Source organism: Solanum lycopersicum, chromosome 10 (assembly GCF_036512215.1).
Source record: "Solanum lycopersicum chromosome 10, SLM_r2.1".
Taxonomy (NCBI): Eukaryota; Viridiplantae; Streptophyta; class Magnoliopsida; order Solanales; family Solanaceae; genus Solanum; species Solanum lycopersicum.
The window spans coordinates 23,817,449-23,889,537 of record NC_090809.1 but is presented as its reverse complement, the minus strand read 5'-3'; the positions used below and the strand labels follow the sequence as shown (position 1 = coordinate 23,889,537).

The window sequence follows — 72,089 nt, the reverse complement described above, 5'->3', positions numbered from 1 at the left end:
TTGCATTTATAACCAAGTGTTACTTTAATCTAAAAACTCCAATTCTATAGCAAAATGCTTAGTGTTGATATCTTATTTCAACACTTATTTACTACTCTTCTTTTTTACGAAGTAAATTGCAAACTGATTTAAGTTTGATTTTACACTGGATATATCATTTTTTTGTTTTTTACTAGTTTTTTTTGGCCTTATTCACTTTATTAAAAGTATACTCTTTTTCTCCCCCTCCCTTACCCCATGACAGTAGCATTTTTTCTCCAAAAAAATGTGTTGGTGTAATTTTTTTCTTACAATTTGGGTTGGATAAGATTTTTGGTTATAAATAATGTATGTTTACTAAGGATTACAATGGGGAATATCAAGGGCAGGGGAGGGTACACATTTAATGGGGCAGTACTTAAACAGAGCAGCGTTGGGTAGTGCAGGGTTGGGAAGGCCGAGACAGCTAATATTTTAAAACAATTAATAGGGCAGGGAAAGGATGGGTTCATGAGAGGTTCCTTAAATTGAGCACTTTGTAGCTTTTAAAAAGTGCTCATATTGATCTGCCCGAAAGGAAGATATATAAAAGAACAATACACATTGTACATTGTAGATGAGCTTGTTTTCTTAGCGTAAAGATTATGAAATTTGACTTGACTTCAAATATGGGTGTCTAAGTAAGTCAGGCAAAAGGTTAGGCAACTCATTCAACATATACCATATAAAAATCAATTATATGAATGGGCAAGCACAATGTATTAGAATAACCTACAAAGATAGCGCTTATTGCTCGTATGTATTGCTTACGATATGATCTGCTTTGTAGACAGAAAAAAGGAAAGAATTAATATGGCTTTGTAAAAGACTGAAGGTTTACTTCACATGTAAAGTGGAAATATGTTATCTATATATTGTCCACGATCATTATGCTCTAAAAGGTTTCCTGCATGTATTGCTACAACAATAGCTACCACTAATGCAATTGAGCAACCAAAGAATATATCGGTAGATTAAAAGTATATCAGTTAGTAAAATGAATATATGGTCCTTATGCAAGTGAGATCAATATAGATAAAATGAAAATATGGTCCTTATGCAAGTGAGATCAATCTAGATGTCTCAAAAAAGGTTATACAATACATTTGATCTCCGATTATACTGGAAGAGGAACTTGATACTAACAAGAATGTATTCTTATCCATGAAAAATCCTACTCTATGTGTGTCCCTTTTAGCTTGTCGTCTTAAAAACTTCATTCCTTTTATTTGATTTCCATTGACAAAATGCTTTATGAATGTCGCCTCCAAAATTTCAATGAGCTTAGCAACCTAAAAAAGCAACAGCCGATAAGAGTTTCAAGCTATAGCTGCAACAACAATGATGGTGAGACAGAGATTGTTTTGGAAAGTGGAAGACAATGTTCCTCATCTGAGATACCAAGATAAGATTTATCAATTATCTCCAAGTATGATTTAGAATCTTTCCTTGAGTTGATCTATATCAATAAACTGCATGATTAAAATCCAAACTATATACAAGTACTTCATATTGTTGAATAGTGATGACTTTAGTAATTGTACTTTATCATACTTTTTCATGATCTTTGAAAATGACAACACATTTCAGAAATTATAGTACTAAGTAGCAAATAGTTAGTTGAATTGAACACAACAAACAACTATAATTACTCATAATCAAGGAACAACAATGCAATATTACCTGTATTTTGTTTACAAGTCTGCGGTATTGATAAAACTCAACAAAGACATTCTTATTTGTTCTTCAGCTTTTCTAAGCTCGTCTTTGCTGAATGATAAGTCAGATATAGAACACTTGATCACATTTATCAAAGTCGAGATAGGTGTTGTTGGTTCAATATTTATTTTTTCATCGTCCAAAATCTCTACTGGAGCAGGCCTAAAACCTAGAGGATTCATCTTTTTTAGATCTATTTTCCCTGATGCTGATTCATCTTCCACGCTTTAGTTTGACTTCATGGAAATAAAAATACTTTTTAATTAAAGAATGTGGCTCAGGTCTTCTTGGACCCAAAAAAAAGGAAAGTGCATAGAGTAACTCTGATAAGATCATTAACACAATTTTAATTCTTATACTATTAAATCTCGTGCCTTATCGTTTTCTTAATAGTTGATCTCAACATATCATTTTCTTAAATGAATGGAATTTCTTGGCTTAATTATGTGATAGTTTTGTTTTAAATGGTTTATATATCAATGTTACTTTGATGAGCACATTTTAGCCAGATTCCTTATCAAAATCATATGATCTGATAATATTTAGCATTTCAGCCTTTCAAAAGTCTTCTCTAGTTCCTTAGTATCTTGTTGTTGTGTTCAAATTTTCTATAGATTTCTACTAATTCTTTGTGTAAGGATTATAATAGAAGTTCATGGTTCTTTTGATAATTTGTTCCTTTATTTATATGATCTTTTTGATAGAATTCAATGATAGCTATTACACTCTTGTACTTATAGGCATCAGTTCTTTCTGTTTATCGGCAAGCCTTGCCAGCGGCAATTTTAATACTTAAGCACACTTTCACTAAGTTGAAAAGCATTTCACTCATGTAGATGATATTTTGTACTAGTGATAATTGTTTCATTCTAATATATATTGATGCACTTGCTCTCATTATTCTGTGTTGTGCTTAATTTGTTGTTTCTCTCTGATTGGTTTAACAACAGTATTACATTTGTATATATGTATGTCTCGAGGAAAATTTTGTGGAAATTCCTCAGAGAGAAGTAATCCAACTACTTATGTAAGTATGCCAACTATTCTCATGCTCACTATAGATCTGATATTTTTATCACAATTAGTGTTGGAAATTTTCAAATTCTCCATATCCTCTCTCATTTTCCAGACAAGGTCTAATTTGGAGAATATCACAAAAAAACGTTTAAGTACATATTCCATGAATTATATAAGTAAGAATTTTAATTTCTTTACTCTTATATCTAAACATATTAGTTCAAGGATATATGTACCTTAAATTATACGTATAGTGTAATGTTTTAGACAAAAACTATATTATTGTATTCTAGAAGCTTCTAATGTCTTTATGAAGAAATTTCTAAAATCACATAAATGATGATGATAAAGAGGGTTAAAATATTCAATAAAGTGATGGATTTTGCTAAATGAAGAAAAGGGTGTTTTTTGTGATAGTTTGAGGATATGGTTCTTTCTTGTCTTTTAGAGATCCAAACAACAGGCTAGCTTCTAAGGAACATTTGAGAACTCCATTCTTTGGTAAAATTGAAAGGATTCGCAATTTGAGCTCAATACTAATAATTGAGCAGTGAAAGATCAAAACAGAAATATTGAAATCTGTAGTGTGTATTAGTTTTGTTTAGGTATGAAATGAGTTTTTTTCTTAGTTGGGATCATATGGTGCATATACTTGAAATAGATCTTTTACAGATCTGTTGTCTGATTCATTCTTTTGATTCTTTATATAGATGAAGTGTTTGTATTTTCATATGAAGTTGATCATTCTTTGTGGATAATGCATATGTTTATGAAAACTAAATGAATTCGGATTCTCTGAAATTGGGTTGTTGATGGATTTCCTGACAGCAGGCAGGGCAAACATATTCCTATTAGGATCTTGCACTTTATAGATGGTTTGTTCTTCGACTGTCTAGTTGTTGCCATAGTTAGTAACTAAGTGCCCTCGGGATGTCTCAAAATATGCTCTCTTGATCTAATTGAAATATATTTGATCCATAGTTTGTTAAATTTCATAAATTGAAATTTGAAGGTCCAATTGGTACATTAATGCTAATGCTTAAAATGTTATGCATGTTTTTGTATTTTTCGTCAAAATAAATTTTATTCCCAATGTTTAATGCTTTCATTTTTCCTCTACTTAATACAGGAAAAAATTTGAAGAAATATTGCGGGAAAAAATTGTCTTAACTCTTGGTTTTGAAGCAAAAAATTATTACGAACATAAAATTTGTACATCATTATCAGTACTTCCTTCAAGTTTTCAATCAACACTGAAAACAAATATGGATGACTTTGTAATGCAAATGTTTCATGTACTTGCTAATCACATTTTTCCTGTTGTTATTGAGAGGATACAAAAAGGGAGTACTCCAATTGACAACCCATGAATAGTGACACACTTAGTGCCTCCTTCAGCTACTACTAATGAGGATGAGGTTGATCCTTAATTAGTTTCACATGACAATCGTATCCTTTTTGTTATATTTTCTTCTATTTTGGAAAGTACAAATTCTTCAATAACAATATTTAATGAATGTTTGAAGAACATTTGATATATTGTTTTGGATGTTTTAAATCGAAAATATCATATTTTAATATACTATATATTTTGAACCATATATGAAATTATTTTATATGTTTATTATTTTAGGGGTATTTGGTAATTTAATTTTAATATATAAGCAGCATATTGAAAACAAAATAAATAAAATTTTCAAGAAAAACTTTAGCAACAAATATGGCGACGGACCAGCGAAAGATTTTAATTGTGCCAAATGTGATGTCTCAAATGACGGAATATGTTGTGACGGAGTAAAGATGAAAAATTTGTCACCAATTCATTAAAAATGATGGAATAAACTGTAAATTTATCAAATAATTTTTAAATATAATAACAAATTAGTCAGTAGCTAAATTTGTGACGGAACACTTTTTTTATCACTAAGAGATTACTAAGGAGAGATATAGAAACACTCAATAATTTGTTGCTAATCCGTTGCTAAAACCTATTTAGCGACGAAATATCATAGATTAGCAACTTATTTCGTCCGTCAGTAAAACTTGATTTTTTTTGTAGTGGTAGCACTCAACACCATGTACACACCATCAAGAAACTATTGGGGATCTTCTCCTACCTTAAGCCAAGGAAGATAGTGGGATTCATTCTCAAAAAATTCCTCAATCTAGAGGTCATGGTTCTCTCAAAATCATTCCCACTAAGCTCAACATCCCTATTTACCTGCCTTGTCATGGCTCGGGCTTGGAAAAGAAGAGCCTCTCTAATCTCCCCATTAGTCATGTTTGGAGGAACCACCGGAACCTCATAACCTTCACCAGATATGGGGACTTGATCAACTTGAGGAACTTGAACACCTTGTAGAACTTGTCCACCTTTGGAAGGAACTTCATCATTAGTCCCTTTCTTCTTAAAATCTTCCTGTCACGACCCGAGACCACAACCTAGAAAAAAGTGGTAATCTCAAATCGTAGACCGACGTACATGACCTCTGAGAGGTCTTGTACATGTCATTTTGTGTCGTTCATCGCATATAAACATATGAAAAGTAGTGCAAAATTAAAAAAATTTCACACGAATATCATAAAACATCTCGATGTAAATCCATAGGAAATACTAAGTCTCATTTCATCAAATCTTAGACTCAAGAATACTTGGGACACTTTTCATACAATACGAATATCGAAATACTTAGTCTATTAAAATACTTTAATGAAAGAAATAAAAGAAATTTATGCCCTCGAGTCAAATGAGAACATACTTCAACTTTCTTGAAAGATCTTCTAATCTAAGCTTAGCTCCCAAAAGCACATTCACCTATGAATCACTTTAGAGATAAATTAAAGCATGGAATTAGTACAAACACATGTACTAAGTATGGCATGATGCAAAAAAATAATGAAAACAGACATTTATTAGAAATATGCATCATTTGATTTAAATATCATAATATAAGCATACGAAAAACATTTAACACGTTAGAAACACATAAAAATCTCTTAAACAATTTATCGCATTTTTAGAAAAACTTTAAAGTGAGCTACATCACTGTTACAGTGAATTCCTTCACTATAACAGTGAAGTCCTTTAAATTCACACAGGACACTTTCGAGTATGTAATCCTTTCACTAAAAGCTATCCTAAGACTCACTTAAGTAAGACAAAGAGAGACCTCTCATAATCCTCTCTTGGCACACATAAATGATCCTAAAGACCTCCTATAATGAGATATACACACTTACAATACATCAACCACATAAACGTGAGATCCTCTTACGAAAGGTGATTCTAAGGTTTCACTTGAGTGAGTTGTGAAACGACCGCTTATACAATCCCTTACACACACACGCACTTAAGAGTTCCTACAAATTATCTAGGATGAGATAATTCTCACTTAATACAATAGCATACATATAATATGGCATTCTCCCTTCCCCGGGTTATCAAAAGACTTACTCAACTAAATCAAGAAGATAACATCCATGTAAACCTCTCCAATATTACCTAAATAATGCATAAGACTACCTAAGTATGGATAATGTCTACTTAATCAATTTCTAGATAGTGTCCCATACCACCATCTAAACTTCATAGAACTTCTCTGATGCTAGTAGGTATCCCATTTGATGAGAATAGGAAATAACCAACATATACATTGTTGTAAATCATGGAATCCGGAGTTGTAATCTACTCCGATGGATGGTATTCTACTTGCCAATGGTATAACATGGACACATCCCATGTAGGCACATGGTTAAGGAATATGAAGGGCTTACATTGTACTCTAGTCTCGTTCTTCACTAGAGCTACTTCCCAAGCCATACTCACTCGGTGCTAAACTTTTTCTCACAGAGTAATTTATATTAAATGTTCATACAAAGGGGTTATGTATCAAGTTCATAACCTAATCACATTCACCCTACCAAAGAGGTCCGCTAAGGTTACCTTACAATGGCAACAAAATAACTCTCAGTGACTTTCCTAGGGATGATATGATGTCGTTCCAGCCAATCAAACTTAAGTCCATCATTCATTACATGAAGGATACCATTGTGGCTTTCGACTTCAATATTCATAACCTTACCACTAGGCTCAAGGTCTCACATAAAGACCCTCTTCACATCATTCAAGGTCACATGTCATTCATACATACAAAACTAAGAGGCTTTAGCATTTTAAGTCAACACATCTCATATTCTAGTTCATGCATGTATAAAGTAAGCGAACACAAGTCTACCACACAAGACACACCATACTTCAAATATAACATATCACATTAGAAGCACCTAGACATAACCAACATCATCTTTAGTTCATCCTATACACTAGTATAACATCATCAATATGACCATTATGGACTCATATAGTCAAGTACGAAGAAACATGCATCAACTCTAAGACTACACACATAAAGACATAGTGATAGTCTAACATGATCACCTAACATCATCAATAGAAGAACACATACTTTAACATTACTAACGTGTAAATAGATATGATCATACTTCACATAAATCACTACACGAAGTATCATAATACTATTATGGCGACAGAAAGTCGTAATAACTTTTCTAAGGTGTGATATGATATCGTTCCAGCCAACCAACCTTAAGTCAATCATTTCTTTACTTGAAGGATACCATTATGGCTTTCGACTTCAATGTTGATAACCTTACCACAAAGTTCAAGGTTTCACATAAAGGACACTCTTACCAACATTTAATGTCTCATGTCATTCATACATAGAAGACTAAGAGGCTTTAGAATCCTAAGTCAAGACATCTCCTATTCAAATTCATAGATGCATCAAGTAAGGGACATAAGTAAACCAAGAGAATATATTCACTTTAACACAGATTACATGTCCTTCTAGAAGCACATAGAAATAACTATTATCATCTTTATGTCATGACCGGAATCTAAACCCTAGATGAGACCGGCGTCTTTGACCTCTCAGAGTTCGCAGACTAGCCTACATACGTCATTCTTACTTCATCTAGGCTAATTTTAGCGGAAGATTTGAAACTTTTTATTTCCTAACATGCTTACTAAGAATTATATTATATATATAATTGTTCACCATCAACCATCTAACTTTAAGATCATCAAATGAAAGAACTGGTTTATTATAACGATAAAGATGTACTTGCAAAAATGGCACCAATACAATGTCTGAACAAAAACAAGAAAGAAACGATAGTGGAACGTACTCCACTAGCTCAATCCTACAACTAAGCTAAAATGTAAATGGGCAAGCATCCTCAAAAGCATGAGGGCCTACCAAGTCCGGATGAATGCTCAACGTCCGTATAGGTGCAGCATTGATCCTATAGCTCACGCTTACCTATGTCTGCACCTAAAATTTTTGAGTTGTATAGGTTTAGTACACATTTGTACTAAGTATGGGTATATGCAAGAACACACCAAGGACATGCATAAGTAAGAATAGCTCTTTCCTAGCAACATGATTATAGCAGGTCAAGTCAGTGCACTTGCCAAATTGAGATTACGAAAGTGAGTGAACTTTCCAAATGTTTATTAGGAAAGTTTCTGAGCTTTCAAAATTTGGATTAGGAAAGTTATGCCATGAGATTAACATGCACCATCATACTTAACATTTCGCACACAGCACACAACAGCGTACACATAGCACATATCATAATTCATATAACACATAACGTTGTTCAAATCATTTATTCGTATGCCATGAGATCTTGGAATCATTGATTTGACATTAAGACTTCCCAAAATGAGGGCTCAACATATGGGACCTCAACTAGGGAGTCTGGTTTAGCAAACACAGAGTCTTCTTCGTTCATTCATACGTACTTCATTTCATTTCATTCATGGTCCAGCGTAAAGACCAGTTATACCGAGGACGTAGTTTAATACTTTCATCGAGTTCGTTGTGCAATGACCGTGAATGACCTAATGTCATTACTTGAGTCTAACTCACCTCTTGATTATCCTATCCTAACACATTTGGTGTATATCACTTCATTATGTTCATATTTGAGGCAGGCCTCATTCATACATTGGGAACTTTAACTTTAACCGACATAGATCATGTGATCATCACGAAATCAAGTGTTCTAAAGCCCCACACCGAAAAGAGATGGAATCACCTGCCAAAGTGAACCAAAACATGCTAGCGTACTTGGAAATCGAACCCCGCCAAATCCCTATATTGGCAGTATAGGTTCGAAGACTAGGAGATATAAGGAGACCCATACCCAGCATGCCGGATAGTCTCGTCTCATGAGAGTTACGTGAACCTCCGCCCTTCCTGAAAGAAGGCATCACCGCTCATAGCTAGACTATCGGTGCTCAATACAAAGTTCCATTACATTCAACTCATACGTCATGGAAGTTGGCTTCTAGTATGAGGACATCATAGCTCAATAGATGATTTCTCATCTCATCATTAGTATTAAATGTGTTAATCTCAATACTTTCATTAGAGTGTTCATAGAGATTGGTCTCTTCATTAACTTTACACTCTCATAAATGAGTACATTTTTGTAACATTTAGTTATACTCATTTGAGATTGCTCTCATCTTTTACAGTAGTCTCATATCATGTTGTCACCACATTCATCAACATTAGCACATTTGCTCTTCATAATTACTCACCCTTTTTTACGTGAATGTTCATTTCATCATATGTCAATGTACTTGGCCATTTATGTGGTTCACACTCTTACTTAACCCTTCTAGTGTTTCTTCATTTCATTACATAATAATCATTTCATCGTATGACAGTGCACTTGGCCATTTAGTGTGTTTTACATTCGTATGTAACCTTTCTAGGCTTACATCATTTCATTACGTACATCTTAGGTTCACTTATTTCTAAACGTATGCTAGACTTATGGGTCTATACATACAAGTTATGACGTTTTATTCATAATTCATTTAAGTTATTCATATCTTCCTAAGAATATGTAGTACAAGACTTATGCATCTTGTATGTATGCCAAGATCTCGATTTTGATCTAAGTGGGCAGCATTATTCTTGAAGATTCAACTCACCTATGACTTATGCATCTATACGGAATTCGGGCAAGGGAACCCAGTTTTCAAATCTCTTGAACAACACTTACATTTTTTTAATTCATTTTGGTTTGATCCATACGTCTTGGGGACCCAAGTTCGAGCCCCAATGCCTTCATTTTATTTTTCCCTTAATTTCTCTCTTCATTTTTCACTTAATGGAGCTAAGAGGATGTAGGATCGAACCCCCACAACCTCATTTACTTTTTATTTTAATTGCCTTCAAAATTTCTCTCCTTTGGCTGAGGGGTTGTGGGTTCGAACCCCCATAGCCCCTGTTTAATTTCTTTTAATTTTTCTCCTTAAATCTTCCTAGGATGTCGTGGGTTCAATTCCCACGCCTCATATCTCTTTTCTTTCATTTCCTTTTACCCTCCTTCACTATGTAGAGGTCGTGGGTTTGATTCCCACACCTCATATTTCTTTTCTTGTATTTTCTTTACTCTCCTTCACTGCCTAGAGGTCATGGGTTCTATTCCCATGCCTCATATTTTTTTTTCTTTTACTCTTCCTTAAATATGATTGAGAGGTGGTGGGTTTGAATCCCACTGCTCTCATTTCTCATTTTTTTTGTTTAAAGTTACATTTTTCAGCCAATACCACTGTTCGAATCCCCTTCACCATATTTCTTTTTACTTCTTTCTTTTCATGATTTTTAACATAGTGAGGTCACGGGTTCAATCCTCTATGACCTCAATTGTTTTAGTTCATTTTTTCAACATTTTGAACCCTCTTTGCTGACCGAAATTCATCACTAGAAGCTGGAAATTTTCTTTTAATTTATCAGCATCCTTTCATCAAGTTACACCTTACTTCTTAGGGGAATTTTGTAGTGCATTTAGAACGTTTTAGGTGCATTTTCATGGATTCGTTTAGCCCAGATAGTATTCCTCAAATCAGCCACATTTCAACTCATATGAATAGCACATTTACATCAATATGTGTACATGAAATATAAAGAACTATCGTGACATTTCAAGTCCTAAACCATGAACAACAACCACGGCAATATACACGTAGTTACATTTTTGGAAACATCAACATAAGTCACATAATTCTAAACATACATATAAACACATAATCATCACAAAAACACATTTCATCGCTAGATTTCTACCAACAAACATAACCAACCTATGATTCAACGGGAGGTAGTGACAGGGATATGCAACGGGGGAAAATCCTAGTTTTCGGTATGAATATTTTAAACCTTGAGGGTTCTCTTGGGAAAGGGACCAAGTGAGAAGAGAAACCATACCTTTTGACGTTCAAACCTCGTCTTGTTGCCCAAATAACCCCTCCAAACACATGTCCAAATCCAAGAGCTTCAACACCAACTTGACGCAAAAACCCTCTCTTTGCCTAACATGTTTGATTAGTTGTTGGTTTATAATTTTCGTTGTGTGTTCTTGAAGTGTGAAGAAATTTGGTTTACCTACTGTTTTTGTACGTTCTTTTTCAGAGAAAAACGTGAGTGAGAGTGATAGAGACGTGAGAGAGAGATTAGCGTGGGAGAGAAGAGTTTTCTTAGGCTTAGGAGTCTAGTTTAGTACTTAGTCAAATAAGGTTGTATTTAATTATTAAAAATATGATTTCCTTTTATTTTAAATCAGCTATAACTAATAAATATAAATTAATTACATTAATTTACCAATTTAAATTAAAAACAATTTAATTCATTGCTTCCACCTATGTTCGAACCCGGGTGGAGAAAGACTTCGCTTCAAGAACCCAATTTCGGCCCTCTCTCCCTAAAATTCCTCTCCACATTATTAATTAAATAAGTAAATATATATTTAGGGTAATTACGATACTAACCTTAGCCGGGAAAAAGACCATTTTACTCCTAGACCCTCCAAACCTAAGATTTCCTCTTTTTAAATCCCCATGTTTCTCTTGGATGTAGCAAGGTTTTCGAAGTCTGGTTCTACGCGCATCAATTCGTGTGAATACGGACTAATCGTTGGCATTCTAGACACATTAAGCATTATTTAGCATATCCATTTTTAGGATTGTTACATTATCCCCCCCCCCCCCAAGAACATTTGTCCCCGAATGACACTACTATTTACTAACAAGAAGTAAATCATCTATACAATGTATGCATACATAGGTAATTCAATACTCCCCATTAGTGAATATCTGATTCACATATTAAAATGATGGTGCACATACTTGAAACCTACTAGTAGCTTCACATTAATAGACTAAGGAACTCTTTCCTAAACTAGTCTCATCGACACATATAACATAAGTAAACATGTACAAAAAAATCAGCAACTAGCATGATGACTCAAGCATATTAACTTCATATTAGTGCATAAACACCATACACAGTCAAATACATGAAAGACTAATTAAGTCTACGCACCTCAGACTTCACCAGAGGTGCCTTACCCTGCACCCCTAGACTTTAGTGCGAAGAATCGTTGCCTCCTTGGAGACTCTTCACTTGGAACATTAGGTTGAACGCTCTCCTTCCCTTGTTCTTGACTTCTCCTATTCGGACAATCCTTCACCATGTAACCCGGTTTACTACAAATCTAAAAAGCATTAGAGCCCCTCATACACTCTCCTCCATGAAGTTTTAAACACTTCCTACTCTTAACTATAGGCTTGGAATCCCTATGATAACGATTCTTGGACGAACTTGACTCCCCTTTGTGGAAGAGTCCCTTCTTAAACCTGGGCTAATCCCTGATTTCAGTACTACTCTTCCTTGAAAAATTCTTCTCAGCTTGCCTTGACCTGTTCCCGGCCCTAGTGTGCTTCCTATTCCTGTTTTCCTCCATTTGTTGGACATGGACCATAATCCTGGGAAAGCCCATGCTGGGATGCAACATAGCTGTTGTACACTCCTCTTTGAGATTCTCAGCAATCTTAGATTTAGTGTAAATGGGAGGATTCATCCTCGTAAAGTCCCTTAACCTTCTGCCATAGTGCTGGCAGGTGGATTCTCCTTGGGAACACCTTGTTGCTCTGTCGTCGTTTCTCCTTGTATTCATCTTTCTGAATTTCAAAAATTGATGCTAGATACTCTCTTAACACCAAGAAATAGACATTAGAGATGTCACGATATGATCAGAAGAAGGGAAATTTCCCTACGCACCATGCAGTCTCTAATTCAGGATAGTGGAGCATTTCACTACCATGACTTAGAAACTACTCAATGTGGTTGATGTGAACATATTATCTTTGGAAATTAACCTACGGCTCTGATACCAACTTTGTCACGACCGGAATCTAAACCCAGACGAGACCGACATCGTTGACCTCTCAGAGATCGCAGACAAGCCTACATACGTCATTCTTACTAAATGTAGGTTAATTTTAGCGGAAAATTTGAAACTTTTTGTTTCCTAACATGCTTACTAAACATTCTATTATATATATAACTGTTCACCATAAACCATCTTACATTATAATCATCAAATGAAAGAAGCAGTTTATTATAATTATAAAGATGTACTTGCCAAAATGGCACCAATACAATGTCTGAACAAAAACGTGAGAGAAACGCTACTGGAACATACTCCACTAACCCAATCCTACAACTAAGCTAGAATGTAAATGGGCAAGCATCCTCAAAAGCATGAGGGCCTACCAAGTATGGATGAATGCTCGACGTTCGGATAGCTACAACATTGATCCTATAGCTCGCGTCCACCTGTGCCTGCAACTAAAAGATTAGAGTTGTATAGGGTTAGTACACACTTGTACTAAGTATGGGTATATGCAAGCACACACCAAAGATATGCATGAGTAAGAATAGCTCTATCCTAGCAACATGATTGTAGCAGGTCAAGTTAGTGGACTTGCCAGATTGAGATTAAGAAAGTGACTGAATTTTCAAATTTTGGATTAGGAAACTTTCTGAGCTTTCAAAAATTTGATTAGGAAAGTTATGCCATGAGAGTAACATGCACCATCATACTTAACATTTTGCACACAGCACACAACAGCGTAGACATAGCACATATCATAATTCATATAACACATAACATTGTTCATATCATTTATTCGTATGCAATGAGATCTTGGAATCATGGACTTGACATTAGAACTTCCCTAAATGAGCTAAACATATGGGACCTCAACTAGGGAGTCTGCTTTAGCAAACACACAGTCTTCTTCTATCATTCATACGTACTTCATTTCATTTCATTCATGGGATAGTGTAAACACCAGCTTTACCTAGGATGTAGTTTAAGACTTTCATTGGGTTCGTTGTGAAATGACCAAGAATGACCTTATGTCATCACTTGACTCTAACTCACCTCTTGATCATCCTATCCTAACACCTTTGGTATCGTTCGTTTCATTATGTGCATCATTTAAGGCTGGCCTCATTCATTCATTGGGAACTTGAATTTTAACCAACATATATCATGTTAGCATCATGAAATCCAATGTCATGAAATCCCATACCGAAAAGAGGTGGACTCACTGGCCAAAGTGACCCAAAACATGCTAGCGTACATGGGAGTTGAACCCCTCCAGATCGTTATATTGGCAGTATAGCTTCGAAGACTAGGATATATAAGGTGACCCATGCCCGGCAGGCCGGACAGTCTCATCTCATGAGAGTTACGTGAACCTCTTCCCTTCCTGAAATAAGGCATCACCGCTCATAGCTAGTAATATCAGTGCTCATTATAAAGTAACATTACATTCAAAATATCTTTCATAAAAATCATAGCAAAAGGCTAAGACTCGTTGCCATCTTAGACACCCAAATATCTTGCGTCACAACCCATACATTGACAAAATAGGAAATATCAAAGTCTAATACAATGTCTTTAGAAAAGAAAAGCTAAACATAGTTGTGTCCTCAAATCAATTTGAGAACATACCAAAACTTGCTTGAAAGGATGTTAATTCCAAGATTCAATTCAAATGACTCCTCTCTATCGCCACCTACACCTTTAGAGATAAGACTATATATGGAATTAGCACATTAAAATTCACCAAGTATGGTGATATGCAATAAAGCCATATTAAAAAGGCATTTGATTTAAAGTATGCTTTCATGCTCTTTTTGAAGAAAACCTCATAAAACAAGTATAAGAATCACTTACAAGTCATAATACACACATATAAGACATATCCCAAGTAATCCACAACATACAACTTTCAACATTTAGAAACCACATAAGCATATAAACCTCCCACCAATGGTTATCCGAAAACCCACTTAAGTAAAATATAATGTGGCAACCTATACAACCCCTTCACACATACCAAAGTGATCCTCAAGACTTCCTAAAGTAAGGTTATTCCATTTCTATCATTAGACCCCTACCTAGAATTACTCTAAGACTAACCTAAGTAAGACATGAAGAGATCGCCCATACACCCTCTTCAAGACTACTAAAGCAATCCTAAAAGCTACTCTAGATAAGGACTTTTTCATTCACATGCATAAACTTAAGTCAATCAATAGTCATTACAACACTTAAGAGACATTCTCATTTAGGAAACTCATATAATGGTCTTGGAAGACCTAGGGAAACCCTCATCCTAGAATCTTCAAAGCTTACTCGTGCAATGTAAAGATTGCATCACATTACACTAAATACACTTTGTAAAACTTCTCCAATACTAGAATGCATCCCACTTGATTAGAATAGGCATTAGTCGACATAGACCATACTATCTAGGCATCAAATCCAGGGTCTACCCTACTCCGATTGAGGGTGTTCTACTTGCAAAGGATAGAACTAGGACACATCACATGTAGGCACATGGTTAAGGAATATCAAGAGTTCCTTTGTACTCTAGTATTGACTTAAATAGAGTCATTCCCCAAGCATATGGACTCGGTGCTAGCCATAATCTCATAGATTAAGTTCAATCACTAGAGATATATGAAAAGGTACCATATTTTAGTCATTACCAAGTCATAGTGTTGTTACTATAGATGGTCCACTAGGGCTGACACACAATGGTCAACAAGGATATCTCAATGACTTTTTTAGATATGGTTTCATGTTGTTCCTGCTAACCTACCCCTAAGTCCATTATTTACACAAGATGGATACCCTTATAGCTTCAACTTCAAGGATATAATAACCTTCTTTCTAGGTTGAAGGTTTCAAGTTAATGACCCTCCAAACATTTTGAAGGTCATATTTCACTCATACATAAACATACATGACAAAGGTTCTTAAGCCTACTAAGTCAAGAGTTCATATTCACATTCTTTCATGCATCAATTAAAGGGATTTAAATCCACCAAAACAAGACACACATTTCATCATCTTATCACATGTATCATAGCATCCAAGTATACACATATAAAGACATCACCATAATATATTATAGAATCGTATAATCAAATAGAAGAACTCATGCTTCAACTTCACATATACACATGTACCACATAATCCTTCACATTGATCACCTATACAAGCTACAACATAATAACATCACAATTTTCATATTAATGCTGACAAGACCACGTTCCTCATAAATATAACACATAAGCACAGCCACCATAAGTGGATCATACCAATCAACACAATTCAATGCCTACTACACAATATAGAAGAGATTAGGTCATATTACCACCATTCCATCATCAACACCACCAATCCTTAGCCTTCTCTATCAACTAACTTCACAAAAGCTATTATCAATAGCCATATACACTATTCCAAAACAATGACAAAAAACCACACAATGATCCAACAAGATGCAATGTGAAAATCATCAATCTAAGGAAGCCTATATACAATTCTAACATGATATGTACATAATTTAATAGCTCAATCTAATGTAAACAAGAATTCATTAACATCAAGGCATCATCAATTCACCTACATTAGAGACAAAAATAGGAATTCATGAAATGCATGGGTTCAAAGAATTTTGATCTAAAATATTAAATTAACATCAATTCTACCATAAAACGGTTATTCAAATCATTTTATGCAAGAACCCATGTAGAAGTTTAAATAGCAGATTCTACGTTTTTTATCATCTTTGAAAACCAATGAAATTAAATCCTTGAATGTAATAGGATTCAAAGATGAATCACCATACCTGTATTGAAGAAAATTTTATGACATTGATGGAGAAAAACATGGAAAATTTGTCTTATTCCTTGGATCTTAAAAGTTTCATCAATAGAGGTTTTGGGGAGAATGAATGGAGAGGTTTTCTTTTGAGTTGAGGGTTTTGCTTAATTGGTGACTTTTGGGGTTTCAAAAGACACAATAAAGTCAATAAGATGTCCCAAAAATACCAAAAGGACTCATACACACATAGGACCATACCAATTCAAACTTGACTTAAAATGCGACCGAATCTGACACAGGTTGTGCGTCGCGAAGGCACTTCGAATTCTTTGTTCTGGAAATTTTTGAGACAGAATGGTTTGTGTTTGTGTAAACTTTTTTCCTTTAAGTGTAGTTGGCGCGACGTGCCTTGGACCTCAATTCTTGGCTACCTCGGCGGCTTCATTTTCCCATGTTTGGATTCTCCTCAAGGACCCTTTGGATGGTCCTTGAGGCGTCGTTCTCTAATGTTTAGACCATTTACATGTCAGTCTATGTGTTTGAACCATCGATACTCAATTTCACCCTCATACCATACCCCAAAACTCCACTACTAAACACTACGACACACTAGTTTGACTTAGACTAGTTTTCGAACGTCTTGGTCATTTCACTTCCAAACTTCTCAAACTGAGTTTAAACACTATAATTCATCATTTTCACACCTTATAAACTCATGACACAAATCATAGGCTCTATATTAACTTAGCTTGTTTTTAGGGTGTTAGAGTAACAATTAAGAACAAATATCCCTTCCCTAGAATTGATGATTTGTTTGACCGGTTACAAGGTGTTAATTGTCTTTCAAAGATCGACTAGAGGTTGGTTATCACCAATTGAAAATCAAAGACAAATATATACCCAAGAAATTTGCCCAAACATAGTATGGTCATTTGTGTTTTTAGTCATGTCATTTTGCTAAAAAATGCACCCCAACTTTTATTTATTTGATTAATAGGGTGTTGAATCGATATACCGTGGTTTCACGGTATTTTTATTGATGAATAGGGTTTTGAATTGATATGTTGCAGTTACTGAGATAGACACATGATCCTACCAGTATATTGTGGTTGTGTACTGATACCACACTTGCTCTTATTTTTGTTGACTACATGACATCTTCTAGAGACTATTGACAGACCTCGCTTAAGATCAGTAATCATTTCGAGTTCAAGGGTGAGCCAATTCTTCAAGGCTGCCTTGAGTTCTCTTTTGTCTATGCCTATATTTCGGACTTAGACTCTTCTAGTTAGTTACTTATTCATTTGTTGGGTTGTATCCCTTTGTGTTAAGACTTTGGTTGATTGTTAGATGTTTTGGTACATTGACTTTTAGGTTCTAGGTTATTTCTTCCGCATTGTTTATTTCGTTGTTGAACTTTTGTTTGAAGTTTATGTAAACTTCATTATTTAGTTATTTAACCCTACTTCCATAGTATTAAATTGTTGGTTGAGTTATAGTAATGGTTCTCCCACTGGAGGGTTAGTCTGGATGTCAATCACGATAGTATGAGATTTGACAAAGTTGCTATCAAAGTCTATATTATTCAGAATAAGTTCTATCTCTTTAGACTCGATAGGATCACGAGGATTCTCTAGATATTATGGCTGATATGTTAAAATCCTTTCATCATGATGTGTATGCTTTGCTTGATCTAGATGCTACATTGTCTTTTCTGACTCCTTATGTGACTATGAGATTTGATCTCTGTCCCTCTATTCTTTTAGAACCTTTTTTAGTCTCTACCCGTGTTAATGATTCTATTGTTGCTACAAGCCTATAAAATTTCCCTTGTTTCATATAGTCAGTCATGTTGATTTGATAGAGCTTGATATGCTAGATTTGATGTTATTCCTTGGATAAATTGACTTCACTCTTGCCATGCTTCTATAGACTACAAGATCCAATTGGTCACACTCTAGGTTCCAACACATCTATCTTAGAACGGAAAGGAGGAAATGCAGCGTCTAAGGGTCAATTCATATCTTGCGTAAAAGGTAGGAAAATGATATCTAAAGATTGCTTCTATCATCTTGTTCGAGTATGGATTGTGAAACCCCTAATGTTGAGTCACATTCGATTGTCAATGACTTTCAAAAAATGTTTCTCGATAATCTTCCTAGTGTTCCTTTTGAAAGAGAAATAAATTTTAGTGTTGACATTCTCCTAGATACACAATCTATCTCTATTTCTCCTTGCCGTATGATCCTCACAAAATATTGAAGAATTTTTATTATTTCAATTCATTTATAACTAATACCACTTAACCTCTATCCACATAAATTTCTTAAATATCATATAAAATTTATATGTGATAGACGTTTATAAAACCTTTGAAACTTAGGAGCAAAAGGTTATTTGAAATTAATTGTATGTACAAATTATAAAATTAATTAATACATGAATAAATAAAGTCATAGATTAAGCAATTGGATCGGCAGTCCCCACCCCACCCAAAACCTCACTCATCCGTGATTTGATAAGAAGAAAATTTGGTATGAAGATCACAATTAGAACAACTATATCTGCTAGCTGGATATAACGCATAGTATATAAATAAACACTTCCCTTGTTGCAGATCTTACGGCTTCAACGAAGGAACCTTCCATTTCTCTTCCAGAAATCGATTTCCAGAAAAGGTAGATTTAAAATTGGTAAAAATGGAGGATAGAGGAGAATCGTTCGTGGCAGTGAGGAGGATATCCCAAGGATTTGAAAGAGGGAATAGTACTTGCCATTCATCTTCTGGTATGTATGCTATATTCCTTCTTTAATTTAATATTTATGACACCTCTCTCTAGTCTCTACTTTTATTCCTTATTGCTTTCTTTATCTATGAATTGAAATTTTTGGTTGCCTTTAATTTTGTGGTGAGTTTCCGCAAAATTTCTTTAGATCTTTGTTCCGCAAGAAAGATGCATGTACAAAGTTTGGGAAGCTTATTTGTAAAATTGCGGAATTACAGTAGGCAAATATGCCTATAGAGGCGTCTATTTGATTCTTCTCCAAAAATCTATTATTTCATAGTTTTGGTTTCTAGGATGTCGGATGTTGACCTTTCATATAAGCAAAAATATCCGAAAAGTAGCTTTAGCCAGTCCAACTATCACTGATAGCTTTAGAACACTAGAATGGAGTGGTTGAGAATTTACTAGGTCATTTATGTTATCTTTTGGGCTGCATTAGGGGTATTGTTATTACTTAACCAGGCTGTTCATCTCACGGTTGCACATTATGAGAAAGCAGGATTGTGTATTGAGCTGCCCTATTAAATTCTGTCAACTGTTAATATATACTGTGTCCTGACATGTTATTTTTTTTAAAAAAAAAAGAATTACTCTGTATTTAATGATTATACATTACATGATTGCATCCAATTTTAGCTTTCAAATGGGAATTGTTTTTTGATAGACAATTATAAAAGGCAATTGGCTAGTGAAGTTGTGTTAAGGTGGTTCTTGTTTTGTACTCAGTGGTGGGAGGTTATTTTTTTTCTCTTGTTGTGCATAAATAAGGTTAGTTCATGTATGTCAAGACACTTGAATGGTATATTTATGTTCAACACACCCTGCTGTTTTTGTACATCTGCGACAGCACTCTCTTTGTGCTTATTTCTCATCATCAACATAATCTAAACATTGAAGAAGAAAAAAAGTATACAGATGTTTCCACTTCTCAACGAACAATTTTGGTGGGTAGGATTTCTACTAACTGAGTAGTATAGCCCATGATATTTGTTCTCTAACATTTGTGAGCTTCTGTTTTCGTACCTATGCATGTACCATGTATTTAATTGTGATATTATACCGATTACACAATTGAACCTTGTCATAGTTGCTGAGTTGATCCATTCTTTACACCTCTTCGTCAGTTTGAAACTTTGCTTTAAGTTGCTCGTACTCAGGTGCGGGTGTGCGATACAGGTGTGGATGGATCCTTCATTATCTAATTTTTATGATTCGGGGATATGGATCCATGAATGGATACGGATGTGCGGCTTCACCGAAAAATAATTAAAATATTTAAAAATAGAGTTATCAAACCTAAATTATGAGATATTATGTGGAGAACTTGAGGAGAATCCTGGAAGGAGATTAAAGGAAAAAGAAAGAAAAAGAGTGACATAGAAATTTCTATATAAAAGGTATTCCATGTTCTTCAATTTCACCTTAGCTTTTGATTGATTATAGGAAATCATTAAAATTGTCCAGTCTTCCCATCGATTTTGGTCAAAGTACCCAAAATCCGTGTACCAAATCGGACACAGATCCCACACCCACATCCACACCCATGCCGTGTCGAACGGGTGCGGCACCAAAAGTGAAGGGTCCGAGCAACTTAGACTTTTTTCATTAGAGTTGTCTTTTCTTGTCTAGAAAGATACACTTTAACTACTTATTCCAAAAAAGGAAAATAAATAAATGAAGGATTAACTTCTCTTCTTAATAATAAAAAATGAATGTGCCTCTCTTCATGTGTCTAAATCTTTTTTTTTTTTTTTTTATCTCTATACACTATGAAGCATGTTGTTACTGAGAAATTGACCTCCCATTTTCCCTAGATTATTGTTTCCTTCTGTTACTGCAGAGGTCATGGCAGGATCAACAGCATGGCTTGGCAGAGGCCTTTCATGCGTTTGTGCCCAGGGAACCGATATTGATACGCGTCGATCATTTGATGTGACACCAGCTCAGGTAATATTCTAGTCTATGTTGCTCGGACTCTTCAAATATGTCAGCGGGTGCGTGTCGGACTCTCCAAAAGTAGTGTATTTTTGGAGAGTCTGACATGGGTATGGCATCAAAACCGATGAGCGCTTACAACTTAGATTCTAGTGCAGGTTATTATATGAAGTGTAAGCTTCCTACTAGGTAACAACTTAGATTCTGGTGCAGATTATATGAAGTGTAAGCTTCCTACTAGGTAATTTCTAGGAGTGTCAACATGATGCAGTATTGGGTTCTTTTGATCCTCTCTTATTAAAAGTTTGTATTCTGGATAGGATTTCGTTGTGGTGCTTCCAATATGCTATACAAATTTGTTTTCTGGTTGTTTTTACTAAGATTTTAAACTTGAAAGTTACAACAAATAGGGAATATGCTGAGTGTTGCGAATGGTAATAAGTTTTACTTGGTTTCTCAGTCATTTAGCTAATTGAGCTCATGTTGAGGTTCACATATTCTTTAACTCTCTTAAATTGTGCCAAGTCTCAGGCATGAATGTCTTATATCTGAAATTTCACGCTCTCCCTTTTCCTCCACAATCCTCAGATAACCACAGTTGATAATTCTGATGAGATTGCCAATATAGCCTTTTATTTTCAATTCGCCACTTATGTCAACTTATCCAGTTTTATTCTTAGAAAATATGTTATTCAGAATGTCAACTTTCGCAACACCGTGAGGAAGTATGGAGCGTCTTTGGCACATCGGCACTTATCGTATTCTGTTTCACTTTGTTAATGTTAGGAGGAATGCTTGCAAAAACTACAAAACCGTATAGATGTTGCATATGATGGTTCAATTCCTGAACATCAGGTATCCTCTATTTGAAGACATCTTAGCCATTAACTATGAACTTAAGAGAAAACATCTTTAAGGATTTTAAACGTTCCATTAAGGTTAAATTTATGTTCTTACTGCTCATCTTCATCTCTCTCTCCCCCTCTCTTTACCAAAAGGAAGCTTTAAGAGCACTGTGGAAAGCTGCCTTCCCTGTGGAGGAACTCCATGGTTTAATATCTGAGCAATGGAAGGATATGGGTTGGCAAGGGAAGGATCCATCTACTGACTTTAGGTACATCAGTATTTTCTTTCTCTTCCTCCCTCCCCCCTAGGCATCTTAAATAAGAAATCACTGCTGATTGAGCTTATCTAATCTCGATTTTCCGAGTTCTTCCGGCCTTTCTGATCCTTCCATTCTTGGTTCACCACTGACATGTTTGATTGACTTTTATAGGGGTGCTGGATTCATATCACTGGAGAACTTGTTATATTTTGCGAGAAATTTCCAGGTACGTCCTCTTTTTGCCTTCTCTTTGTGGATAAGTAACATTGTGCCTTGTAAACCTTTTATGCCTATAATGAAAAGCTAATCTTTAGTATCAACAAGTGCTTTTATTTGGTAATCATTGGAGACCTAACATCTATGTTTCTTAAACTGGTCTTCATGACTATGTCTCCCGAGACTAGTTATTATTCAGATGTTGTGTTACTTCTGTATGTTCTCAGTTCTGACAGTTTCTTATGCACCTCTTCTTTCATGCAATTGTAAAAGTATAATTCTATTTGATTCCTCAACCCTCAAAAACATTATAGTACTTGGGACTGTGTTGGTTGATGGACATCTTAAAGGATGGTTAAATTACTCTATGCTATTCCTTGCTACTGTCAAACAGAAATGTTTTGCAGGCACCCTTCTGTTTTCTTTGAGATACCGTAGCATCTAATTTCTTTTAAAAAACTGGGTAAGTGTTTCTATCAGTATTTTTATCTATTGACAAAGGGGTGACTTAAGAATGAACCCAGGATCAATTAGGTAGATCTTTTTTTCCTTTCCAACGTTTTGGATAAATAGGTATGTTGGTAAAGTCGTCACTGTGTGACCTATAGGTCATGCCGTGGAATCAACTACTGATACTTGCGTCATCGCGGGTTGCCTACATTGCACTTCCTTGAGGTGAGGCCCTACCCCAGACCTTGCGAGATACATCATGCACCAGGCTGCCCCTTTTTACATAGATTGTCCTAGATCTTAGTTGACCCACAAAGAAAGAGAGAATCTTCTACCATTGACATCCCTATTTCAAATGACTTGTAAAATTAAACGAATTTGCTGCATAGACTGTAGAGTATCAAACTGTTATTGACACGTCAGATCCTTTTTTCTGGAGTATTTTGGGCATATTTAGGCTACAAAGTCAAAAGAACTGTACGAGTCTAGGTGGAACAAGTTCCAGTTTGTGGTATCCTAATCTGATGGTACTGATGGCATATCCATAATAAAGAAAAGTTGTAGATATATTAATGGAAGATGGCATATCCATTATAAAGAAAAGTTGATGGAGCAAGTTATATGCCATTGTGTTTTTGAGAGCCATAAGTGTAGAAAAGTGATAACTGGTAAGGGTCTACTTCGCTTAAAGCAAGAAGTAAAGCCCTCAGTTGAATCTTTTTATAAATTTAAAATAAACCTTGCATAAATAAATAGAATAACCAAGTAAAAAACTCAAGGAAACTTGTATATATATTCAAATAAAATTTTAAAAAACAGAGAAGGAAGAGAAGTTGAAGAATATCAAATTGAATGAATTAACTAACTAAATAAGAATATTACATTGCCCGCTTAAATAAATTAACAATCGCTACGACAATAACAAGAAAATAAAAGAATGTAGAGGCAATGAACCAATTATAAAGAAAATAGAAGGAAGAAAAGTCGAAGAAGATTATAGAAGCAACAAAAAAAATAAAAGGAAATAAAAAGATGGCAGCGCTAGTAAGACGCACTGAAACAAAGAAGAAAATTGCTTGAATTTTCAAGAAACAACACTAGCAGATTTTGAAGAACCCTAGACGCAGAGAGAAAGAAGACGCGACCTAGTAACTCTAATTATTTTTCAATTTAAAATAAGTCCCATCATTCCCTTTTTGCTAAAAAGCCACACTTATATAATATGCAAAGTGACTGCTTCCTCGCATCTCATGCATCAAGGATAGAAGCAACTGCTTCATGCAAACCTCTTTGCCTCACCTTTATATGCGACCCCGTGCCTCGCCGTTGCTTCATTGTTTAGTAGTCCTGAAATGGGTGCTTTTAAAAACATTGGTGCCATCTCAAACAGTTACCATTTGGCACAAGTATATTTCATTGAACTCACTCATGTATTTAAGGCTCTGGAAATTTGGCATAAAAGAAGGCTAAACAAGATAAAAATAAACTCCTACGGTTGGCCTTGGGGATCAATGAAGTGAGTTTAGAACCATCAAGTCTCATGTTCAAATTCCACAAGAAACGTAAAACACCAGGTGATTTCTTCTTATCTATTCAAGTCTTGGTTAATAGAGTTATTTAGTATTGTGTTGGTGGGGGGTAGCATCTATCTCATGGAATTAGTTGAGGTGCATGTGAACTAGGCTGAGAACTACAAGAATATACCAGTATAGTATCACAAAGTGGGGTTTAAGAAAAGTATAGTGTATGTAAGCTCAAGAGAAAAAACCAGTCCAAAGTAATCTAGATAGAAAGTACTGGTAGTACAAGAAAAAACATAAAGTAACAAAACAAGAGATGGTAACACAACAATACTACAACAAAATAATACGATAGTCGAAGTACAAGAAACAACAGAGAGTAACAAAAATTAAAGACAAGAAACTGCAAGAGTAATACTACAACTACGAGTATGGGCGGACAACACGAATGCACTCCTACCTATTGAACTTCTACTGTAACATGTAACATGTTTCCTTCACAACCTCCTATTTAAGGTTATCTTCTTGGTAAGTCAAAATTGCGTCATGTCTAATCACCTCGCCCCAATTACTTCTTTGGTCCACTTTTACCCTTCATGAAACCAATCATAGCTAACCTCTCACACTTCTGGACTAGGTATCCATGCATCTCATCATATGCTCAAACAATCATAACCTCACTCCCTGAATCTTGTTTTCTACCGAAGCCACTCCCACCTTGTCCTGGTTATCCTCAATTTTAATCCTATCTCTCTTAGTTTGTCCACATATTTATCACAACATCCTCATCCATGCCACTTTTATCTTTTGAACGTGAGAGTTCTTGATTGGCTAACACTTTTTCCTGATGTCTCTTAGAGTGCTTTAACTCTCGTAACACAATGTCTTTGTCTGTTCCGTTGTTCAATAGTTCTGTGAAAGTATGCTTGCCATCTTTGCTTCATGAGGGTTTCTCCTCCGCCAAGACATTGCCTTCGTCATCTTGATGCACTTCACTTGATCCAAGTTTCGGGCCTTCCACTCTCTCACCTTCGTGAGCCTGTACAACTTCTATCTCCTCTTTTCCCACAGTTCAACAGACAATCTTTTGAAAGTTGTCATGTTAGCTGTAGTTACCTCTGGGTTAGCCTCTGTTCTTGCTGTCCTATAAATTTCCCTGTTTACCCGCTTGTCGTCCTCATTTGTGTAGTCCACCTACTTCGCATACACAGCCCTCTTTGTTTCCACTTTACCTTGATTTTCTCCATTCCAGCACTAGTCCTCTCGGTGTCGACCAAAGTTACCCTTTGACAGCCATAGGCTATAACACCTCTCTAGCTGCTTTCCTAATGCAACTAGCTGTCTTATCCCACATGCTTTCCACATCCGCACTAGTCCTCTAAGCCTCCATAACGTCAATTTCTCCCGAATTACACGGGAGAGGGTAGGTGCAAACCAGCCCTATTTAATCCTAGGCTGGACATATAAATTCTTCTTCTTCCTCTCTCTCTTAATCTCCACGTGCTCCAAAAGCTTATGCCGAGTAGTAAGATTCTTACTCAAGATGACTTCGCAATCCTTACAAAGGCTTATATCGCCTTTCCTTATAAGCAGTTAATCTATGTGTGTCTTGGCCCCACGCACTACAAAAAGTAATCAAGTGATGATCTTTCTTTGGAAAGCATGAGTTAGGTATAACTCAAAAGCTCTAGCAAAATACAAGAGCAAGTTTCCACCACAATTTTTAACCTTAAATCCACTAACGCCATGCTCATCGTCAGAACCCTTGAAATTGTTCCAATGTGGCCATTAAAATCTCGCTAATAAAAATCTTCTTAGTGATTGGAGTATCTCCCAAAACCACATCCAATTCCTCCCAAAACCGTTTCTTGACCACCTCGTCTAAGCCTTACATGCGGAGCATATGCAGTTATGCTCCAATGACGTTCAAAGTTAACCACCAATGACTAGCTTGATCTACAGCAACCTATCGTTAACCCTCCAAAAATCTACCACTTTCTCCCTTAGGTCTTCATCTACTAGCATTCTTGTTCCTCGGACTCCCCAAGTGCCAAAGTCTTGAACCCGTTCACGTCCCAATCCTTAGAACCTACCCATCTGGTCTCCTGAATGCAAGCTATATTAATATTCCTTTCTCAAGGATCTTCACTAATTCCAAGACCCTGTCTTAGCCTGGCAGCCCCCCTAAACGCATAAATTCCCCTGCCTCTCGCCCCCGACCCCAATTGAGGATAAGACCCTAGTCTACCATCTCTTACCAGGGCACTAAGCTGAAGTACGAGACTATAATCAACATAAGAAAATACACAAGCGTCTGAAAAAGAACCTAGAAACAGAATAAAATTCTACAAGAAATAGACAATAAAGGAGCAGAAATTTAACAAACCACTATTCCTAAATGCTTCACTTCCACATCTAGCTTCTTAAAAATACAACAATTTAATGTATGCTACGGTAACCAATTGCTCAGCTACATATTATGAAAACATATAGAAAGTGGGAACAAAAACATGTAAAGCAAGAACTGTACAACCAATATACTAGAGTGCAAATATCGGTACTTAGAAACCAATTACAAGAATAAAGATGTCAGGATTTACATAAGCAAGATACAAAAGAAAGATGGCCAGGAAGGTTTCAGAAGATAACCCAGAACAAGATAGAAAGAAACAATAGAGCCTGGTTGGGCAATTTCCGATCAGGCAGTGATGCCACTGTTTCTCTCCTGTTTGCTGTCTAGGGTTAGGGTCGGACAAGAGAGACAAAGTATTCAGGACTTCTTCTTTAGTGAAAGGCCTTGCATCCAAACCTGTTCCTCTTGAGAGATTCGTGGACAATTTACAAACTCAAAAAGGCCTCCGCACCTCAGATTTAGTGGAGTTTCTTGTAAAACTCAATCTTCCTCAGATTTCCCCAAATCTCTAGCTCTACTAAAACTGTTGCCCTTACATTAAGTCATCCTCTGATTAAGTTCTAGTTTTGTGCTAGATCAATATCAGCTAATTCCCCGTACATGCTTTCTCCATTATTGTGTTTTTGCTTCAACATCTTAGCTTCACATTGAATTTGTAGTTAGGGAAACTCTGCACTTCAAATTCATTCCACCAACTATGAACCCTCAAAACCATCAACCTTGAGCCACCAGTTCTAAACTTTAAGTATGATTTTCTCTGATCCCAATTTCCACATTGCAGCATGACATGGCTTTGATTAGATGATACTCTGGGTATTATCATTTGTCTGATGTTCCTAAAAGTTTCCTCCTATTCCATTGAGTATAGGAACCTGCCCAGTCTAGCAGCACTATGATGATTAGCACCTCTGAATCATGTGAAAATCCCTCCATTTAGGGAGGGTCTTGTAGCTCCTTCTCCTTGATCCAGTTGAAAAAATTTGGATCCTATTGCATTCTCTCCTTTTTGCCATAACTCTAAATGTGTTGAAATCTCTACAAGCGACCCAGGGTGACTCATATAGTTCTTTAACTGCGGTCACTTCTTCCTAGCAATCCAGTTTCACTTCTGGTGTGAGCAACATACACACCAGCGACAAACCATCTAAAAGCACTCTGTACTGCATCAAATCTGTAGGTAATTGAGAGTTCGGTTATTTCTACCAAACTCCATGTCCATGCTCTGCAATCCCACATGAGGATTCCACCCATACTGCCATTTGCTTCTATACATCCACACCACATCCATCTGCTACATCACAATTGTTTGGCTATGTTTTTCCACCTCCTTGCTCACCTTTGTTTCTTGAAGGCAGTAGATATCTGCCTTCCATTTCAGCTATTTACTCCTAACAAATTTCCTTGTGGATAATATTGTTAACCCCTCTTATATTTCACGAGAGTAGCTATATCTTCATTTAAAAGTCAATTTAAGAACTCTCCCTTTTGTTTTGAAACTTCCACTTCCTGATTTAAGACTGGATCACAGTTTGTTGGTTCGTTTTTTCGAATCCCCCAATTCCTAGTTGTTGTAATTGTGCCTTTTGTTTTATTGCTTTCCATTACAGCCTTTCACTTGTCTAATCTCATCAACTGGGCAGGGTTATTTCCGTGAAACTTTCAAAAGTAACTCAGAGGTGGAACTTAATTCCAGAATATGGAAGGTAACCCAACTGGATGCCTCGATTCCTTTCCATGAAGATTCCATGATATTCAAAGCTATTGGTTCGACATCATTGATTTGTTGTATTTGCACATTTTGTTCATCACAACGAATTTTGGCTCCTTTGGCCACTTCCCTTCTTCCAGCAATTGAACACCTATATTCTCGTCGACCTCCGTGCTCTGTTCAACTATGTCTTCATGCATGTGAAATCCCCCCCCCCCCCCCCCCCCCCGACTTCTTTGGAGTGGGCTCTTTCTTTCTCCATGTGAAAACTTCGATTAAGAGTCGTAATTGCTAAATTCTTCTTCGAACTGAGTTACCAACATCTTAATTCCACTCAGACACCCTCATTAGATATAACATGTCACTCTTTATGTTTTGCTGAGCTATTTGGGCTAATTTGCCCAATTTCAAATTGCAGTTGTGCTTGGCTTTGATCCGACTTACCCAAAACAATTAAACCCAAGTCTGCATTTAGGGTCTTTAATGCTTCCCACATGTCTCTGCGATTGCACGTGGTCGTTTTCGACATTTCGAGAATATCTTAGCAACCTTAGGATAGATATTTTCTCTATCTAAAGAACATATCAAGATGAAGAAGAATAGGAAAGGGCCCTTAGATTTATTTGTGATCTTTTAGGAGCGAAACAAGGGACCTAAAGAAGAAGAGAGGCTATACAACTTCTACATGCTTCTTCTCTTATCAAAATAGATTTCACCTCGAAATCCTTTGGTTCTACAATGGGAGACTGTTGGGCAAAAGACCTTCAGGTGGAAATTGGAAATTTCCTTTCTTCGGCGATCACCCTTGCCAGAGCTTCAATCCAACCTGCATCATGAAGAGAAGAGAGGCATCATCTATCATCACTTCCTTTTGCAGGTTAGATCTGTCCTCTTTAATTCTTGATTCTTGTTCAGTTGGCAAAGACCTTTAGAATGAAGTTTGAATTTCGTCTTCTTCGGTTATCACCCTTGCCAGAGCTTATGTCCAACCTGCGTCGTGAAGAGAAGAGAGGCATCATCTTTTGTCACTTCCTTTTGCATGTTAGAGCCATTTCACCTTCTTCGGTGATCACCCTTGCCAGAGCTTAAGTCCATCCTGTATTGTGAGAGGGGAGAGGCATCATCTATCGTCGCTTCCTTTTGCATGTTAGAGCCATTTCACCTTCTTCGGTGATCACCCTTGCCAGAGCTTAAGTCCAACCTGTATTGTGAGAGGGGATAGGCATCATCTATCGTCGCTTCCTTTTGCATGTTAGAGCCGTCCTCTTCAACTCTGATTCTCATCCAGTTGAGGTGATTTCGCAAGTGAGTCTCCTCTTCTATTTATATCCACTCTGCTTAGTATTCTTGATAACTATGAAGATGTTCTCGGATCAAAGTCGAGTTGGGTCTGTCTGTCTTCACTGACGCACACACTGTTGAATTCACCACTAAATTTTCATCGAGAAATTACCCCAAAAACAGTCCCCTTCAAACCCTTGTTCTGATGTTACCTTGTATGCAAGTTCCAAAAAGAAATGGCCCTCCCACATTTCATAAATGTTTAGGCCATGGACTTGTTTCCATAGGGCTATTTGCCCATTTTCTAACCTCTGTCAAGGTTGGTGCCTCGCCTGTATTGTCCATAAATTTTCTCACCAGTCTCCTCTTTAATACCCTGCTATGAGTGTTTGCATCCTCATTACAGCAGATACTGCACCCCCTCCTGCCCTCTTTATTATAGCCTCTGCTGGCATGCCATCCTCCTCCCCCAAGGAAATATTACTATCAACCGGTCTCTGTGTCCTAAGTTCTCCACATGTTTGTGACCACTGACCATGAATGAATTTTTCAATCTTCTCTGCAATTTGTATGCAATATATCTCTTAAGAGACATCTTTTTTCTTCCACCTTCTAACTGTGTTCCCCTTTGTCTTGGATGCTTCTTGCATGGTCGAAGAGACCCATTCCATAGCCTGGACATTGAAGGTTGTTTGTGTAATGGAGTAACTGCTCCTTTTTGTCCACTTGTACCATTCCCCACCTGTGCTTGATGTCATTGTGATGTCGTAGGACTTAAAATGAAATATATGGTGTCATCTATAAGGAATCCAACTTAGTGTAAGAAAGAGAAAGAAAAGAGATGAATGAGGCGAGGTGGAAGAGAAAGAGGAAAACTAGGCTAGATCGTGTCCTCGAAAGCTATGCATGGGAGGGAATTAGTCCAATCTGAAATTGTCCACGGGTCTCTCAAACACCTAACTTAATCAAATAAGTTATTGCGCCTCGAGACTACCCCCCTAGACGTGATACAATTCTTAGAGCCACAACTGACCCCAAGCTAACCTAATGGGCATGACATGACTAAAATAAAAAAAGTCAACAACTGAAAAGAGAGACTGAAACAGGTCTATTTAAGCGAAACTAGAATAGACAAAAATTTTAGTACACACGAGCGAAATCTGACTGTCTGAAAAGCCTCTACTAATACGAGTTACTAGGACAAACCCCTAGCCAACTGCAACTACCTGAAACTGATAGTAAAATGCTGAAATCAAAGATAAAGGGGCCGTCCTCGGATAATGAGTACTCACCAAAGACTGCTGCAACGTAGACTGGATCTATACTAACTCTGGGTTGGATACTGAGTGTCAGGACCTATATTGTCAAACAATATCGGTAGAAAGTCGGCAGTCAATATTTTGAATGTACTACATATGTAAGATAATGCATGATAACATGATAACTGAACGTAATGAATGCGTAAAACATGTTGATGGAATGACTAAGTAAATAACATGAAAACTAAATAACTTGAACTGAAATATATGAAGACTGATTGTGCGAGATATTCTAAAACAGACTTAAACTAAGTGAGCTACTACATGCAGTTCAGTCTTCTGTAAGGTAACAGCTCAGGTGTGGGCTCTGTTTACAAGCATAGCCAATGAATATTGGACTATGCCTGAACACACCTCTGAAAGGGGAGGCAGCAAAAGTCAGAAAAGATGGTGGAGAACAGTTCCAGCAAGTATCTGGTGGATTATATGGAAAGAAAGGAATCAGAGAATTTTTGAAGGAAAGGAGTGTACACTACAGAAGATCAAATGGAAAGTAATTACTACTTTAGGTTTTTGGTGTTAAGAACAGGACATAAAAGAGGAGTTCCAATTAATTGACTTCATAGGTTCTCCGTAAGTATTTCTTTTTAGTTTTTTCCCCTTTCTTGTAACAGTTTTTTGGAGGTGGCCAACATAGCCCTTAATGCTGAGTAATAAAAAAAGTTGCCAGTTTAAAAAAAAATGAAGTTCAGTGTACTGACCCCACATTGAAAAGAGGGTGTCCATACTTGCCGATGTAAGGGATTTGACCTGAGCTAATGCAGTAAACTAGTGTGTATAAAGATAAATCCTACAGTCTTACATAGTTCTGGATTTAGGAATTTGCTACTAAAGGTTCATAGATGCTGACAAAATTCTTCATCCCTAAAGCTGCTCGGTGCTAAGTAGAACTCCTATTGGAACATGCATATGAACGGGAAATAGTAATAATTTGATACCATACTGATAATTGATAAATACAGAGTAGCTCATTAATCATGATAACTGTAAGTAATCTGAAAGATAAGTTTATTTGAAAGCATTCAAATCATGATGATCTGATAATTGAGGAGCGCATCTGAAATAACATAATTCTGAGGGGGTGTTTGGATTGGCCTTTTTTTTTTCTGAAACTTGTAGCTTTTGTATCCCTCAGTACTAAGGGCTATGCTGTCCACCTCCAAAAACTATTACAAGAAAGAAAAAAGCTAAATGAAACACTTGTAGAGAACCTATGAAGCCCACTAATTGGATCTCCTCTTTTATATCCTATTCTCTACACCAAAAGTCTAGAGTCGTAATTACTTCTCATTTGATCTTCTATATTATACACTCCTTGCCTTAAAAGATTCTCAGATTCCTTTTTTCCATATAATCCACCAGATACATGCTGGAACTGTTCTCCAACATCTTTTGACTCTTGCTGCCTCCCCTTTTGATCCAGCAGCTAAGGAGGTTAGAAGTATGTTCTGGCACAGTCCAATGTTCTTTGGCTATGCTTGTAAATGTAGCCGATACCAGATCTGTGAGTTACCTTACAATGCATGAATAGATGTTTATTAGTCTCCAGAGCCTCTTTACAATGGAGGCATCTGGATACTATGTTGATGCGTCTCTTCTGCATTACCTCATGAGTCAGAACATCTTTCCTAGCAACCAACCAAGCTTGTATAGTTTGTTCACAAAAAAATATCCCATCTTTGTGATTTTCCCATGCTAATGTGTGTGGCTCTAGAGTAGTACCAGGGAATCCACCAATCAAGCTCAAAAGCTCTACCACTCCATCAATCTCCCGTTCATTTAGCAGCGTTATAAATACCAAATTCCAACGTTCTGGTGACCACAACTCTATCATGTTATTAATATTTGTGCATATTGAGAAAAGACCAAGGAATAGGTCCCTTAGAATCCCATTTCCACACCAATCATCCAACCAGAACTTTGTTTTGTCCTCTCTGCTCACCACTATCTGTAAATTGTTCTTGAGACTCACCCAAAAGTTTTTGATGGTCCTCCACACTCCAACCCCATAAGTTTCATTGATTTCACTAGTGCACCAGAAGTCTACTTACCCAAATTTGTGAGTTATTATCTCTTTCCATAGAGTCTGCCCCTCCTGATTATATCTCCATAACCATTTTGAAAGAAGGATCTTGTTATGAATTTTTAAATTTCTCACTCCCAGTCCCCCATTTTTCCTGCTTTGTTGTACTACAGTCCATTTAACCAGATTGATTCCCTATTCTATCTTTTTCCCTTGCCATAGGCATTTAACCAGATTGATTCCCTATTCCATCTTTTTCCCTTGCCATAGGAAGTTTCTTTTAAGTGCATCTAAAACTTCCACTATCCTACTAGGAATAGGAAAGAGGAGCATAACATAAGTGGGTAAAGAATATAGAACTGAGTTAATTTAGTGTAACTCTAACCCAACTCCCCCCCCCCTCCACCCCCCCCCCCCCCCCAAAAAAAAAGTGGTAGGTATTAGGATTTCCATATAACTAATATCTTCTCTGTTTTCTCAAATAATGCCATCCCATTTTTTTTCTGCTTTGTGCTCGGAGCCTATAGGCATGCTCAAGTAAACTGTTGTGAGCTTCTCTACATTGCACTTCAAAATACTTGCAAGAGCCCCAATCTGTTGCACCTCCTTAATTGGAAAATTCCGCTATTTCTCCAATTTACTTTGAGTCTTGAGCATGCCTCATTCCGCTCCCGGACTCCATGTGCTTCATTCCAAGTCTATTGAGCCAATCTTCTTACATAATTTCTAGTGGGTGTATCGTCTTCTCCAAAGAATTCCCCACTAGACAACAGGCCAACAGGTCATTGTCTTCCAACTGGACTCTAGCTTTCAACATGTTGCCTTCTGCTATACCTGTCTTATTTCTGGTCCATTTACTTTTCTGCAAAGAGTCTTTAAAACTCCTTGCCCCCTTGTTAGCAGCACAGTTTGCCTCCCCCGATAGTCTAAAAGGCTTTTGTTTCTCTTGTACCCCTATTAATGAATGCCTCTATTTTCTTAGCTAACTTCTCCCATCCTTCGTTGAATGCGCTTTTTAGAAGTATAATAACTGCTCTGTTGCTACCTGTAACCGAAATTAATGATAGATATCTCCCATATTGATTGAATTTTAGAGCTATAAAGAATTTAGTTGGGTAAACCCTGCATTCTTCATGACTTGGACGCTTTCCCTCTGGTCTCTGAAACCTCTTTAGCCTTATGCATACCAAACCAAGTGCTCCCCTGCTAAGAACCATTCTCCTCATGTGATGCCTAGCACTTTCAACCCAATCATACCATACTTCAGCTTTTGATCTTGACTTTCTGCTGTCATAGGACTTCCCCCAGATCTGAAATAAACTTTGTTATCCATCTGAACCGTAACGGAGTAAAAAAAGAGAGAAAGAAAGAGGTTTATTCCGGTGGCAGAAGTAAGAGTGGTATTCCGGTGGAAGAAGTCCACCATAGGAAAAGCCAACCAAAGTCCGGAAGGAACTTCTCAAAAATTGTCTCGAAATTAGTGCCGAGAGCATTTTTTAAGGAAATGACCAAATGTCGACAACATTAACTAATAATTGTTCTTTCTCTGGGGATATCTGGATGCATTACCATAGACTTTGAACACTGAACATGCTTCTGTTTGGATTGGCTTTTTTAAAGTGGCTTATAAGTTAAAAATCAAAAGCCATAAGTTGGAACACCCAATTTTTGACTTTTCACATCTTTTTTTTTGTACTTTTTCAGCTTTCGAAAAAATAGCTTAAAAGCAAAAAAACAAACAATAAAAATAAGTCAATCTAGACGCCCACTAAATCATGAAAAATACTTGTATAATATGGGTTCATGAAAATATCACTAAAACACCCACTAAATCATGAAAATACTTGTATATTATGGGTTCATGAAAGTACCATTGAGAACATGAGATCATAATTAAAATAATGCAATTAAAGGCTAATCATGATGAAGAATTGAAATTCATCAAGATACCCATAAAGATCCTAGAGATCCTAGGTTTTGTAGAAATTATAAACTTGAGGCGTTGGGGTTTTCTTGGTACTTAATGTGTGAAGGGATAACTATTGATGAAATCCCACATAATTGGAGTAGAAACATTGACTTGATTCTTGGAAGGGAAATTGTATAGGATGACAAACTAATAATGTAAAAAGAAATACAGTAACTATCGTTTAATTTATTTGTGTTCCATTGCAAATTGTTGCTAGTCACCTCTCTCCCTCATTTCTCGCTCGCCACTCTCCCTCTCTCGCTCACTCATTGTTGCTCTCCTCTCTCGCTTTATACAATAGAAATGTATTAATTATGTTTCTGTTTGTATAAAGCGAGAGAAAATTGTATATACACATGCAAATACATATATCTTCATTCTATACACTTATAATTATACAATACAAATATTTCCCTGCCCAAGTCTCCTTTGCCTTTATCTCTTTTCTCATTTTATACTAATTCAAATTGTATATAATTTCTCTCTTTCATGTTATACAATTTGATTCAATTGTATATTCCTAGCCCAAGTCTCTTTTGTCCTTTTCTCTTTCTCGTTTTATACAAATTCAAATTGTATATAATTTATCCCTTTCTCGTTTTATACAAATTCAAATTGTATATAATTTATCTCTTTCTCGTTTTATACAATTTAATTCAAATTCAAATTTTATACAGATATACAAACACACAATTGAATTGAGAGGCTAACAACAATTTATACAAATGGCCTGCCAACGAAATTATACCAATCTGAAGAGGAGCCAACAAATTATACAATTGCTTCTTTTGTATATACGTATAGTGAAATAGGCATAACTTTAGTTGTATATGTATAGCGAATTATATATATATATATATACACACACACTATAGAGCGCAATTATGTAAACTTTGCTATAGCATACAAATTTAAATTCTTTGTCTGGTATATGTGAAAGTTGCCCTTCTTAGAATGGAGACTTGAAGCTTGGTAAATCTTGCTTGAGAGAAGACTTGAGAGGAAAAATATTGATGTTGGATAGTTAAAGAGGGAATGAGAGGTTACGGTCACTAGGAATCCCTTAATCCGACTTAGAATAGTCCAAAACAACATAGTAAAGGGATTAAAAGAATGGGAAAAGACCAAAATGACCCCATTAAAAACTGCCGAAAGGCGATACAAGGGGCATCTATGGTCCGTGGGTCTATGAACCGTTGAACCCTGTCAGTTGAAATCACTTAGATTGTCTGAAGTTTGATTTTACGAGACCCATCTATGGTCCATAAAAGAATCTACGAGCCGTAAAGTGCGTTTAAGAATCAGTATCTACGACCGGTAAAAGGGTTTACGAGCCGTAAACCTGGCTCGTAAATCTCAGACCTAATTTGTTGTTTCTGAGTCTCATCTATGAATGGTTGCTACGAGCTGTGCTTCCTTTTACGACCCATGAACCATGTTCATAAATTCCAAAATTCTGCAGATTCTGAACTGCTCAACTTCTGGCCTGAACTAGGAGTTACATAAGTTATCTACCTTTGGCGCAGAAGTGTAAACTTTTTTTGTTAAGTGTCTAAGTTGCTTTTCTTTTAGTGGATGACTATTGAATCCTCCAAAGAGTAGTGCATTTTTGAATGATCCGACTTGGATGCGACGTCATTTTTGGAGAGTCCGAGTAACATAGGTTGAAATAGTTCACTCTTGGGTGACACTGCGTAGGAGATTCAACATTTCATGCTCTGAACTTTTACCACAAGACAGAAAGGAGGCTTTCTTGTTTAAAATATGGTCTAGAAAGAATAAAAATAGCTGTGTCTTGTAGTGTACTTTGACGTAATTCAAAATCCTAATTTTGAGCTTGCACATAGCAAGTCATTCTAGTGAAGAGTTGTATCCGGAGCATGTAATGTTTAGACTGATAAATCAAACAATTTCCTTGCTCTTATTTTGTTAAAGAAGTATAAAATAAATCTGCAAAACTATATACTGAAGTGTACACATTATTACGAACATCCCTTCTATGTATAGCCAAATTCAAAGCAGTAATGTGCTAGGTTCATAATTCGTCCCTTCTTCTTCCTAATTTATTTTGATAAGATCGTTTCCCTAATTTTATTTGCAGAAATCATTCCAGGATCTTCTTCAAAAGCAGGAAGGTGATAGGGCATTATGGGAATACCCATTTGCTGTTGCTGGTGTCAACATCACATTTATGTTAATCCAGATACTTGATATAGAAGCTAGTATGTGTTCCTTCTATGCGCTTGTTTACAGCGAAATGTAAAGAGACAAATAAGTCTAGGAGATCTTGTGTTGATTCATTTAGCTATTATGTGTCTACTCTGCAGTAAAACCAAGAAATCTTGTGGGAGCAACTTTTTTGAAGTTTCTTGCAGGTAAATTGCTAGACCACTCAGTGCTTCTGCATTGACATTTTTTCCTAAAGCATCTAAGCATGTCTTTCACCTTTGTACAGAAAACGAATCAGCATTTGATCTGCTATATTGTATCACATTTAAGCTGATGGATTATCAGTGGCTCGCCATGCACGCGTCATATATGGACTTCAATGTATGTGCATTTAAGTTTTTATGAAGTTGTGTGTACTTTTAAATTAGTGAGATTGAGTTAAGGAATGAAACATTTGTTCCTAATTCAGTTCTTCTCATATCAAATCCAGTTCATATGCTCTCTAGAAGTTCCCATGCCTTTTCCACTTTATAAGCTGGCTAAAAATTTCAGTTTGGCTACGGCAGTCGTAACAACCAGAAGTTCCCATGCTTTTTCCACTTTATATGCTGCTTGCTTCAAAGTTTCAGTTTGGCCACATGGTGTAGGAATTAGTTTCCCTCGGTGCTAGTAGCTTGAAGCTATGGGTTTAGAATTGCTTGTGGAATATTTCATAGTTTTATAGGTTAGATAAAAGGTATTATTGAGGTAAGGCAGCATACAGACACTGCATCCAAAAGATTTGGATAATTTAATCATGGCTTCGGCCTCTAACAAGTTGGCTTTACCCATATGTTGCACCAAAAGCTAGCAAAAATCCATACAGTTGTTGGGTTGTACCACTTTGTATTTTATCTGTACTCAAATAGTTTCTCAGTATGTAGTTCCTTTTTTTCAGTTAATGTTTTGTTGAGAAGTTGTTCATATGCTATGGATGATTGGCATGATACAAGAGTGATGTTATCTTGAAAAGTATATTTTCAGAAATTATTGTTCCATGTAAACCAAGTGCCCTATATTTCTGATGTTAGATGTGTTACATTTGATGCAGACAGTTATGAAGTCCACTCGTCGACAAATTGAAAGGGAACTTTTGGAAGAAAACATAAAACGGTTGGAGGATTTGCCCTCATACAGACTTCTTAATTGATAGGCATGACATTTTATAATGTTTTTGTTGTGAGCAAAAGGGAAGTAGTGATTTTCTTGCCTGTTATGAGTTTTGTTAGAATTAGATGCATTTTGATGGTAGGTGGTTGTGTATTTGTCTTTGTTAGAGGCGGAGAACGTATATAACAGGCTTCTCCAGTGATTCTGCCACATTTGGTGCTGGCTTGTGGAGTCGGCAACATCTTCATTTTGGAGAAAAAAACTCCTATTGTTCTCTTTCGTAAATGACAAGAAGATAACCCATCATTTTATTTTCCAAAATAGAAATCAAACAAAACAATGGCGAATAGTATTCGATGGAGGGTTGGTAGGATTCTTCAGCAAATAGCCAAGAGACGCATGACTTAAGTGCACTACTAAACTCAATTATGCAATATTCCTTCTATGCAATATTCATTCCTAAATTCATTCATACAAGTCTTTTATGTCCACTACTAATGCTATGTATGTCATATTCCTGGGAACCGACCCTTGCCATATCGTCACTGATCCTCATTTTATAAACTATATATTTTTATTCTAAAATAGAAGCAACTCAAATAGCATCCATCATATACAGACTTCTTTCCTTCTGTTTTAGCCGTTAAATTATTTGAAAATTAGTCAAACTTAAATCCTAAATACATTCTTATCATATTTCTGATTTTTTTCTCTTTACCTTCTTTAATCTCAATCCGCCCTAGTTCTACAAACTGTAATGACTCTTGTATAAATAACACACATTTAATCAAATCTATGTATAATAAAACCAAAGTCAAAGATGGAAGAGGATTTAAAAGTTTAGTTCAGTTAATGAATAGATATATTATATAATAAAAAAATAGTAAATAAAATATGCGGGGTAGGCAAGGCGAAGCAAAATTAAAAAATTATGCTATGCTGGACAAGATAAAGTCTTTGCAGGTTTGCCCAGCATCCACCCCATTCTATTGTTGGGTTTTGGGTCTTTTTCGCTCCCTAATAAAAGGTCAATTTGGACTAACCCAGTTTTGTCCATAAACCTAATATTTTGGTGCATTTGTAAGACTTTTTTAGACCTTATTTTCAAGTTTCACAAGAAATTGATCAACAACCATATAAAGAGAAAAGTGAGAAAGTGCAAGTTTTAGCACAATTTATAACAACTAATTTCAAATTGTGGTTTTCGCTTCGTTCCTTGTCCATTTGAGTTGATTTTTGAACAACTTAAGATCTTTGATTGAGAACTGAGAGAGGAAGCATTGGGGTCCTGTAGCTTTAAATTTTAGCTCGTGAATAATTATTTTGTTTTGGTGATTTTACTCTTTTGATTTGTCTAGTTTTGGTGTTATCTTGTAGTTGTGCTGCTCATTTGTTTGACACTTTATTGGTGACCATTTTATAGAACACTTTTGTACTATTTTTTTAATTATATGGAGCTTTAGTCTTGTAGTTTTTACTCTTCATCCCGAAGAGGTTTTTCACATTAAATTTGGTGTATCATGTGTTGATTTTACTTTTTCTTGTTTCTTTGGTTGATTTGTTTGCTTCCCAAACAGTATTTGTTTTTGCATTAGTTTGTCTTCTCTCGGTTCAAATAGATTGACAAGGTTTAGATTAGATTCTTCCACTATTTCCCTATAATATACATTTGTTTGTGCTTGCCTTTCCCAACAAAGTGGTATGAGAGCATAAGATTGTTGTTGATTGTCTATTTGAATGATGGAATCAAATATTAAGTAACACGGTGTGTTTGAATGATATTAATTATCACACTAGTAAATACAAGATGAAAGATCTTCTATTTATCAAGGAGATGCATTTACGTGTGTTTGTTTCTAATAAACCTTAGTTTATGACAGACGTGGTATGGAAATTTGAGCACTTGCAGGTTTGTGGCTATATAAGAGAATGAGTTGAAGACAATGTTAGAAATCACAATGTGTTTCTAACATGGTGAATGATACACATGTCAGATGTTGGTGGGACAAGGTGGAGACACTTTATGCTTCGAAGACTTGTAACAATAAGTTGTTTCTAATGAAACGATTGATATACATTAGGTATAAAGAGGTCAATTGTATTTCTGATCATATTAGTAATTTTTAGGGTGTTTTTGACCAGTTGTCTGAATGAATGTAATATTTGATGAAGGGATGCAAGGACAAGGACTTTGACTTCTTAATACTGTACCAAACTCTTTTGAAACTTGAATTCGAGTTTCATTAAGTAATTTTACTCTAGTGGTGTTGTAGCTTTGAAATATGCCTTGAGTGGTGTTTTAAATGAAGATATGAGAAGAAGATCTCTAGGCTCATCTTCACTTTCACAATATGATGTTTTGGTTACTTGAGATAGTGGGAGAAGCAAGTTCAGAGGTTAGAATGACAAAGATAAAAGTAGATGCAAGTTAAAGTCTAAATTCAAGAATATTACATGTGACTATTGCCACAAGAATGAGCATATCAAGAAATATTGCTACATATACAAGAGAAATATGAAACAAGAAATGAAGATGACAATAATGATTCGTGCTGATGTTGTTACTAATCTTTTTGTTTCTTCTGATGAAAATGTTGTTAATCTTGTTCATGATGAGTCTAGCTGATTTGTGGTTATGATGCTACTTTTTATGTCCCGCCAAAGAAGGAATCATTTTCTTCTTATACTCTTAGGTAATTTGGGATCCTGAAAATGGGAAATAATCATGAGGTTGCAATTCTTTCCATTGGGACAATTTATTTGAAATGTAACAATGGTTTCAAACTAATTCTCATAATGTCAAGCACACTCCAATGTTCGCTTGAATTTGATTTTTGTGGGATACGTTGATCATAAGGGTTATGTTAATACCTTTAGTGTTGGCCAGTGGAAGTTTACTAGAGGTTTGATGGTTATGACTCGTGGTGAAAAATTATCTAACTTGTATGTATTTTAGGGCTCCATTTCTAGAGGCTTAGTAAATTTAGCGGGGAATGATACTTCTTCAGAGTTATGACATAAAAGGTTGAGTCATATGAGTGAGAAGGGTATTGACAATTTGGCTAAGAAGAATTTATTTTCGGGATGAAACAAACAAAGTTGAAGAAATATGTCAATTACTTATCCGATAAATAGAAAAGAGTTTCGTTTCAAAGTCATCCACTTTCAAGAAAGCTTGATATGCTGGAATTGATTCGTATGCTCTAATTTTTATGGTCCTTTTAAGTTTAAGTCTCATGATGATGCACTTTACTTTGTGACTTTATTGAAGATCATTCTCGCAAACTCTAGGTTTTTTCTTTGAAATCCAACCATTAAGTACTTTATGTGTTCAAGAATTTTCATGCCATGGTTGAGAGACATACATGGAAGTAAGGCTGAACCCATCGGTAGCCGTTTAAACTTGGCACTAATTTTCACTTAGACACTTCAAGTAAGCCTTATTCATTTTAAATACCTAAAGTAGGTTTTGATTGTGTCATTTTGACACATCTTTTATATTTTCAGATTTAGCTTAGGCGCGTTGGACAAACACTTTTTACGTGGAGAAACCCTAAACCCTACACCCTAAACCCTAAACCCTGAAACCTATAAACAAATCTACATGTGACACGTGGATTTATTTTATTTTTTAAAAATTTCATTTTCTTTGTTTTTTCTCCGTATATCTAACCCGGCCCCCACCCTTTTCTTCATTTTCTTTACATGCCTTTTTCTTCTAAAACTCCACCAAGAACAGGGGAAAAGTACAAATTGTATTTTTTCTTCTCACAAATCAATATAGTGCAAAGAAAGACACAACTAAAAATTTATCGCCCTTGAAACATTCATTTTCATTGTAATTGCTAAGAATATTAATTATAAATTTGAATATTAATTATCTGATTTGTAACTTAACATAATTATTTATTTCATTTTCTAGTGAATATACGAACATTATGGGCAGAAAAAAATTTGATTGAGATTGAAACGATATGAAAAGTAAAATTTTAGGGAAATGCTTCTATTTCAAAACTATAATCATTTTTTTGTTTTGATGTTCAATAGACATGCACACTTAAGTGGAAACGATTGGTGATAAGTGATTATCATCTAACAAGAAACTATGGATGAAAAATAAATGTGAGATCACAAAATAAAAAAAATTGATTCTGAAGAATGAGGATTAAATCAAGTATACTAACCTAAATTTTTTTTGTATGATGGTGAAAAGTGGAAGATAGAGCATGAGAAAGAAGAACGAGAAATAAATAAATTCAAGAGGATGGTGGAAGGAGAGAGAAAAGTGAGGAAGAAGACGAAAAAAAGCTTCTTAAAAAAACCTTTCAAACGCGCTCAATATTCGTGTAGGACACGTATAGTGGTGAGTCAGCGAAAAGTGTCCAAATGACACAATAAAAACCTACTATAGGTGTTCAAAATGAACAATATCTATTTAAGGTGTTTAAATGAAAGTTAGTATCAAGTTTAAGGTGCTACCGATGGGTTCCTCTTGAAGAAATTAAAATGCATCCTTTATGGCAATGATGGTGAGTGTATTGATCCTTTTAATAGATATTGCAAAGAATAGGGTATTCGACATCAGGAAATTTCTCCAACGACTCCTCATCTAAATGGTTTGGCAGAGAGGATGAACATAATTCTAGTTGAAACGGTTATATATATGCTAAGCTGCCAGATTCCTGTTGGGCAGAAACACTTAATATTTGATGCCTATATTATTAGTTTATATCTTACTGGTACTTTGAATGGTCATGTCCACGAGAGAGTTTAAACTAGTAAGAATATCTCTTATGACCATCTTAAAGTTTTTGGTTGTAAAGCCTTTGTGCATGTTCCTAAGGATGAGAGGTCAAAGTTGGATGTTAAAACTAGGAAATGCATCTTTGTAGGTTATCGTCAAAATAAATTGACTATCATTTCTTTGATCTAGTTGATAAGAAACTTGTTAGAAGTCATAATGTGGTGTTTTTTGAAAATCAAACAATTGAAGATCTTTACAAAGATGAGAAGGTTATTTCTTAGAGAAGTAAGAACCTAGTTAATGTTAATCCAAATCTTTTGATTATTGCGCCTAGTGAAAATCTTCAAAATGATGAAATATTGAAGATGGTGATCATATTTAGAATGACCAGTATGTCATTGATTCTCTAGTGCAAGAAGATGTGGTTGGTAAGCAACCAAATATTATTGATGCTCCAAATATTTCTCTTAAAAGATCTACTAGAGAGAAAATACCTTCATCTCGTTAATCTCCCAATCAGTATGTATTCTCGACTAACGGGGGAGAACCTAAGAGTCTTAATGAGACTATGAAAAGTGAAGAAAAATAAAGGTGGTTTGATGCTATGGATGGTGAAATAAAATATACATGGTAATCATATCTTTTATTTGGTTAAGTTGTTTAAAGTTAAAAAAATCTTTGAAAAATGGTGAGTTTTTAGGGTGAAAAATGAAGATGGTAATCAAGTTTTACGGTACAAAGCTAGGCTATTTGTGAAACGTTTTAACCAGAAAAAAGGAATTAATGTTGATGAGATATTCTCTAGTTGTGATAATGTCTTCCATTCGTTTGGTATTAGGCTTGGCTTCAAATATGGACTTAGTGATAACAACGAGGTTAAAGGATCACAAATAAAGAGTTGTAAATTAGAGTGTGTAAGCTGTTATAGGAAAGAAACTAAACTATCAAAACAGATATGGGTAATTCAATGGAAGGATCCAAGAATTTCTAAAGATTTAATATCTAAGGCCTTGAGAAGATCCAAGTGACAACACACAAATTATGGAAGAATCTAAAGACTTTACTTGAGAAACGAAATACAATAAAAATAGATTTGAATATTGAACTCTTTATGAGTAACTAAAGAAAATAATTAGTATATGTAGACTAATCACCAACTAAAGAGTACCAAAAAGAAACCACAGTTATCCTAAGAAGAAATTACTTCATACCTTAACTTTGAAACTAGAAAAGATTTAACAATAAAATCTCACAGAATAACTTATAAAGGTTCAAAAGAACTCTCTCAAATATTAATAATATCAATACAATGTATTTTCAATAAATGAAAAGGCATTCCTATTTATAGAATAAATAAGTTGGCTGGTAGCCCTAATAAATCCTAAGAGAACAATCTAGAACCTAATAAAATAAAACTCTAGCTTGGGGGATAGGGTAAAACTAAAACCCTAATAGTTGTGGATATATTAAGTACTTAGTGGACCGCCTTGGTCATGACTTTTGAGCCCCTTATCGGTTCTATTGAGATGCTGATTTTAGCTCTACCTAAGGGCTGAAATTGACCTTCTTTGTAGCTCATTTAAGACTTTTTCTACATCAATTTTGATTCTTCAAAACTAAAATTTGGATCCAAATATTCCTCTTCTTCGATTTTGACGTGGGCCACGAAATAGTTGTAGATTTGGACAATTCATCTCCTTGAGCTTGATTATTCATCCCCACAAGACACCTTTGGGTCTACGACTAAAACCCATTGAGCTTATTATTGAACTCCTTTGATTGAGATCGTTTTATGGTACTTTTTGGAGTTTCTAAAGATTCATCCTTATACTTCAATGGAGTAAAGCTTCCTTGGATGCTATCACTTAAAGGTTTAACAAATGGTTTTTTTTCTCCATGGTGACTTAGATGGAAAAATTGATATAGAGCATGCAGAAGGTTTTAAAATCAATGGAAAAGAGAATTATGTTTACAAGTTAAAGAAAAGATTGTAAAAGATTGTAGGTCTTAAAACAATCTCCTAGATAATGGTACATGAAGTTGATTCTTTTATGAGTCAGCATGACTTCAACAAGGCTTCTTCAGATGATTGTGTTTTTGTGAGAAGGTTTTCTAATTGTGACTTTGTTATCGCTTTGCTTTTCGTAGAGGACTTATGAGTGACAGATTTGCACTCATTTGATGTCTATTTAGCTCAATATTTAGTATCTTCAATGCCTACTTTTTCTATTCTGATGATATATTGATGATTTACAACTATGAAGGAAAATTGACAAGGAATGGAGTGATGTTTAAAAGAATAACCAAAATACAAAAAGATATTCAAACTATACATTATTGATCTCCAAACAAGAAGGAAGGATAAACTAATGAGCATGACCTCCGCCAGAATGATGGTGCATAGAATTTGTGTTTTTCGCACAAGATCGGCAAACTTTATTAGAGAAGGCGATGCGCCGAAAAATAAATCTAGCCTTGCTGACCATTATCGAAAATGATAGTGCAAAAAGAAAGAATGAATTCTCAAAAGGCGAACATATGTTGTACTCGAAGATATACAAAATGTGAATGGCCGATTTAAATGAGTTTACTACCCAAGTTTAAAATAACTAAAGCCTTTAACATGAAAAGGCGAGCTGAGGACCAAAATTCGATTCCCCAAATAAGCTCGGTGGGCCTGACTAATGTTTATGAGTGAGTCAAGTATTGGGTTTTAGGCCTACTTTTGGGAAATTCTAAATAAACCAAAGGAGAAAGAAAATAGAGAAGGAGTGAAGTAGAGTTCTTAATAGAAAAATACTTTGAGTTTTTGTAGAGAGAACACTTTAACTTTTGTGAAGAACACTTTCTACCTTTTGGGGTTTTTCACCTCCATTACATTTGAAATTTGAATATGGGTTCGAAGTTTAACCATCTTCTATAGTGGAAAGAATATCTCTGTGAATCCATCATTTAGCTCCTGCCACGAACTGATAGAAATATTTGGCAATTCAGTCAACCATCTTATAGTCTCTCCTGTTAAAGAGAACACGATAATAAACTTAACCTTACAGACTCTTCAGACATATTATCAAAAGATATAATTCTATAAAATTCCTAAGGTGTTCAAGCTGTTCCCTGTGAGGTAGTCCACAAAAAAATCCTTTTAGTTGGAGCAATTGTAGCATTGTCCCTGTAATGTGAAAAACAACAATGTTTGCTATAGGAGGTATTCAGATGGCTCACGTGGTCTGAATGGCATTTATTTTCATGTCATTCAAATAGTCATGTTGTCATCTTGACCATAGTGAGTTTCGGTGTAACTACCATGATCACTCATTGTATAATATTTGTAAATCAGCCAACAACACGAAATAATCTACTACAACTAACAAAATTAAAACTAATTTCACAATTAGAATTCTCAACCGCCACTCCCATGTAGCGGTGCCATTTTGGATAACGCTCAAATTTCCTCCTTAAAACTAATTAAAGGGACATTCATCGTAGTCAGTTACAAAATTCAACAAAGAGTCGGGGTCAAATCCTAAAGGAAATGATATATCGTAGAGAATTCCAATCAAGGAATTTTGATTGTAGAATTGCTCATTTTTTAATAGTAAGAATGAGTGGGTGGATGATTTCACCAATTTAATAAAAAGGTTTGTTTAATAATTATCATAATTAAACTAAAATTTCAAAGAACTGAAGAGTTAACAAGTAATATTAGGGCATGGGAATAGGAAATCAATGTCATGAAGGGCTAATTATGCTTCTATATAGTGATGGACATTCATGAATAGGCTTAGTTATCTGCATTGACGCTAATCATCTTTCGATCTAAAAGCATCTACGCATAGGATCTCCTTTCGATCTCATCTAATTTCCAATCTAAATAACTCAATACCTTACTTTGTTCTCTCTTTCAATGCAGAAATAATAAAAATAGATCTGACCGATAACCTAAATTTTCAAGAAATTTAAATATATCAAACCTAAATTGCTAGTATTAGAATAATTAGACACTCCAACAAATCTCTTTCGAGCATCAACCAGAGATTAGAAGTAGGAATTAAGTTTGCAACCTTAACTCCAAAATTAACCCTATGCTTATTAGAAAAATATTCATGCCGGACCAGAAGCAAATTAGAGCATAGAATAATACTCAATACATTAAATCAACACCCAACCCCATAATTGCACCCCTAGACCTTGGGTTTTAGTGACCCATTACTAAGAGTAAATAGACTATACCTTCCATGAAACCAGCCATGGGTAACATGCTATTACACAATTAAAAGTAAAACCACTTTGTATTCAACTTCTCTACATTAGACGTGGATAAGGTTCAAAAATTTACTTTTGCAATATCCAACACATGACATTCCAAACAATTTCAAGCTACAAATTTTCTATTGTAGTGTTGATTCAGTCAATAAAGGTGTGGTTGATCAGTTAGTCTAAGGGGGATTGATGAGACAACCATCTGATATGGCCGCTCTATTGCTAGATGAGATGACCAAGGTCAACCAAAAATGTTGCACTAGAGAGGACTAAGTGCCTACTCTATAATTTAGTTTGAACAGTTGAAAATCAAGACGGTTGATGAAAGAGATGAAAACATGGTAGAAATGATGATCTAACTCAATTTATTTGTCTAAACATGTCATAGGAGGAAACTCAAGTCGGTAAATGCAGTTGGAACCAAAGTGGGCAGTGCCTGGATGATGGCATGTTTGAGGCATTATATAACGAAAAAGTTCAATACTTGGTAAATGAAATGGGGGTTCCAACACCAATTATAATGACAAGTCAGGAACCAATGTTTGAAAAAGGATAGAGATGGTTGGAAAGATTGGAGGGGTAGAAATTAGAGAGATAGGGAGATAGAAAAAGATAGGTACGTGCCTCCGCATGATCGTCCACATCCAAAATAACCTATTGGGAAGTAGAAAGCTGCACTGAGGATATGCTTACAAGGATCTTCAACAAGGATGAATGATATGAGAAAGTGTTCGAGGAATTCAAAAATTACTTCTCCATTTTATCTCAAATGGTGACTTCTTACTAGGTGTCTATCTAACAACCCGATACTCAATTTTGCCAAATATCCACTCATATAAATTCAAGGCAAAAGGGAATATTGACTAGTGAACCTATTCAGAACCCCAAGAATGATTGTTGAGTAATTGAGAACTATGTTATGTCACGATGTTAAATAAAATGCTTCTTGGGAGGCAACCTAAGTCTTTTATTAAAAAAAAAATTAAAAAAAAAGTTATTATTGTTGGCTGAATATCAGCCATATATATAAAGTAAGAGTCTTTTTATTTTTGTCGTCTTGCGTCGGTTGAAAAAAGCCAAATGTACAAAAGTCGTAAAGTAAATAGTTTGTCGGCCAATTATGTAAAGTAAATAGTATGACGGTGTAATTTATGTGTATAAATAGATGAGCTTTCCTCATAAATAAAACACACCTTCATCCTTACATCTCTCATCTTTCTGAGTACTCTCTCTTTACGCTTCCACCCCTCCATTGGTATCAAAGCTATATAATTAAATAATTATGGAAAATAAATCAACTATGACAAATGATCCACAAAAACAGGTATACCATTTTATATTTATGAGTAGCTAAATTAATTTATTCCTGAAAATCTCTTGTTAATTATAATTGTTTATCATATTTGAATAATGTTATAATAATCATCTTTAGAAAGTTTGCTACAGAAATATTCTTCGAATAAGTATGCCCAGACTATGCCATCCTAAGGTTGAAACCGGTAGGTAGAGAAGGCCATTTAGGGGAGTAAACAAAGTTGAGGCACTGTTAGGGTAACTAATCAAAGAAGAAAGCTGTAGTAGTGACCAGACGAGATGGTTATTAAATCATTATTTTTGCATAATAAGCAAGTATAATTTATTAAGAGGTTGGAAGGAATAAAGTTTTAGTGAAAAATGAAAATAATAAAAATGGAAACATACCTATTAGACGATAATGTTGATTATAAGATATTACTACTCTATATACTAAAAAATTTGAATACTGATATAAAAAGAGAAATTTATAATAAATTATTAACATATGAGATAATAGAAATAACAACCCAAGGTTGGACTGAGTTAACCATACAAAGTATACAAGATGAGCTTTATTATGACATGTATGATTTATATGATGATTTAGATATTGGAGATTAAATATGACTGAATATTGGCTAAGGCGATATGGTAGGAATTACAGGTTAAAAAAGATTAGATATCCAGATAAATTAAGTAAGCTTTTTAAAATATTATATAAAAAGTTATGATGAATAAAAATAAAAATACTAAAATAAAAAGAACTAAGATAGATAAAAAGGTAAGAAAAATATGGAAAAAATTAAGATCTTTATATATAGAATATGAACTATCACAACTAGTCAAAACAGATAATGATAGAAAAGATCAATTGATAAACATAATTTCAAAAATAGAATATAAATATGTCTGCTATTTGAAAAAACAGTATGAATAGAGAAATCTATAAACAACAATTAATAGAAGCAATAATGGAAATAATGTACTAAAATAAAAAGAACTAAGATAGATAAAAAGGTAAGAAAAATATGGAAAAAATTAAGATCTTTATATATAGAATATGAACTATCACAACTAGTCAAAACAGATAATGACAGAAAAGATCAATTGATAAACATAATTTCAAAAATAGAATATAAATATGTCTGCTATTTGAAAAAACAGTATGAATAGAGAAATCTATAAACAACAATTAATAGAAGCAATAATGGAAATAATGTACTAAAATAAAAAGAACTAAGATAGATAAAAAGGTAAGAAAAATATGGAAAAAATTAAGATCTTTATATATAGAATATGAACTATCACAACTAGTCAAAACAGATAATGACAGAAAAGATCAATTGATAAACATAATTTCAAAAATAGAATATAAATATGTCTGCTATTTGAAAAAACAGTATGAATAGAGAAATCTATAAACAACAATTAATAGAAGCAATAATGGAAATAATGGTTGAAAAAGAACAAGAATTACAACATAGAAAAAGAAGATTAGAAGAAAACATATTAGCAGGAGTATGTAATAAATCACTACTAGCACAAAGAAAAGATATATCCATGTTAAAATTAGAATTAGATTGTCTTGAATATGAGTTACATCATAATATAATGCATAGATTATAATGAATAAAGAAGAATTTGCAGTAGACGAAAAAACATACGAAAATCAAGACGGAATGATAATAAAAATAATATTTTCAAATCTAGGAAGAAGATATAAAAAAATAGGAAATAATTTATACTTAATGTTAGAAAAAGAAACGGCAAAATTAGAAGATAGTTTAACAGCTATGATAAGAATAACAAAAGAAAACGAAGAAATAGACAAATCAAGAGAAATTGAAAAAATAAAAATACAAGCAAAACAAGAAGTACAACATTTAGAAGAAATAAAAAATACAAGAATAAGTGAATTAGAAAAAGAATTAGCTAGGTTAAAATTATTATATGAAAATAAGCAAAAACAAAAGGAAAAAGATAAAGAGCTTGAAGTAACTAATGAAATAAAAGAAATGGAACAAAAATTAAATGAAGATATTGAGGTAAATGAAGTAAATGAAATAGATGAAAATGAAAATGACCAAAAATCAGAAATAAGTGACATAAGTGAAACATATACAGAAATCTTAGAACAGACAAATAAACTAAAAAAATTAGAAATAAACACAGGAGATATGAATAGACCTAGTACGTCAAGAGTAAAACCCCCAGATAATAGTCCCAGAAATAGCCCTAGAAGTAGTCCTAGGTGGACACCACCAACTTATTATACAGAAAGTTATCAACAATCAGATAGAAATAATGCAATATGGAACAGTAGATTAAATAAGAATTGGATACCGAAACCAATAAGCGAACAATATAATTTCTTAGAATTAGATTGCGTCACAGACATAAATAAAGCAATATTACTATGGACAGGAAATATATCTTAACAAAATAGAAACAACAAAAACACCAAGATATATAGAAAGAACATTCGTAGGAACGGCAAAATTATGGATAGAAAATCTACCCCCAGAAAGTTTAGAAGTACTTAGAAATGATAAGAAAATGGATGGATCCCCATCAGCAACAAATATAGATATACTAGACAAATATGAATCAGCAATAAGAAATGAATTTGGAGGTATGACCACGGATATAAGAGAACAAAATAGAGAGAAAATAATAAATAGACAACTTATGACAAAATTGGCTATATGTAAAATGTGTTATATAGAAGAATATACTTTTGTGCATTTAAAGAATATTATTACAAAGCTAAATACAATTTAGACGAAGCAAAAGAAATAAGAAAACAATATTTTACAAAATTACCAGAACCATTTAGCACAAAAATAATAAAGGATTGGAATAATAAAGGAATGGTAGATACTTTAGGAGCTAGAATAAAATTCCTATCTCAATGGTTTACACAATTATGTGAAAACCAAAAAGAAAAATTAAGAATGGAAAAAGTACTAAATAAAAATTTATCATGTTGTAAAAATAAAATGGCACCACAATTTGGATGCACAACTAAAAAACAAAAATCTAAAAGATATAAAAATTATAGAAAAAACAAAACTATATATAAATATAAACAACCAAGACGAAGGTATTACGTAAAAAATCATAAAATAAAAAGACCATACAGACCAAAAAGAAAAATATCCCAATGTACTTGTTATAATTGTGGAAAGATAGGACACATAGCTAAAGATTGTAAATTACCCAAAAATCCAAAAAGAAAACAAATAGCATAATTAATAATAGACAATGAAAAATATATGCAAATAGAGTACATAGATTATGAAATAAGTGAAAATGATAGTATATATAAGTATCAGACATAGAAACTGAGAATGAAGTAGAAAATATTAACATAGATAATAACGAAACAGATGAAGAAATATAATGTCTGAAAATGAAATAAAAATAATATCTAAGGAAGAATATCAAGATGAAGAATCATCAGAACAGAAAATTATATTTGATAATACGATATTTGAACAAATAAAAGGAAAAGAATTAGATTTAAGTGTTGAAAAAGTACTAGAAATACCTATTTTAAGAAATTGGTTTAAAAGACAAAAAGAAGAATACTATGTAGTTAGTCAAAAAGAACATATCATAGATTGTAAATACACAAGAGGAAAAGCATATATACCTATAATAAATAAAAGAATGATAAACAAAGAAATACAAGATATAAAAGCTAAAACACCAATAAAATATGTACATTTAGGAGGAACAGAAATATTAATAAAAGCCTGCTTTAGAGAAGGAATAGATACACCTATAGAAATATATTTAGCAGATGATAGAATTGTACACCCTATAGAAAAAAGCATAATTAGTGCAGTAAAAGGAAACTTAATATATCAAAAATTTAAGTTTACAATAAGTGCTAATTATACAGTATCATTAACAGATAAAAATATAGATAGATCATTAGTTCTATATTGGAAAATGTCTGGAATAGAACTAGCACCAGGGAGCAAATTATTTACAGCAAGATGTAAAAATTTATATATATTAACAACAAAGCATAAAATAACAGCAAGAAATAAAATTAATAAAATAAAAATAGAAAATCCTTTTGAAAAAAATAATTACTGTAGTAGACAATAATGACTATAGTTATAAAGAAATTGATATAGAAGAAGATTTAGAGATAGTAAAAGAAAGATTAAGCACTTCAAGCGTACCAAATACATTGACAAGAGCTACCTCATCAAGGATGAGTACATCTAAAAGAAAATATGAAATTCCACAAAGCTTATTAGATAAAGAAGAAATAACACCATATCATTATTTCATAACAGGAATAATAGACCAAAGAAAATATAAAATATTAATAAATACAGGACAAGAAGAAAATTATATAACAAGAGAGTTAGTATTAGAAGAAGAAATTATAAGAACAGGACATACATGCCCTGGACTACCTAGTGAGATAGTGAACACGAATGAAGAAACAACAGAAAAAGAAATAATTATAGGAGGAATACCCTTAGTAATACAATTTAAAATATACCAAGGAAATCATAATATTACATTAGAAATAAAATGGTTAGAAAAAGTCAAACCATACAATATAGAAAATGAACAATTAACAATAACTTGTCAAAATAAGAAAATAATTATAAAAAGGACAAAATGATTAATGAAAATATTTATACTTGCAAAAATTATAGTAGAAGGATATCACAACAGATATTATACCCCTATGATAGATACAGGAGCAGAAGCGAATATATGTAAATATAATTGCTTACCAGAAGATAAATGGAAAAAATTAAAAACACCTATGGTAGTAACAGGATTTAACAATGAAGGAAGTATGATTAAATACAAAGCAAAAAATATAAAAATACAAATATGGGATAAAATACTAACAATAGAAGATATGTATAATTTTGAATTTACTACAAAAGATATGTTATTAGGAATGCCATTTCTAGATAGATATTATCCACACATAATAACAAAAACACATTGGTGGCTTACTACACCATGCGGAAATAAGATAGGAGCAAAAAGAGTAAATAGTAAACAACGAAAACCTATGGAATGGATAAAAGGAAGTGAAAAGATAAACCAAGAAATGTAAAATATAAATAATAAACAAATAACGCAATTAGAAATTATTATATTTGCTATAGACAAAGTCAAATTAATTAATGAACAACTAGAACAATTATATAGTGAAGATCCATTACAAGGATGGGAAAAACATAAGACAAAAGTAAAAATTGAATTAATAGATGAAAATAGTATAATAACACAGAAACCATTAAAATATAACTTTGATGATCTAGAAGAATTTAAAATACATATAAATGAATTGTTAGAAAATAATTACATACAAAAAAGCAATAGTAAACATACAAGTCCAGCATTTATAGTAATAAAACACAGTGAACAAAAAAGAGGTAAAAGTAGAATGGTCATAGATTATCGTAATCTAAATGCTAAAACTAAAACATACAATTATCCGATACCAAACAAAATACTAAAAATAAGACAAATACAAGGATATAATTATTTTAGCAAATTTGACTGCAAATCAGGATTTTACCACCTAAAACTAGAAGAAGAATCCAAACAATTAACAACATTCACAGTACCGCAAGGTTTCTATGAATGGAATGTTTTACCTTTTGGATATAAAAATGCACCAGGTAGATTCCAACATTTTATGGATAACTGTTTTAACCAACTAGAAAATTGTATCGTATATATAGATGACATATTGTTATATTCTAGAACACAAGATGAACATATAAGATTATTGGAAAAATTTATACATATAGTAAAAAATACAGGTATAAGTTTGAGTAAAAGAAAAGCAGAAATTATGAAATCACAAATAGAATTTCTAGGAATACAAATAGATAAAAATGGAATAAAAATGCAAACTCATATAGTACAAAAAATAATTAATATTGATGAAAATATAGATACAAAAAAGAAATTACAATCCTTTCTAGGATTAGTAAACCAGGTAAGAGAATATATACCAAAATTAGCAGAACATTTAAAACCATTACATAAAAAACTTAAAAAAGATGTAGAATATCATTTTGATAATAAAGATAAAAAACATATAAAAATTATTAAGAATCTATGTAAAAAATTACCAAAACTATATTTTCCTGATGAAAATAAAACATTTACTTACATTGTTGAAACAGATTCGAGTGATCATAGTTACGGAGGAGTTTTAAAATACAAATATGAAAAAGAAAAAATAGAACACCATTGTAGATATTATTCAGGATCTTATACAGAAGCACAAATAAAATGGGAAATAAATAGAAAAGAATTATTCGCATTATATAAATGTTTATTAGCATTTGAACCATATATTGTTTACAATAAATTTATTGTAAGAACAAATAACACACAGGTAAAATGGTGGATAACAAAAAAGTTAGAAGATTCAGTTACAACAAAAGAAATAAGGAGATTGGTATTGAATATATTAAATTTTACATTTACGATTGAGGTAATAAAAACTGACAAAATTATGATTGCAGACTACTTATCAAGACAGAGTTACACAGCCAGGACAAGATAATCTTATGGAAAACATACTCAAAACCCTAACTACACTTTGTACAAAAGTGGATAGTATGGGCTTGAGAATTCAAAAGCTAGAAGAAAATGTAGAATCTACAAGTCAGCAGCATGACTATAAACATGCGGAGCTACGTCATTCGGCAGACGAAAAACAGCCAGAGCTAGAAGGAGAAGTTGGGAAACTCTGGAAAACCCATAACAATGTTTGTTCAGATACAGCTGCAGGTACAAGTAAAAGAACTAGTGAAAAACCAAAGAACACAAACTTAAACCAGTTATTTGCAAAACCATTTACCCAAAAACCACAAATGCAAATACCAGCAGAACCACAAACATCAACCTATGCAGTAAGCCTACAAAACGACAAAAAAAGATATAACTATATTACCCAATCTTACATTGAAAACATATACAAAATCCAAACATACCTAAACCTAAACCCAAGATCTACACAAACAAAAAATCCCGAAGAAGATTATATAACCCAGAAACTACAAGGATATAACAAACTTATTGCACAATCTAAGACCAACCCCAACCTAGTAAAAACATGTTATAACTACGGACTACTAAATACAGTATACACATATACCGGAGAAGAGATAGTCGGAATATCAGAATTACATAGAGCATTTCTGACATATAAAAGAATTACCAAAGGAAATTTATTCTATATAAAATGTTATACAGCACCAGCAGAGATATTATACGAAGAGATAAAATCACCAATACAGGTGGTAAAGATAGGATTAACAAAAGATATGATTATTCCAGAAGAAATAGAAAAACAAAATGAGATACCAAAAGTAGAAATACCTAATTTTTATGCAAATAACAGAATAATTGGTATAGCTACGATTATACAAGAGCTAGCAAACAATTATTTAAATGGCAATGCTATTTGGAGCTATTATGCAAGAGATCAGGTAATGATATATGCAAACTCCAAAGAATTAAGAAAATCAGATATGGACGAAGTTCAAAGATGAATTTTGTCATTGTTACAACCAGAAGAACAACCATCTACGAGAGCTTTGAAGAAAGGATTTATTTCAGAAGGATTATTAATAAGGTATTGCAAACTTATCAGTAACAAATATCCAGACCACAAATGCTCCAAATGCAACGGAGAAGACAATGTGATACCTACAGTTGATTTAGGATAAAGATAAAAAAAAGTTATTCTTGTTGGCTGAATATCAGCCATATGTATAAAGTAAGAGTCTTTTTATTTTTGTCATCTTGCGTCGGCTGAAAAAAGCCAAATGTACAAAAGTCATAAAGTAAATAGTTTGTCCGCCAATCATGTAAAAAGTTTGTCGGCCAATTATGTAAAGTAAATAGTATGACGGTGTAATTTATGTGTATAAATAGAGGAGCTTTCCTCATAAATAAAACACACCTTCATCCTTACATCTCTCATCTTTCTGAATACTCTCTCTTTACGCTTCCACCCCTCCATTGAAAAAAAAAGTTATTATTGTTGGCTGAATATCAGCCATATGTATAAAGTAAGAGTCTTTTTATTTTTGTCGTCTTGCGTCGACTGAAAAAAGTCAAATGTACAAAAGTCGTAAAGTAAATAGTTTGTCGGCCAATCATGTAAAAAGTTTGTCGGCCAATTATGTAAAGTAAATAGTATGACGGTGTAATTTATGTGTATAAATAGAGGAGCTTTCCTCATAAATAAAACACACCTTCATCCTTACATCTCTCATCTTTCTGAATACTCTCTCTTTACGCTTCCACCCATTGAGAAGGATTTGAATGTTGTGGCAAGATACTGATTTGGCTTCATCAACAGTAACATAATGTAGTTGTAGCACGAGTCTGTCCTTTGCCATGTCGAGGTAGTCTTGGTAGGAAGGATCATAGACAGAGAGCACATGCATGTGGGTGATATTATATCCGATGAGATACTGATGAGGGTGAAGAGTGATAGATTTGCACTCGTTTGGGGTCCATTTAGCTCAATAATTAGTGTTCTCAATTCCCAAACTTTGTCTATTTCTAATTGAATATTGATTATTTACAGTTATGGTGGCAATCAAACAAGGCAATGACTGTTGTTTGAAAGAAGGACAAAAAATACAAAAATAAGTGTAAAGTGAACATTGTTGATTGCCTAATATGAAGGGCGGATCACCAATCGAGTACAACCTCGCCCAAATTAAAGTGCATTGCCCATTTACTTGCTAAAGAAGGTCGGTGGACTCCAGTAATGAAGGCGATGTGCCGAGTGAAAATGGCGGTCCTGATGCACATCACCCAAAGCAAGAGTGTTTAGTGCAAAAACTCAAAGCTCGAAAGATGAACTAAGGTGGTATTCCACGATTTGTTAAACATGAAAGGCTGACTCAATCAATTTCAAAAATTTAGATTCATACATTTTAAGCCTAGAGCATTACAAGGTGAGATGAGGATCAAAGTACGTTTGCCAAGTATGTTTGGCAGACTTGTATAATCTTGCTGAGTTAGTCGCATGGTGGATTTTTGGCCCAAATTTTGGGAAAGCATATATAGCCCGAAGGATATAATTTTTAGGAAAGTGTTTGGAATGAAGTTTATTTAGTAGAGTTTTTGGGAGTTTGTAGAGATTTTGAGTAGAGAGATTATAAGAACACTTAACCATTGAAGAACACTTTTTTTGGCTTTTCGGAGTTTTACAATTTGGAACCTTAATTCGAGAAGTTGAATATTCAATACAAAGAGGGTTTAGTCTTAATTGCCGAATTTCATGTTACCCATGTATGATTTCGTGGAAGGTATGATTTCTTTATGCTTTATGATGAGTGGCTAAAACCCCAAGATATAGGGGATCTCAAATGGGGTTGGGTGTTGATTTAATGTAGTGGGTATTTTTCCATGCTCCATTTTGTTGATGTTCATGCACGAATTTGGTCTAATTATCATATGTTAGCTTAAGGGTTATGGTTGCAAACTTAATTCCTACTTCCAATCATTAGTAGCTGATCGAAAGAGAATGATTGAAATGGGTGGTCAGTTCAATAATAGTAATTTATGTTTGATTATTGTAGCTTTCTTTAGAGAGTGGTTATGAGTTGGATTTATTTTCCCTATTCTTGAATGAGAGAATAGAATAAGGATTTGGGTTGTTTAATATTGGAAATTAGATGAGACTGAAAGGATATTCTATGCACAAAAGCTTTGAGATTGAAACATAATTTCTTGAATGAAGATGACTTAGTTTATTCATGAACGTTCATTATGATAGTGCAACACAATCACCCATACATGATATCAATTTCCAATTCCTGCTTCCCTATATTGCTTGTTAACTCTTGCTTTCTTTGATACTTTAGTTTAAGTGCGATGATTGATAAAAAAAAAAGCTTTATTTTAAGTTGGTGGTAAATCCACCCAATTGTTCTTACTATTGAAAATGAGCTAATTTAAACTCCAAAGTTCTTGATAAGAAATTCTCCATGACATACCATATCTTGTAGGATTTGATCTCTACTATTTGTTGTGTTTTTACCGACATAACCACTCACTCTTTTAATTTGTTTTGAAGGGTGATTTGTGTATTAAAAAAACTAGTGTCGCTGCCAGCGGCAACGGTTGCGAATTTTAATATGGTTTATTTGTATTAGAATTGTTATTTGGTACTATTGATGGATGATTTGTAGGTTCAAAAGATGAGTAACCATGGGAGTGACACTGACAATCATATGGTCAAAACAACAACATGGGTGGTCTAAATGACACCATATTAATGTCATTGAAACCAAGGGAGCAATCTGGATACCTCCTACAATTGGGAGGATAGTGTTTCACATCACCGAAACTATGATGCAACTACCTCAGATGAAAGGAATTTTTGGGGTTCTAGCTCATGAAGATCCCCATGATAACCTTAGGAATTTCAAAGAGGTGCGTGGACCATTTGTGTTAAAAAATATCTCCCAAAAATCTGTAAGGGTGAGGTTATTTGTTCTCTGTAATACGAAAAGGCTACCTGATGGTTGGTAGAGTTTCCAAATCATCCAATCACTTCATGAGAAGATCTAAATGATGAATTCTTAAAGAGATTCTTTTCATCCATGAATATGGTTAAGCTTTCTCTCCAAATCCAACATTTCAAGCCTATTGGAGGTGATCCTTTGCATAAAACGTGGCTGAGGTTCAAGAATTTTTTCAATGTCCAACGCATGGAATTCCGAAAATTTGCTATTGCATTATCTTTTTGAAGCCTTGATTCAATAAATAAATTTGTGGCTGATCAATTAGTCGATGGACTGAGGAGACAACTGTATGATGTAGCTAGTTTGTTGTTAGATGATATGACTAAGTTCAACTAAGCATGGTATACTAGATATGATCAAGTCCATAATCTACAAGTGGATCTAAGTAAAGAACAAGTCGAGAAGGACCATGAAAGAGATGAAAAAAAGACCTAAATGATGACTCAAATCAATTTATTGTCCAAATATGTCATGAGATGTGGAAGCAAGTCGGTTAATGCGGTTGGAACCAATAGCGGACAGTGTCGGGTGATGCCAAATTTGAGGTATTATACAATGAAGAAGTTCAGCATTTGAGAAATCACGTAACACATCACATACCAATTATCAACAATAAGGTGGGAACCAATGTGCGAACAAGGATAGAGTTGGGGGTTGGAAAGACTGGTGGGGTTGAAATTTTAGAGATATGGAGATAAAGAAAGATATGGTGTAGATGAAAAAGGTAGCGTGTCTTTTCAAGTTTAATAATCAAGACCTTTGAAATTAAATAGCCTTTTTGATTTCTTTCTCCCACTTCACGTATTTTGAGTGTTTGTAAGTCTCTTGTGAGTGTTTCAAAGTACTAAAAGTTCATTTACTTGGAGTTCGTATCAATCCAACCCCAACCCCTCATTTGTTCAATATTTTTGGCATTAGGGTCTATTTTTAAATTCTTCTTGTTTATATTTAATTTAAAATGTATAGTGGATATTGGCTGGATTTCAATGGGTAGCATCACATTACCTTATTTGAACTGCGCCTATGTGATTTTGATTATGAATTTTTATATAATTGTGAATCATGATAGTGTTGGTTAATTTATGAAATCAAGTTTCTAAATATGTTGGTTCTAAGCTGAATTCAGTGCGGGTGAAGTCTTCCCCAACGTTGACCCAATTTCATGATTTCCCAATAATAGTGTCACACCCAAAAGAAGACCCTAGGTGTGACATGGAATACAGAAACTCGAGAGGCCCTATTCAAGACACTTAGCATACATCATACAAGATTATGTAAGTCATAGATTAAAAACAAGATTTCATATAAAAGAGTTTGAGAAAATCGAAAGTCTAAACATAAGTCCCAAAACCATCTGTTACATCATAAGGAAAGTGATTGGGACGTAATCATACATGACATACAAAATCTAAAAAAAGAAAATGACACAAAAGATATTAAAGAATCATGGCCCTCAGAAGACTCACAAATTTTCAAATCTCAATTGAATCAACTAGCCACGAGTATGGAAAATAGAAGAGTCTAACACTACATTATTGAAATAATTTAGTCACAAGTTTGCATTCGTACATTGAATGTATCAAGTATGATAACAATGCATACTAGTTAGGAAAGAAAGATAAATGGGAATTTATATGACGTGCAATGAACAAGCTAAATCATGAAATAACATGTTAAAACATAATTCATAATGATGGTCAATGCAATCTAAGCATCTTACAAAACACTTGTGAGATACGTAAGAAAGTAACCTCGGTTCTTTAGTGTAGGAAGTTTACCTTTAATCGACATAGACCATGTGAGCTATACCATAAAATATGGAGTTTATATCCTACTAAATAGATATATTCTTACATGCCAAAGTGAGAACCATTTTAACACCTAGGAAAAACCAGACTTAGAAATACAATAGAAAAACACATGAACCAGTGAACCACGAAAGGGTTCACAGACAATTAAGGATATCAAGGTCCGTATACCTGCCCGTGGTTCACTCTCTTGTGCTATAGAGGTGGATTACAGAGAAATTTATAGGTTGTGGACCAACTCACGAGCCGTATTGGTGCTCGTGTGGGCCAACCAGAGTTCACCATGCCTAAGCATCATACCACGCCCTGACGACGGGCCATAGTAGTATCGTGAATGGAAACCCTCAGAACTTGTGGCCACTGAACCAAGGACCACAACCATATTAATGGTTTGTGGTATGTTTGATGGTCCGTTAGAGGGGTCGTAGTCTACTGAATCAGACTTTTAAGTCAAGGGTTGTATGATCTTTTCCCGTATGTGTTGGGCACATAAACTACATTTTTAACCCCTAAACTGTGTAGTTTTGGTCAGCATAGCCTAGTAACTTAATAAGAATCTATCATAAGAGATTCATTCATAAAAATTTAGCAAACTCAGAGTAAAAGAGGAGAAAGAGTCAACCAAACCCCTCTCCAAGAACACAATAGGTTTTCATCATTTCAACCCCCAAATTGAAAGATTTCTTTGTGGAATTCATTACGAGGTATTTGGGATTTGATTAGTGGGTTTGTTTTGAGCATTAGGTATCTAGAATTCACTTAGATTCTCGATTCCCTCCATTATGTTTAGACTTAGGATTTCTAGAGCTTCAGCTTATTGATGTTATTTAGTTTGAAGATTAATCCATATCAGAATATTTTGTTTTCGTAACGAAGTTCCTTAATTCTTTCATAAAATTCAAAACCCTAGTTGTGTAAGTTTGTTTAGTTCATGAATTATACCTACTAGGTCAGTTTAGACAGAAATATATACATCAGCTTAGAAATGTTTCATTATTAATACTTAATGTTTCATTTCAGTTAGCTTGTAAAGAATTTTGAGCTATCTAGTTTATATTCACTTATATTTTATTGTATACTGATACACTCAAACTTACTTCTCAAAATAAGAAATAAAGCGGTCGTGTCAAGTAAATAACCCAACTAGTGAGGTTGGGATCGTTCCCACGAGGAAAATAGTCTAGACTTAACTTCAATCTGTTATTACTTTTGTACAGTCAATTACTTCCTTGGAAAGTAAAAACAATAAAAGGGGGGGGGGGTTTCTATTTCTAAATGAATGAAAATAAGTACCTAAATTGAAAGAGACACTTAACAGCTTTGAGTGTTGGATTTTAATCAATTAATCAAAGTAACTAGGGTTTACGTGTTCCCCACAGGTTCATAACTTGATAATTCTAACTATATCAATTCTTTCCTAGTATCTTGCATGCAAAGTGATAAGTTATGTATTTCTAAATTCTTGGTCCGGCATCTAGAATATCTCACTCTGCACCTTGGTTCGGCTACGTGTGTTGCTTTCCTAACCCTTATCTTTACCTCATATTAAGCATCGTATTCGATATTTGACTAAGTTATTACCTTGTACCAATCAATACTAGCCTATTAGATAGTATATACTAAATCTATGTTGATAATTCTTTTCCTATTATCTACCTCCTTGGTCCGACAAGTAGCATTAAGCCGAGTTCTAACGTTGGCCATCCGTTAAAAAGACTTCTAAGCGAAAGAATTATTAATACATGCAAGACACTATTCTAGAATCATTATTGTAGTTAGGTTTTATCTCATTATTTGCCTATGGTTCCCACAACCCTAGTTATGGAGTTTAGTTACTCATAGTCATAATCACAATATTCAAATATATTAAATAAGAATTCATGTACTTACTTCAACGAGATAGAGTAAAATCCAAAAGTTTGCTTGATTAATCACCAATAATCACTTGCAAGAATCTCAAAGTAATCAACAATCTCACAAAACGTCTAATTATTCTCAAAAGTCTAACAGTACAGTGTCTACTAATATGATGTCTAACAATACGGAGTCTAACCTCAAAAATGAGGTTTTTCGAACTATTTCTAAAAAATAAAACCTAATTAAATAAGGACTCTATTTGCTGGAAATCTGCCAAAATGCGGCTGGGTCGACGGACCTTGCGATGGATCGTCGTGGTCACGACGGACCGTCATGGACTCCGTCGATTCATACTTATGCAATTTCTTCTGCTGCTCTCTTCATTACCCTCGACGACAAGTATGACGGACCGTCATAGGCACAACGGTCCGTCGAGGGTCTTCGTTCCAAAACACTTCAACTCTTGGAATATGGGTACTGGGATTACTTCTCTGAACTTCATGACGAACCTGCAGGATGGACCGTCACAAGATTCGTAATCCCACACTTGGTCAGACTTCCCCATCTTCCTTCAGCATCTGCACTACGCTGCCACCTACGGACCGTCACAAGCACGACGGACCGTCACAAGCTCCATAGGTGATCTCTTCTGCATTTCTTCGGTCAAAATCTTCACATTCATCTTTGGACAGATTTCTTGCAAAATAAAGAGAAACTTATATAAACATTAGCAAAAAAAGGCTTTTGGACACACTAAACTTAAGGAAAAAGTATTAATAATACCGTGAAACCACAGTATATCAACACCCTCAACTTAAATTCGTTGTTTGTCCTCAAGCGACGCACTATGACTCAATACAAAATCTTTGTACAATAGTATCCATGTTTTTATCTTTTGCAATCATTTGACTATCAATCCCGATTAATCTCATCAAATCTATGCATACTATCACTATTAGGCTTGAATTGTGTTGGATCAGAACATGACAGAGACTCACCATGCACTAACACCTATCCTCTTCAATCTCTCACCGACATGATAACAATTCCGGTATTGCAACTAGTGTCCTCACTTTAAAACAAAATCCTCATTTTTCACACAATGATTTTAGTTTGAGTATAAGGATTACTTTTCAACACTCGCTCTCAGAACAAAGTCACACTCATTCATACCTATTTCCATAAGCTTGTCCTTATTTTCACTGCCTTAGGTTCGCTATACAACCCTTAGGATCACGATAGGACTTTCTTAGCTTGTAATATAGGCTCAGGGTCAGGTAGGGTATATTTAGGTATACTTTAGTGACTTTTTGCCCTCTTTGACATATCGGCTAAATCTACCACTTTCTATCACGTTATCTCGCCCAATTTTTCATATTATTTCACCTTGCTATTTTCTCTTCTTTCTTCATTTGTGTAAGTGAATCTCTTCTTTTCTTACTTGTATTTCTTGTATATTTTTCTTTTTCTTTACTTTTCTTTCAACTAATTCTTGAGTCACTTTACTTTTGTTCTTTCTTTCTCTTTGTTCTTTCAACCCCACTTTCCAGAGCATTCCTCATAGTAGCCACCCTCAACTCATGGCTTTGCCATGAGTCAAGGTACACAATACCTAAAGTTTTTTCAAGGCCATAAAGAAGGTTGTTTACTGCATTAGCCACCCTCAACTTATGCTTTTGGCATAAGTTGAGGTGTACATGTCCAAGGAGGGACCAGGCCAACTTATTGTTTCCAGAAAAGATCAGTTGGGGTGAAGAAGAAAGGTCTAATTTAAGCTCAGATTATTTGGATCAAAGAAGGATAAATTTCATTTGGTATTCTGTTATTTAAGCTAGAAATGGGCTATGTTGAATAAGGGCCTATGATCCTTTCCTAATTGTCTATTACAGCTTACTTTTAGCAGGAGTATCCAGGAAAGTTCTAGCTCAGTACAAATAGTGGACTATTCAAATCTTCCTCACACTCACTTGACATCTCATCACTCTACCAGATTATCAGATACCATGTTCGAATTTTAGACTCAGGGTAATGCAATGGTGTACCTCTATGTCATGCTTAGAGCCACACATTTATCAGTTACTATGCCTAGTCGTGCATTATTTTTCAATTTATCAGGATATCATTTTAGCCATCATGCTCCAGAATTAAACTATGTACAAAAGATATAGACATGTCGGTTCAACAGAAAAAGTAATCAGTCTTTTGGGGAAAAAGAACACAGCCAAGAAAACCCCAAAAGAGGATAGTTAATTGTGCTACTCAGACTTCACCCCAACAATCACTTACCATTTACCCCACCCCCAACAAAAAAAAACATGCAATTGTCCCCAATGCATAAAAATTTAAATACTAGAGTGGTATAGGTGAAGCAAACCTGTGGCACAAAGCGCCGTCGATCAGCAAGCTGGTGGGTTCGGTTGTCTGGAACCCACGTCTTCTGCAATCTGGACACCCTCAGTGGTTTCCTCATCAACAACTGCACTATCAGTAGTGCCTCCTGCTATCTTCATAGTTCGGGAGCTAGACGCCCCAGCCGCTAACTCTGATGCTCTCATCTGGTGCGCCTTCTCCTCAGCAAGTGAGGCTCTCCTTGCAACCTCCATCTCACGGCGCTCCTTCTTCCGTGCTCCCGCCTCGTCCTCTGCTCGACCCCTACGCCTCTTTGTATGCTCTCGAGGGGGAGGTGGTGGAATCTCTGAGGTGGCGAATATGGCTGCCAACACTGTGTCTTCAGCAGGCTCGACAGAAGGGGCCTCAGACTCAGGCACCCTAGCCGCTAAGATCGTGTAAATATCTGCGCGAAGGCTGACCGCAGCCTTAAGAGTCGACACATCTACCGGAGGGGCTGGCCGGGCTAGCACCCTCAACTCAAAGGCGTCCAAGCACTGGTGAAGCTTAGAATTCTTCTGCTCTGTATACTGGACCATTTTCCACTCAAGGCGCCTTCTAACTCAGTAATAGTATTCTGCATCCACGGCTGGATATGATGCATAAGTGTAGACATTTGCGTCTCTAATTTTTGGACCCTAGCAAGAGGGACCAGCGCCGGTAGAGGGTCTATGCGAGAGGAGCTCGGGGCAGTGCTACTACCGGAGATAGACTCGATCGGGGTAGTGTCAGTGGATGACGCCTGCGTAGCCGTGCGGGGCTGGGTTACCGTATCAGCAAGATCATCAACAAGTAGGGGCAGCTCTGGACGGGGCCCTCTGCGTGGAGCCAACTCATTGGCCTCATCTCTGATGAGGCCGACGTCAACAGTGCCCTGCGCGGTCTTTAGCTAATCTACGTGCCATATAGGCAAACCTGCGGACCTGCAGAGAGAAAAGATCATGCAGGGGAAAGGGTTAAGTAGTAGTAACCGTGAAATCCCTCTCGTGTATGACTGCCTGTAGAAGCCACGCGAAAACCACCTCGAACCCGGCTATCATCGCCGCCATCAACAATGCTCGATCCCAGGTAACAATATTATCATCGGCTATGGGAGAAAGGCAGTGACGGACAATCAGCCACAAGAACTTCGCCGTGAAAGTGATGTTGTCCTTCTTGATGGCCCCCTTTGGATCCGTCACCCAATCGGCACCCTCTCCATCAACTGACACGTGCAGGGCCATCCACCTCTTGGTGGTCTCTCTCAGCGATGGCTTGCGCAGGAACTGGCCATCTTTAACAATCTTCCATCCGTAGTCAACCTCGGCAGTGAGAGGGGTCCGAGTAGCATAAAAAACCTCGCCGTATAGAAACCAGCGGATGGCAGGCAGGGAAATGTCAACCTGCATGCCCCGTACTCGGACCTGCTGCAGTGGGGCCTATTTGGCGGGGGCAGCCTGCCTATCTATCTATGATCGGAGAGTCGCTACGTAGGATGCGTAGAACTCTCACACCATTTCTTCACTGTAACGTCCTAAAAGACGTGCTATCCCCTCCAGGCGACTCCTGGTGAAGAGATTGTGGATCTCAGGCATCGTCGGGAGACTCCCTGTAAGGACCCGCCGCTCCAAGGTGAGTGTTTGAGTCATAACTCCTTTGTCATTCAGGAACTTGGCGTCGGAGTATACTTGACATTGCCCGTCGACACACCACCGGTTGGGCTGGTCAGTGGCTGGGGTGGGGGGCTGAGCTGGTGAACCTGATGTGGATTCCGAACTGTCAACCTCATTAGACGAGGCCGATGCTGCAGTGGTAGCGGGTGCGGGAATATCAACAGAGCTGGAGGCTTCCTCTGACCACGATACTCTTAAGGAGCCAGACGCTCCTTCTTCATTTGTGGCTGACCCAGAGGGTGTGCCGGTAGGTGTGCGCTCCTCATCAGACTGGGAGGCAGTGACTACGCCGGATGCCACCTTTTTGGGTGTGGCTCTGGGAGCATGTGCAGCACGGGAAGGGGTGGAAGTGCCTGGGGGCCCAAACTCGGGGTCACGCTCATCATCAGAGCCAATGACCATGCGGGCATACGGGGCGACAGACTTCGATCGCCCGCGTACATAGATTCGATCTTGCTTTGATGCCATAGTAGATAGTACCTGTAAAGGATCAATATTAGTACGAGTAGTGGAAAAAAAGACAAGCAAAACCGCACAAAAAATGAAAATAATACGATATTTCTATAATAACAGTGAAACACGACGGGTGGTGACGGCTCGTCGTGAATATGACGGACCGTCATGGGGTCCGTCGTGTCTTATTTAGACTATGTATATATAGAGAACCCTAAAGGAGAGTCTCTGACTAGTATGACAGTATGTGCAAGATGGACCGTCACAGGTACGACGGTCCGTCGTAGGTGTCCGTTAGAGGACACTTGAAAAAATAGAGACCCTTAGGAGAGGGGTCTCTGACCGTCACAACGGTCATGCAGGACGGACTGTCACAGGTACGACGGTCCGTCGTAGGTCTCCGTCAGAGGAAACTTGGAAAAAAATATGGAGACCCTATGGAGAGGGGTCTCTTACCGTCATAACGGTCATGCAGGACGGACCGTCATGACGATGACGGTCTATCACATGTGTCCGTTGAAGGACACTTAGAAAAAATGGAGGGAGACCCTTAGAAACAGGGTCTCTGACAACCAGAACGGTTGTGCAGGACGGACATTCGTGAAGACGACGGTCCGTCACATGTGTCCGTTGGGGGACACTTAGAAAAAAGAGAGACCCTTAGAAACAGGGTCTCATACAACCAGAACGGTTGTGAAGGACAGACCGTCGTGATGGTCCATCACATGATTCCGTTAGGGGACACAGAAAAAATGGGCAGTAGGGTGTTAGGGCTTTTGGAACGGACCCTGTGACGGTCCGTCGTGGGTACGATGGTCCGTCATCGGGGTATTGTTCACTAGATCAGTGACAGAACTGGGGTACCCCATTCATCCCCGATGAACCCAAATCGAACTTGTAGTGTTTTGGACCTACATTTGTCTAACCCAACTACCTAAGAAACTAGCAATGCAAAGCACCTATGTCTAGGGTTGTAAGCACGACAATTTCAAACATTTTTAACCTAGATTAGACAGAATCTTATATAAAAGAAACGAACATATTACGAACAACTAAGCTAATACTAATTAATAAACAAAAATGCAAGATAAATGAGTAGAAATTAGAGACACATACCTTAGAATTGGAGAAAAACAAGATGGACAAGTACTCGGTGACCAAGAAGACACCCACAGCAGCAACTCCGACTAGTAGATGATAACTTTTAGGGCTTTGGAGAATTTTGAGGGGGGGCAATGATCGGTTGATAGAGGGAGAGATTGTGGAAATTGACAAGAGAGGGCAATGGGAGGAATAATGAAGGAATGGGGGTGAAATGAGGGGTTGGGAAGTTTAAATGGTGAAATTTTATAATAAACTCCAACCGGGTTGGGTCGGGTACGCCTCATTAATGACGCGACGATTCCCCGATGATGGTCCGTCTCAGTTGGGACGATCCAGCGTTGGGTCCGTCGTGTGTGCCCTAGTTCGAAAATAACAGAAAGACATACCTGGTACGATGGAGGCATACGACGGTCCGTCGCAGGCGAAATGGTCCAGCGATATATCCATCAGTGACTGTTGAGAGTAATTTTCTGCAGAATTTCCTTGTGATGTGCCTGCAAATTTAAAAACCCATTAGTACAAAAATGCTACCATTACTAAAAAGACTATAAGTATTGGGTTGCCTCTCAACAAGCGCCTGATTTGATGTCGCGGCACGACTGGGGACACTTGATTACTCAGACTTCATCAAGATGGTATGCCTCGATCACTTCATTTGTCGATTCAGCATACCCGAAATAAATTTTCATGCGTTGTCCATTTACCTTTAATTACACACCATCCTTAGTTTCCAACTCAACTGCTCCATGAGGGAATAGTTGGGTAACCAAGTAAGGACCAGTCCATTTGGACTTGAGCTTGCCCGGAAACAAGTGCAACCTAGAATTGAATAAGAGCACCAAATCCCCAACCATAAGCTCTCGTTTTTCAATTTTGTTGCATGGTACTTCTTCATCTTTTCTTTGTATAGGGCTGAGCTTTCATAGGCTTTCAGGCGAAATTCATCGAGTGCATTCAACCCATTTAACCGTTGTTCTGCAGCTTCGCTCCAATCCATTTTCAACTTCTTCATAGCCCACATGGCTTTATACTCTAACTCAACCGGAAGATGACAAGCTTTCCCATATACAAGTTGGTATGGAGATATACCTATGGGAGTCTTATATGCTTTCTGGTAGGCCCATAGAGCATCATCAAGCCTCCTTGACCAATCCGTTCTACTAGCGTTCACTGTTTTTGACAATATCTGTTTGATCTCCCGATTCGACACTTCAACTTGCCCACTAGTTTGAGGGTGGTAAGGAGTGGCCACATTATGGCGAACCCCATATTTTTCCAATAACCTCTTGAACAATCTATTGCAGAAGTGGGAGCCCCCATCACTAATAATTGCCCTTGGTGTGCAAAAACGAGAGAATATATTCATTTTCAAGAATGCAGTGACACTCTTCTCTTCATTGTTCGCGAGGGCGATGGATTCGACCCATTTAATTACATAATCGACTGCTACTAGAATGTACTTCATTCCATGAGAGCTTACAAAAGGTCCCATAAAGTCAATACCCCAAACATCAAATAACTCAATCACATGAATGGGGTTTAGAGGGAGCTCTTTCTTTCTTGAAATGCCACCATCTCGTTGGCATCTGTCACATGCTTTAGCAAACTCATGAGCATCTTGATGAAGAGTTGGCCAATAGTAACCACATTGTAATATCTTATGAGCGGTTCGGATACCGCTGTGATGTCCACCAACGGGTGAGGAATGGCATGCCTCCAACACACTCAACATCTCACATTCTGGTACACAACGCCAAATAAGCCCGTCGGCACAACTCCTATATAAGTATGGTTCATCCCAAAAGAACTTCTTCACATCGTACATGAACTTTTTTCTTTGATGAAAGGACAAGTTTGATGGAACAATATCACTAGCCAGATAGTTCACAAAATCTGTGAACCATGGGATCAAGTCTTGTGAAGCAGCCAATACATGCTCATCGGGGAAAGTATCATCAATGTCAGTATTATCCCCTAACTCTCTCATAGCTTCATCCTCTAGACGAGACAAGTGATCAACAACTTGATTTTCAGTTCTTTTTCTATCCACCACTTCAAACTCAAATTCTTGTAGCAGTAATACCCAACGAATCAGCCTAGGTTTCGCATCCTTCTTTGCCATCAAATATCTCAATGTTGAGTGGTCAATATGCACTATAACTCTAGTACCTAACAAATAGGAGCGAAATTTCTCAAAAGCAAAGACTACTTCATTTAGGGCTTTGCTAGCATAGTAAATTGGGTGAAGGATTTTGTTTTTTCTCTGTCCCAATAATACACCAAGAGCCACCCCAGTAGCATCGCACATCACCTCAAATGTATTGTTCCAATCCGGAGAAATAATGATAGACGCAGACACCAATTTTTCTTTTAGCTCAATGAATGCTTTAAGACAGGATTCATCAAAACAAAATTTACAATCTTTCTCCAGCAGTTTGCACAACGGATGTGCAATCTTTGAAAAGTCTTTGATGAATCTCTGGTAAAAACTTGCATGCCCAAGAAAGCTTCTCACGCCTTTCACAGAGATCGGTGGGGGAAGTCTCTCTATTACCTCGACTTTAGCTCGATCAAGCTCTATGCCCTTTTCTGAAATGCGATGACCCAAAACAATACCCTCTTTCACCATGAAATGACACTTTTCCCAATTTAGTACTAAATTTTAGTCTTCACATCTCTTAAGGACCTCAGATAAATTGGTCAAATACCGCTCGAATGAATCACCAACCACAGAAAATTCATCCATAAAAACTTCTATAGTATACTCCACCATGTCAGAAAATATCGACCTCATACATCTCTGATATGTGGCGGGTGCATTGCACAACCCAAACGGAATTCTTCTGAACACAAAGGTCCCATATGGACAAGTAAAAGTGGTTTTCTCTTGATCTTCTGGTGCAATAGAAATCTGATTATACCCCTAATATCATTCAAGAAAACAGTACCACCCTTTTCCGGCAAGCCTATCCAACATCTGATCCATCAAGGGCATAGGAAAGTGGTCTTTTCAGTCCATGAATTTAGTTTGCGGTAATCCAAACACACCCTCCATCCAGTAACCGGTCTCATTGAAACAAGTTCATTTTTTTCGTTGG

At 35.6% G+C, this 72,089-nt stretch overlaps 1 protein-coding gene across 5 annotated transcripts; it reads left to right on the top strand.

The window, feature by feature from the left end:
- The first annotated feature begins 18,924 nt into the window (after nucleotides 1–18,924).
- Nucleotides 18,925–39,204, top strand: LOC101259302 (uncharacterized). 5 transcript variants are annotated; one of them, XM_069290104.1, is made up of 10 exons: nucleotides 18,925–19,358; nucleotides 19,442–19,611; nucleotides 21,451–21,557; nucleotides 22,332–22,400; nucleotides 22,544–22,659; nucleotides 22,822–22,876; nucleotides 37,651–37,771; nucleotides 37,877–37,924; nucleotides 38,005–38,099; nucleotides 38,813–39,204. In XM_069290104.1, exons 2-10 carry the CDS (start codon nucleotides 19,524–19,526, stop codon nucleotides 38,816–38,818), a joined length of 705 nt encoding a protein of 234 aa, XP_069146205.1. In that variant the 5' UTR covers nucleotides 18,925–19,358; nucleotides 19,442–19,523; the 3' UTR covers nucleotides 38,819–39,204. The 5 variants fall into 5 exon arrangements, with proteins under 5 accessions (XP_069146205.1, XP_069146204.1, XP_010327662.1 ...); XM_069290103.1 differs by having other exon boundaries at nucleotides 38,809–39,204; XM_010329360.4 differs by lacking the exon at nucleotides 38,813–39,204 and adding an exon at nucleotides 38,209–38,659.
- Nucleotides 39,205–72,089: the final 32,885 nt, after the last annotated feature.

Excerpts from the sequence above, each read along its gene's own strand:
- LOC101259302 (XM_010329360.4), top strand. The coding sequence starts at position 19,524 with ATGGAGGATAGAGGAGAATCGTTCGTGGCAGTGAGGAGGATATCCCAA. Across the intron at positions 21,558-22,331 it reads TTGATGTGACACCAGCTCAG|GAGGAATGCTTGCAAAAACT; the intron begins GTAATATTCTAG and ends TGTTAATGTTAG. Across the intron at positions 37,772-37,876 it reads GATACTTGATATAGAAGCTA|TAAAACCAAGAAATCTTGTG; the intron begins GTATGTGTTCCT and ends TCTACTCTGCAG.